At 30.2% G+C, this 72,089-nt stretch overlaps 5 protein-coding genes across 6 annotated transcripts in view; 3 read left to right on the top strand and 2 right to left on the bottom strand.

The window, feature by feature from the left end:
* LOC108474169 (uncharacterized) overlaps positions 1–5,079 on the bottom strand; it is a 7,766-nt gene extending 2,687 nt beyond the window's left edge. The window contains exons 1-11 of the mRNA XM_017776093.2: positions 4,696–5,079; positions 4,467–4,565; positions 4,269–4,360; positions 3,615–3,715; positions 2,696–2,786; positions 1,761–1,819; positions 1,538–1,658; positions 1,247–1,315; positions 1,093–1,145; positions 837–945; positions 1–152 (exon numbers count right to left, since the gene is read on the bottom strand). The exon at positions 1–152 is cut by the window's left edge and continues 19 nt beyond it. Of these exons, the coding sequence (XP_017631582.1) occupies positions 1–152; positions 837–945; positions 1,093–1,145; positions 1,247–1,315; positions 1,538–1,658; positions 1,761–1,819; positions 2,696–2,786; positions 3,615–3,715; positions 4,269–4,360; positions 4,467–4,565; positions 4,696–4,828 (1,079 nt within the window). The 5' untranslated portion in view covers positions 4,829–5,079. The remainder of the gene's footprint in view (positions 153–836; positions 946–1,092; positions 1,146–1,246; positions 1,316–1,537; positions 1,659–1,760; positions 1,820–2,695; positions 2,787–3,614; positions 3,716–4,268; positions 4,361–4,466; positions 4,566–4,695) is intronic.
* A 25,450-nt stretch (positions 5,080–30,529) lies between these two features.
* On the top strand, positions 30,530–34,724 carry LOC108470629 (uncharacterized). Its single transcript, XM_017771992.2, has 6 exons — positions 30,530–30,993; positions 31,112–31,218; positions 32,593–32,701; positions 32,803–32,964; positions 33,610–33,783; positions 34,450–34,724. Exons 1-6 carry the CDS (start codon positions 30,703–30,705, stop codon positions 34,477–34,479), a joined length of 873 nt encoding a protein of 290 aa, XP_017627481.1. The 5' UTR covers positions 30,530–30,702; the 3' UTR covers positions 34,480–34,724.
* A 1,765-nt stretch (positions 34,725–36,489) lies between these two features.
* On the top strand, positions 36,490–52,478 carry LOC108474261 (kinesin-like protein KIN-7O). Of its 2 annotated transcripts, XM_017776211.2 has the most exons (34): positions 36,490–36,710; positions 36,813–36,902; positions 37,952–38,070; positions 39,132–39,245; positions 39,325–39,406; positions 39,830–39,897; positions 39,978–40,058; positions 40,205–40,350; positions 40,430–40,532; positions 41,357–41,437; positions 41,618–41,686; positions 41,772–41,831; positions 41,911–42,072; positions 42,937–42,993; positions 44,329–44,574; positions 44,655–44,720; positions 44,802–44,993; positions 45,130–45,234; positions 45,853–45,939; positions 46,155–46,301; positions 46,468–46,581; positions 46,713–46,799; positions 46,893–47,096; positions 47,171–47,344; positions 47,842–48,048; positions 48,176–48,265; positions 48,354–48,494; positions 49,956–50,053; positions 50,882–50,960; positions 51,050–51,193; positions 51,310–51,432; positions 51,534–51,659; positions 51,742–51,813; positions 52,016–52,478. In XM_017776211.2, the coding sequence occupies exons 1-34, from the start codon at positions 36,587–36,589 to the stop codon at positions 52,244–52,246; spliced, it is 4,089 nt and encodes a 1,362-aa protein (XP_017631700.1). In that variant the 5' UTR covers positions 36,490–36,586; the 3' UTR covers positions 52,247–52,478. The 2 variants fall into 2 exon arrangements, with proteins under 2 accessions (XP_017631700.1, XP_052877556.1); XM_053021596.1 differs by lacking the exons at positions 36,490–36,710; positions 36,813–36,902; positions 37,952–38,070 and adding an exon at positions 38,825–38,994.
* A 3,887-nt stretch (positions 52,479–56,365) lies between these two features.
* LOC108473037 (transcription factor ORG2-like) lies at positions 56,366–59,404 on the top strand. Its single transcript, XM_017774601.2, has 3 exons — positions 56,366–56,768; positions 57,582–57,965; positions 59,002–59,404. The coding sequence occupies exons 1-3, from the start codon at positions 56,466–56,468 to the stop codon at positions 59,083–59,085; spliced, it is 771 nt and encodes a 256-aa protein (XP_017630090.1). The 5' UTR covers positions 56,366–56,465; the 3' UTR covers positions 59,086–59,404.
* A 9,825-nt stretch (positions 59,405–69,229) lies between these two features.
* LOC108473110 (uncharacterized) overlaps positions 69,230–72,089 on the bottom strand; it is a 3,469-nt gene continuing 609 nt past the window's right edge. The window contains exons 2-4 of the mRNA XM_017774669.2: positions 71,880–71,997; positions 70,892–70,964; positions 69,230–69,615 (exon numbers count right to left, since the gene is read on the bottom strand). Of these exons, the coding sequence (XP_017630158.1) occupies positions 69,367–69,615; positions 70,892–70,964; positions 71,880–71,997 (440 nt within the window). The 3' untranslated portion in view covers positions 69,230–69,366. The remainder of the gene's footprint in view (positions 69,616–70,891; positions 70,965–71,879; positions 71,998–72,089) is intronic.

Raw genomic sequence — 72,089 nt, 5'->3', positions numbered from 1 at the left:
GAACACCACTTGGGAACAGGTCCCAAAGCAGGTATGAAATAAGCAGGAATCTGGCTAGCATCCAAAGCCAGCAACATCAGCCCACTATCATTGAACACACATATATCATTGATTGCCCCAGCTGTTGGTTCAATGCTTGTCATTCCTTCTCCCTTGAAAAAGAAAATCACTCAAGAATTAGATATGAGTTTTGACTTTGAGGAAGAGACAGTTTTGGACCATTATCAGGCATATATTTCACTTATGTGGTTGTATATGAACCTGCTTTTGTAAGTTAATGTGTGGCAAGATGAATTATGCCTCCTGCACCCCCCAAAAGGGTAAAAAATCATATGCATGTTGATGAATGTGGAAATCCATACATGTATTGTGTGCATGAATGTTTGCATACGCAGTGAACGGTAACATACCTCCAATAAATGAAAAATGATGACGGTGATGATATATCTCCATTTGACAAAGTAATTTAATCGAGTCTAATACAAAACATCTAAAACTTCAAAGCAAGAGAACAATACCATCACCTTTTACATGGACAATTGGAAAGTTCTGAATATGCAAAATACACATGATAAAGGCATTGGCATGCATATATATCTAGATGTTGCAAAAATCCTGAATAATGATGATGGTGACCATACTCTCTTAAGTCCCATAAAAACATAGACAAGCAGAAAAGTTTAAAACAATAAAACCACACTAGAGAAGTATAGACAATTGAAATGTTTGTATGTTTAAATGACAACACATTCCTGGAGATTGTGGATGGAACCTTGCTCACTTACAGTTCCCTTGGAAAAAAAAAACAAAGAACAGTATATTAGGGAGGAAATTACCGTCTCAGGATCCCATATTTTAACAATATGAGTATCTGTGGTAATTAATTTTGGTTGGTCAAAGTTCGGAGTATTATGCCACTTAATATCCAATATTGGGCTGCCATACCTGTATAACAGGAATATAGTTTCTAAAAATTAATAACTGAATCAAGGAAAACTAAGCTCAATCGTACAAGAAGACTCACACGCATACCCACCCATAGTTTCCTCATCGACGAAATAAATAGAAATGTTAAGAAACATTATCACTTACATGTGATCCTTAACTCGGATAGGAGATGAAGAACGTAAGTCATAGATTAGCACCTAAGCATGAGCAAACCCATGAGATATTTATAAGGTGATAGAACAAAAGTATAATGTAATGAGGGCATGATGAGATCATTCATCAGTGCTATGCATCATACCTTTCCTGCACTGCTTCCAACACCCATGAGGAAACCTCCACTCTCGTCAAACCCAATTGCAGTAACTTCCTATATATAAGAGAACAAATAAGTGTTTTAAACATGAAAGAACATATTATAGGCTACAGGAAAAACACTAGGCTGTGAAAAGGATCTCTGCGGTGATATATGCAGGACGCTACTAAAAAGTCAACTATTTTCTGGTAAGTGTTTCTTTTTTGGAACAGTAAAAACAATTTATAGCTATAAAATGTCAGAAAAAGTAATCAGAGATCAAGCAGCAAAAATTACCTCGTCTGCATCACCGGCAGGAGAAACAGCATTTATTCTGCCAATTGAAGTTTTCATTCTCATGTCGAAACATTGAACAGCACCATCCTCACCGCCACAAGCAACTAAGCCATGAAACTTGCTGAAACCATAGAAACATATTATCCTTGAATCAGCAAACCTAGTAAGCATATTGTCTAGAACAAAAGGCAAAGAGGATAAATAGGAAAAAATCCCCAAGAACCTTCTAGAAACCACATTTAGTGCTGGAGATTGAGTGTTAAGAGAAGATAGGAACCGTCCCTGTTGAAAAATGAAATCCATCATCAACGTAACAAATTATGCATTTTTAGCAAACAAAAAAATTTCAAAAACCCAATATTGCAAAATCCCAGCTTTAGGCATGAATAAAACTTTCCTAAAATAAGTAAAACATGATGTAATTCGAGTCCTATACAAAACATAAAAGGATAGTACCACTCTATCCAAAACTCACAGCAACAGAGACAACAGTACTAAGCCCTAAACAAAATCTTGTTTTCTCTCAGCAAACTTCCTTACCAAGCATATAGCAAACAGATCACCATAAGCTGATTCTCTCAAGTTACTCCTAAAAAATATACTGTACAAATCTCCTACATAAAATGAACTAAGGTTCGCCATCCCTTCACCATTATTGAAAGAGGTAAATCAATTTTCACCCAAAAATTTATCCAGGACCACAAACAAATATGTTGGTGATAAAATTGCCTATCCATAAAATAAACTAACTTACAAACTCTATAAAAATAGATCATAAGTTCTTCTAAATGATGACAAACAATTTTGTTAGAATTTTCTATTGTACATTTGATTTGACATTTGATAAAGCAATGTTCGGTCAACAACTATCCTTAGCTTCTCCTTGCAAAAATTCAACCAATTACAAATTACCAACATTTTTTCAAATGAAAATTCGCAAACATTAATTGAGAAAGATGACCATAAATATGGTTTTCACTTTTCTGTTCAATATACAACGTTGCACTTATTGGCTAAATCAGGTGTCTACTTGTGCAACATTATGCTTGGATCTTCCCAAGCAATTGGTGATTCCTTCACAAATCAAAAGCTGATGGAAATCTCAAATGTCCATAGAGGCAGAAAGAGACAACCCATTAAACAATCTAAGTGATATACCTGTTCTAAATTAATTCGGTATAGATCTGGAGATGAAGCAGCACAAAGCAAGTCACAAGACCAGCAATCATATGCAATATCCCTTCCCATCCTGTCAAGCATCAGATAGACCAAAAAAATCACCATTCAGAACTTGTATAATTTGTTAACTAGTCAGTCAACACTATGTGTGGTAAAGGTCTAAACACATATACGAACATCAGGAATAACAATTAGATTCTCCTACAAGTATAGACAGACATAAAAGATAAGAAATCTATAATTAAGCAAAACTCTTCTAAATATCCAATATTTAGCAATTTCTGTGCCTGTGCATGAGATCAAAAAGATGCACACTGAGCATAACTTCTTCTGTAAGGAAAAAGAGTATAAAAAGTGTACAACGGAAGAGAATTGAGATTGCAAAGAGTAGCATAAATTCAAATTTTTATTCAGGCACCAATACTTGAAGACATTAATCATCGAAGTAAACAAAACATACATTGGGAGAGTAAATTGCGGATTTAACCTTTCAAGTTGGTTGTATTTAATTTCCTAATCTTTTAATTGTTCCAGTAGGAACTTCAACCTTATCATGGTTGCAACCAACGCTTTTCACAAGAATGATACAACAAAACCTAATTGGCACTGTTTCGATACTTTCTCTTATCCTTCTTTTCCCCTTTTCATTTCTATTGTTCTTTCCTTTTTTCCTTTTTGTTCCCATTGGTGCAGAAGCGGAGAAGGATCGGGTAGATTATATCCCAAACAAACAAATGAAAATAACATCATCTTAAATATGACATACCAACAATCTGTGCCAAGAGCTAATTATAAAATCTACTGATCACTAAACTCAACCAATCAATCATTGATATGCAATGACAAACTGAAACTAATCCAAAAAGTAGACAGAGCAAAAAGTAAAGAACTATGAAACCTTGGAATCCGCAGACTGTGGTGCTTCCCATATTTTGCATGCAAATTAACAGAACGATCAGCACATAGGAATGCAAGTTTGGAATAGTCCCCATCCAATATCTATACATATAGAAAAATACCAAATCAAAAAGTATCACACAGTACAAGAAAATTGTGTACAAGGGCAAGGAGATATTTATATTCGGATAAGATTGTAAAATAGGTGTTCTGATATGAGTTTCAGAACTTAATATTATAAAATGTGAACCCATAACTTTTTTTTTTGTGGGGGGGGGGGGGGGAAGAGAATGATTAACAAGATAATGAAGATATAAAAGTGATTCAATTATATGACAGCTTATAAAAAGTTAAAAAAAGTGAAGATAACCCTAAAATCCCTGCATTCATATTTGGTGCCCTACCAAAGTTGCAAAGAAAATTATACCCTTCAATCAGAAAAAGGTTCAACAACCAAAATGAGATGTCTTAACTTATCGTAGAATGGCTAAAGCTAATGACTCTTCTTCCTTTGAAGAAACAAACAGCTACTTTGAGAAGGCTTAACCGACTGTTATTTTTCAATACAGAAACAAGGATGTTGCTATAGTTTCAAAGAAACACCAAATTACTGCAAAATTAGGTAATAGCCTCTCTAAAAACAGACAAAAGATACCTGAAAATCAATTATTTCGGAATCGAGGTGCCTCTCAAACTTCATTGAAAATTGCCTAAGTTCATATACTTTCACTTGTGGAGGATATATACCTGAATGCCAACAGTGAATCATGAATGAATGAATTTCCTAAATTAATAAAACAGGAAAAAAAAAAAAAGAAACATCAGAGAAGTTGAAAGCTGAGCTGCAATAAACCTGACGCAATAAGGTACTCCCCATCAGGTGTTATCTTGATTTTCGAGGTAGCAGTTTCGAATCTCAAATCCTGAATCAACTCCAACCTCTCCGTGTAATCTAGCATTAGGTAAACACAAACGTTAAAATGTCATAAAACAATAGAAATTTCTTTATCTAAAAAAACAACAATGGTTTGGGGGTTAGGGTTTAGGGTTGTAGGAGTGACTTCAAAAGAGAAAAAGCTTACTTTTGTCTTTGCGGAGGGATCGTTGCTTCTTGGGAGCAAGCCAGGCAGCAACGGAGCGTTGATGGGAAGAAATCGTATACATCTTCACACCGTTAATGGAAACCGACTTCATCTTTCCTCCATGAGCCGCCATGTTTGTTGCTCTTCTCTCCTTTTTCTTATGGTATTAGAAATAAACAGAGAGACAAAGCAATTTTTCAAGTGGCGACAGGCAACCGCAGCACCAGCAGACGGTTTCGATGGTTCTACGTATCGAAACCAGTCAAACACAGAGAAGAACAATGGGAAGAAGAGGGAAGAGAGGGAGGGAAGGGGTACAAAGCCTTTTTGTTGCTGCGGCTGCTACGGAGAAACAAAAGGGAACTAAAAACAACAGACAGAATAGAAGTTGAAAAAAAGGTTATATTCTTCTATTAGTCCTTGTATCATGTGTTGTTGTAATTTATCTTCTCTATTTTTATTTAGTCATTTTTGTCCCTATACTTTCATATTTTTAAAATTCTGGTCCTGACCAAATAAGGTATCAATATTATATCGAAGGGACATCATTTTGTTTTTCATTTTTTGACGTTTTAAATATTTTTCAAATATATTTTTTGATAAAAATTATATATTATATATGTAAACAAATAGAAAAATTAAAACAGTTAAGTTAAATTTTAAAAGTTAGTTTTAAATATCAAAATTACTACCAACTAGTAAACATGGTCAAAACACACTAAAATAATAGAAATGTACCAAAATTTTGACCAAAACAGAACATAGACCACTTGGTACCAACCGATACCAATATGTACCACCACTATAATGTGACCAAATGGTAATTGTTAATTTTGTTTAAGTTAAATTATATTATTTTAAAAGCTTACGTGATAGATATATTAATATATGTGTAATATCATGTTAACATATTATTTTGCATAATATTCACAGAAAAATTATATTCTTTTAATTAATAGATTTATTAACTTTTGTTTAAGTCCAAATTAGAAAAAGCATATAAACCAAAAATAATTAAATTAAATAATAAGGACTAAATTGTACTTAAATTACAAAATTAATTACAAAATTTGACCTAGAAAAAGTAACAACTATTATTTGATATTTACTAAAAATTAAAGAGACAAAATTGGCGAAATTGAAAAGCATAAATATTAAATAAGGACTAAATTTTTAATAATAAAATAATTTGACCTTTTTTTTCTTTTGCTCAAAAAATTAATAATAACTAAATTGGGCTTTTTAAATGCAGGAAATTGGGTTCAGAAAACAAAACCCAAAAAATAGCGAATGAGTTTTTTTTGGGGCTTTTCTAAATTCAGAATAACTTATTTGTGCTTTTTAAATTCAAGGAATTGGGACGAAGTGGTTTTTTTCTTACTCGGCCCAAAATACAAATGGGTAAATTACACTTAGGGCAAATTATTAGTAAGTTTACGTTTTGACCACTTAACTTTAAAAAGTTATAAAATTATTGCTAAACTATTTAAAAATATTTATTTAAGTCATTGGGAATGGGCTGTTAAAATCGTTGTTATATAGCTTTTTTTGTTCGCTGTAATATCCCGAATTAGGGCCTAATCGGAATAGTGTTTTCATGACCACAAATCTGAGATAGAAACGATTATTTTATAATTATTTTGAGGTTCATGATATGATTGCATGATTGTGAAAATTTCGTGATGAAATTCTATGCATAAAGTGCTTAAGTTGAGATTAGGGACTAAATCGAATAATTTGTAAAACTTGCATTCTAGAAGTTTTTAGTATGAAATTGCTTTGGAATATTAATGAGGAGGTCTTAAATAGGAATTTGACCAATTTGTAAGTCTATGGACAAAAATTGGACATGGATGGAATTTTGGAAAGTTTAGTAGTAAGGGCATTTTGGTCATTTGTATATTAAATGAAATAAAATGGGAAAAATAACACAAAAATGATCATCTTCTCCATAACTTGCTGCTGAATTTTGCTGTCCACCATAGCTAGGGTTTCAACACTTTTAAGCCTTGATTGTAAGTGATTTCTATGCCCGTTTTTAATGTTCTTTACATTTTTGGAATCCCAGTAGCTCGATTTAGCTTAGGCTAGCAATAATTCAACCTAGGGTTCGTATTTGGAAAAATACCCATAGGTGAAATTTGTGTATTTTGGTGTTTTATGATAGAACATGAGGTTTTAAATTATGTTAGACAACTTGTGCTACTCGGTTTTAAGTGAAAACGAGTAAAAGGGCTTAATCGGTAAAAATACCTAATAGTCATAAGTGTATGTTAGAGTGTGAATTTGATGTTGCTATAGAAGGGAAAAATGATCAGCATGTCATAAAACATAATAAAATAGGATGAAGTTTAATTTCTGAGCCTTGGGGCAAAAGTGAAAATATGTAAAAGTTTAGGGGCAAAAATGTAATTTTTCAAAAGTTCGTATTAGGGACTGTTTTGACGAATGTATGTATCAAATAAGATTAATTTGGCATTATAGATCAAGAAAAACGAGATTCAAGTCGTGATCGAGGGAAAAACAAAGTTTACGAAGAATAGGCTCGATTGCTAATATTTTGTATCGAGGTAAGTTCATGTGTAAATGTGGTAACATAATTGTCATTTTAAGTAATTTAATGTTATTTATATGATATGATGATTATTATCATGAAATATTATGCTTTGTGGTTATTATTGAGTAATATGCAAATTATGTGTACTACGTGTTAAATATGAATTGCTACCGAGTATCGGTTTTGATATTCCGTGGAAGACGGCAAAGTGATCGAGGAAAAAAGCCCGTTTGAACCTTGGGAATAGATTAGAATACAAGTGACATGTCACTAGGATATTTGAGTTCCGAACTCGTTGAGTTGAGCCCGAGTTCGTGAGATGTAACTAGGCATCCGAGCTCGTTAAGTTGAGTCCGAATTCACTTATGGATGGAACGCCCGAGCTCGTTGAGTTGAGTCCGAGTTCACTTATGGGCGGGTTACATGGTAGCTTGGCTACATAAGTTCCGCAGGATATTGAGTTTGTCTAGCTGCGGGTATGGCACTTACGTTCATGAAATCCGTGTATTCGAATTATATTCCGATGTGTTAAACGGGTGAATCTTAAATGAATAAGGAGAATGCCTAAAACGAATGTGACATGTTGGTAAGTGTAGTGAATGAGAAAATTTGACAGGTATGTGCTTAAACTCTCAGGTTGAGAACTTGGTATGACGAAATCGTAGTAAGATATTAAATGCAAAGGTAACATGAATGTCTTGGTGTTGTTTATGCAAATGATGTTTTATGTTGAATTGTATGATTATGTTACTTACTATTTGCATGTGAACTTACTAAGCATTTATGCTTACTCCCTCCTTTTTCATTCATTGTAGTTGTTGACAAGCCGGCTTGAGAATCAGGATAGGTCGAAGGCTCGTTCACACTATCCGAAGACCTGAATCGGTAAAATGGCTTGTATATTTTGAATATGGCATGTATGGCAAAATACTCACTTTCTATAAATGATCTTATGATGTGGTTATAGTTTGGCAAGAAAAGGGGTTTGTGATTGATTAGCCATTGGAATGGCCAATCTAAATCATATTTGATACCATGTATGTTTAAAATGCTAATTAGTCCATGAAAAATCTATAGTAAAGTAAAATTTGTTATAAAACAGAATATTGCTGCAGCAATGATGTGAATTTGAAAAATCACTAAAAATAGTAGAAATGGAGTTAAATGATGAATAAGTTATGGAATCGAAGCTTGATGAGTCTATTTTCATATGGATGGAGCAAAACAGGTATATGAGTTATATTTTATGAGATATTTAAATTTTTTTGAAATAGGGCCAGAGCGATTTCTGAATCCCCTATTCTGACTTTAAAAATTAACCATAAATTTAGAAAAAAACAATTAGGAGTTGTATCTTACATGTATGAAATCCTTATTGAGTCTAGTTTTATGAGAAACAAACAGAATAATCATTGAAATTTTGTACAGAGAGATATCTTATTCGTAATACATAGAGGTCAGAGTAACCGAACCCTGAAACAGAGGAAACTTTAACTAATAAACTGTACTAATTGGCCTGACCAAAAATTCTAGAAAAAAATTAGTAAATATATATATGAGTCTAGTTTCAGGAAAAATTTACAGAATTGATTTCGAGTTTTGTAACTCGAGATATGAATTTTTAAGCGATTGTGACGCAGTTAGCCAGCTTGTCTGGAAATTTTAAAAATAAGTTGTTTGAGTTGTTTAATTAATGATTTAAGCCCGTTAACACCTCGTGTTCGAATCCGGCAATGATGTTGAGTACGGGGCGTTACATTTGGTGGTATCAGAGCAGGTTTAGTCGGTTCTTGGACTAACGTGTTGTATGTACGGATTTTGCTATACATGCCATATACATATAGTGTGATTGTGTGATGACTTCTGACCTTTTAAATTATTTTTTTTATAGTAAATGGATCACGATTCAACTGCGGCTGATGATGTAGAGAGTAATGCACCAGGTCCGGCTGAAGGGGCGGTGCCGACTGAAAATCCACCCCCTACTGTTGGTCAATGAGGAGGAAAAGGGGCTCGAGAAGCCTTTCTCAAGATGATGAACGCCTGGTATACTGAGTTCATTCGTACGAACCCGAATGCACAACCTCCCCCACCTCCCCTGATTCCTCAACCTGTACCCCCGATGCCTCAAGGTGTAGATCAGATGAAATTTCACAGAACTCCAGTTGACAGTATTCGTAAGCAAGGGGCCAAAGAATTCAGAGCAAATGTTGATGATGATGCCGAGAAAGCAGAGTTTTGGCTTGAGAATTCTATTCGGGTATTTGATGAATTGTCTTGTACACCTGAAGAATGCTTGAAATGTGCTATATCATTATTGAGGGATTTAGCCTATCATTGGCAGAAGACACTGACTTCAGTGGTACCGAAAGAGAAAGTAACTTGGGAGTTCTTTCAAGAAGAATTTTGGAAGAAATACATCAGCGAATGATTTGTTGATCAGAAGCGTAAAGAGCTTCTTGAATTGAAGCAGAGGAACATGACAGTTACTGAATATGAAAGGGAGTTCGTCAAGTTGAGTAAGTATGCTAGAGAATATATTCCTACAGAGGCTAAAATGTGCAGACGATTTGAAGACGGACTCAATGAAGACATTAAAATATTTGTTGGGATTCTTAGATTAAAAGAAATGGTAGTACTTGTTGATCAAGCTTGCAAGGCTGAAAACTACTTAAAGAGAAGAAAAAAGTAGAGGCTGAGACTAGAAATTGGAAGAAAAGATCGACGAGCAGTTCATTCTCACAGCAATCTAGAAAATCTAGAAATATGAATCATCGTTCTCAGGTTTCAGCCGGGCAATCATATGGAAATTCTAAGAAGCAAAATGTGGGTAATAAATCTCAGATTACTTCTGTGTCTAGCGTGGGGAATTCAAGATTTATTAAGTCTAAGTGCCAGCGGTGTGGTAGAAATCATTTTGGCCCATGTAGAGCAAATGAATGTTTTCGGTGTGGTTCTCTGGATCATTTTATTAGAGACTGCCCAGAGAGAGTTGAAAAAGAAAAACTTCAGAGTGTAAAAGCTAGTGGTACAGACTCGAGGGGAAGATATTCGAGAAAAGCTGGAAATGAAGCAAGTAGCAAGAATGTAGTCAGAGATTCAGCAGCTAAATCTGAAACAAGGGCTCCAGCTAGAACTTATGCCATAAAGGCACGTGAAGATTCTTCATCACCTGACGTGATTACTGGTATATTTTATCTTAATGATGTTAATGTTAATGATTTGATTGATCCCGGTTCTATTCATTCATATGTATGCATGAAATTGGTGTCTAGTATGAATATACTTATTGAGAACATAGAATTTATGATTAGAGTGTCAAATCCATTAGGCAAATGTGTGATAGTTGATAAAGTATGCAAGAAATGCCCTTTAATGATTCGGGGTCATTACTTTTCGGCCGACTTGATGTTGCTGCCGTTTGATGAATTTGATGTTATTTTGGGTATGAATTGGTTGACATTGCATGATGCTATAGTAAATTGCAAAGAGAAGGTTATAGAATTAAAGTGTGAAAGTAGTGAAATTCTGCGGGTTGAACCAGGCAAATCAGAGGCATTATCTGGTGTGATTTATTCGATGTCGGCTCAGAGATATTTGAAGAAGGGTTATGAAGCTTATTTGGCGTATGTAATTAATACAAAAGAAGTTGAAAAGAAAGTTGAATCAAGTCTTGGTTGTGTGTGAATTCTCTGATGTATTTCGGAAGAATTGCGTGTTTGCCTCCAGTCAGGGAAGTAGAATTTGGTATTGATTTGATACCGGGAATAGCTCCGATCTCTGAGCTGACATCGAAGAAATCACACTAGATAATGCCTCTGATTTGCCTGGTTCAACCAGCAGAATTTCACCACTTTCACACTTCAATTCTATAACCTTATCTTTATAATTTACTATAGCATCATGCAATGTCATCCAATCCACACCCAAAATAACATCAAATTCATCAAACGGCAGCAAATCAAGTCGGCCGGAAAGTAATGACCCCGAATCATTAAAGGGCATTTCTTGCATACTTTATCAACTATTACACATTTGCCTAATGGATTCGACACTCTAATCATAAATTCTATGTTCTCAACAAGTATATTCATACTAGACACCAATTTCATGCACACATATGAATGAATAGAACCGGGATCAATCAAAGCATCAACATTAACATCATAAAGATAAAATATACCAGTAATCACGTCAGGTGATGAAGAATCTTCACGTGCCTTTATGGCATAAGTTCTAGCTGGAGCCACTGCTTCAGATTTAGCTACTAAATCTCTGACTACATTCTGTCGCTTGTTTCATTTCCACTTTTCTAATATCTTCCCCGAGTCTGTACTCACTAGCTTTTACACTTTGAAGTTTTTCTTTTCAACTCTCTCGGGCGCCTCTAATAAAATGATCCGAGAACCACACCAAAACATTCATTCGCCTACATGGGCCAAAATGATTTCTACCACATCACCGGCACTTGGGCTTAATAAATCTCGAATTCCCCACGCTAGCCACGGAAGTAATCTGAGATTTATGACCCACATTTTGCTTCTTAGAATTTCCATATGATTGCCCGGCCGAAACCTGAGAACGAGGATTCATATTTCTAGATTTTCTAGATTGTCGTGAGAATGAACCGCCGTCACGATCTTTTCTTCCAATTTCTAGTCTCAAATTTCTACTTTTTTCTTCTCTTTAAGTAGTTATTCAGCCTTGCAAGCTCGATCAACAAGTACTACCATTTCTTTTAATTCAAGAATCCCAACAAATACTTTAATGTCTTCATTGAGTCCGCTCTTCAAATCGCTCGCACATTTTAGCCTCAGAGGAATATATTCTCTAGCATACTTATTCAACCCGATTTAACTCCCTTTCATATTTAGTAACTCGCTATGTTCCCTCGCTTCAATTCAAGAAACTCTTTACGCTCGATCAACAAATCTTTCATTGATGTATTTCTTCCAAATTCTTCTTGAAAGAACTCCCAAGTTACTTTCTCTTTTGGTACCACTAAAGTCAGTGTCTTTCACCAATGATAGGCTGGATCCCTCAATAATTATATAGCACATTTCAAGCATTCCTCAGGTGTACAAGACAATTCATCAAATACCCAAATAGAATTCTTAAGCCAAAACTATGCTTTCTCGGCATCATCATCAACATTTGCTCAATTTTGGCCCCTTACTTACGGATTTCATCAACCGAGTTCGTGAAATTTCATCGATCTACACCTTGAGGCATCGGGGTACAAGTTGAGGAATCGGAGGAGGTAGGGAGGTTGTGCATTCGGTTCGCATTTAATGAACTCAATATACCAGTCGTTCATCATCTGGAGAAAGGCGTCTCGAGCCTCTTCTCCTCCTCCTTGACCAACAGTAGGAGGTGGATTTTCAGTCGGTACCGCCCCTTCAGCCGGACCTGGTGCATTACTCTCTACATCATCAGCCGCAACTGAATCGGGATCCATTTACTATAAAAAAATCATTTAAAAGGTCAGAAGTCGTCACACTATCACAATATATGTATATGGCGTGTATAGCAAAACCCGTACATACAACACGTTAGTCCGAGAACTGACTAAACCTGCTCTGATACCACCAAATGTAACGCCCCGTACCCAAGATCATTGCCGGAGCCGAACACGAGGTGTTAACGGGCTTAAATCATTAATTAAACAACTTAAACAACTTATTTTTAAAATTTCCAGACAAGCTGGCTAATTGCATCACAGTCGCTTAAAAATTCATATCTCGAGTTCCAAAACTAGAAATCCAATTCTATAAATTTTTCCTAAAACTAGACTCATATATATATATACTAATTTGTTTCTAGAATTTTTGGTCAGGCCAATTAGTACAGTTTATTAGTTAAAGTTTCCCCTGTTTCAGGGTTCAGCTACTCTGACCCTTGTGTATTAAGAATCAGATATCTCTCTGTACAGAATTTAAATGATTATGCCGTTTGTTTCTCATAAAACTAGACTCAATAAGGATTTCATACATGTAATATAAAACTCCTAATTGTTTTGGTACAATTTATGGTGAATTTTTAAAGTCAGAATAGGGGATTCAAAAATCGCTCTGGCCCTGTTTCACAAAAATTTAAATATATCATAAAATATAACTCATATACCTGTTTTGTTCCATCCATATAAAAATAGTCTCATCAAGCTTCGATTCCATAATTTATTCATCATTTAACTCCATTTCTACTATTTTTAGTGATTTTTCAAATTCACGTCATTACTGCAGCAATATGCTGTTTTGTAACAAATTTTACTTTACTATAGATTTTAATGGACTAATTAGCATTTTAAACATACATGGTATCAATTATGATTTAGATTGGCCATTCCAATGGCTAATCATTCACAAACCCCTTTTCTTACCAAACGATAACCATATCATAAGATCATTTATACAAAGTGAGTATTTTGCCATACATGCCATATTCAAAATATACAAGCCATTTTACCGATTCAGGTCTTCGGATAGTGTGAACGAGCCTTCGACCTATCCCGATTCTCAAGCCGGCTTGCCAACAACTACAATGAATGAAAAAGGAGGGAGTAAGCATAAATGCTTAGTAAGTTCACATGCAAATAGTAAGTAACATAATCATACAATTCAACATAAAACATCATTTGCATAAAGAACACCAAGACATTCATGTTACATTTGCATTTAATATCTTACTACGATTTCGTAATACCAAGTTCTCAACCCGAGAGTTTAAGCAAATACCTATCAAATTTTCTCATTCACCACACTTACCAACATGTCACCTTCGTTTTAGACATTCTTCTTATTCACTTAAGATTCACCCGTTGAACACATCGGAATATAATTCGAATACACGGATTTCATGAACGTAAGTGCCATACCCGCAGCTAGACAAACTCAATAGCCTGCGGAACTTATGTAGCCAAGCTACCACGTAACCCGCCCATAAGTGAACTCGAACTCAACTCAACGAGCTCAGGCGTCAGATCCATAAGTGAACTCCTGACTCAACTCAACGAGCTCGAATGCTTAGTTACATCTCACGAACTCGGACTCAACTCAACGAGTTCGGAACTCAAATATCCTAGTGACATGTCACTTGTATTCTAATCTATTCCCAAGTTTCAAACAGGCTTTCTCCTCGATCACTTTGCCATCTTCCACGGAATATCAAAATCGATACTCGGTAGCAATTCATATTTAACACGTAGTACACATAATTTGCATATTACTGAATTATAACCACAAAACATAATATTTCATGATAATAATCATCATATCATATAAATAACATTAAATTACTTAAAATGACAATTATGTTACCACATTTACACATGAACTTACCTCGATACAAAATATTAGCATTCGAGCCTATTCTTCGTAAACTTTGTTTTCCCTCGATCACGACTTGAATCTCGTTTTTCTTGATCTATGCTACCAAATTAATCTTATTTAATACATACATTGGTCAAAACAGTCCCTAATACGAACTTTGGTAAAATTATATTTTTGCCCCTAAACTTTTACATATTTTCACTTTTTTCCCAATGCTCGAAAATTATATTTCATCCTATTTTCTTATGTTTTATGACATGCTGATCATTTTTCCCTTCTATAGCAACGTCAAATTCACACTCTAACATGCACTTATGACTATTAGGTATTTTTACCGATTAAGCCATTTTACTCGTTTTCATTTAAAACCGAGTAGCACAAGTTGTCTAACATAATTTAAAACCTCATATTCTATCATAAAACACCAAAATACACAAATTTCACCTATAGGTATTTTTCCAAATACGAACCCTAGGTTGAATTATTGCTAGCATAAGCTAAATCTAGCTACCGGGATTCTAAAAATGTAAAGAACATTAAAAACGGGCATAGAAATCACTTACAATCAAGGCTTAAAAGTGTTGAAACCCTAACTATGGTGGACAGAAAAATTCAGCAGCAACTTATGGACAAGATGATCATTTTTGTGTTATTTTTCCCATTTTATTTCATTTAATATACAAATGACCAAAACGCCCTTACTACTAAACTTTTCAAAAATTCCATCCATGTCCAATTTTGGTCCATAGACTTAGAAATTGGTCAAATTGCTATTTAATACCTCCTCATTAATATTCCAAAGCAATTTCATACTAAAAACTTCTAGAATGCAAGTTATGCAAATTATTCGATTTAGTCCCTAATCTCAACTTAAGCACATTATGCATAGAATTTCATCACGAAATTTTTACACAATCATGCAATCATATCATGAACCTCAAAATAATTATAAAATAATCGTTTCTATCTCAGATTTGTGGTCACGAAACTACTATTTCGATTAGGCCCTAATTCGGGATATTACAACTCTCCCCCCTTTTAAGGATTTTCGTCCTCAAAAATCTTACCGGTAAAAAGGTGTGGGTATTGATTTCTCATGGTTTCCTCAGGTTCCCATTTAGTTTCTTCTACTCCGTGCTTTTGCCACAATACTTTCACGAGAGCGACACTTTTATTTCTTAGTTGCTTGACCTCTCGAGCTAAAATCTTAATCGGTTCTTCTTCGTAAGTCATATCCGGACGTAACTCAATTTCTGTCGGTGAAATTATGTGTGAAGGATCTGAACGATACCGACGTAGCATAGATACGTGGAACACATTATGCATCTTCTGTAATTCAGATGGCAATGCTAACCGATAAGCTACTGGTCCAATTCTTTCAATTACCTCATACGGTCCAATAAAACGCGGATTTAACTTGCCCTTCCGTCCAAATCTAAGAACTTTCTTCCATGGAGACACTTTTAAAAATACCTTATCACCAACTTGAAACTCGATTTCCTTTCGTTTCAAATCCGCATAAGACTTTTGTCTATCCGAAGCAGCTTTCAAACAATCTCGAATCACTTTCACTTTTTCTTTGGTTTCTTTTATTAGATCAACTCCATAAATCTGATTTTCCTTGAGTTTAGTCCAATACAATGGCGTCCGACATTTACGACCATAGAATGCTTCATAAGGTGTCATCTTCAAACTCGTCTGATAACTATTATTATAAGCAAATTCTACCAACGGTAAGTACCTTTCCCAACTACCTTGAAATTCCAATACACAACATCTGAGCATGTCTTCAAGAATCTGAATCACTCTCTCTGATTGTCCATCAGTTTGTGGATGAAAGGTAGTATTGAAATTTAACTTCGTACCTAATGCCTCTTGCAACTTTTGCCAAAACTGTGAAGTAAATCTCAAATCTCTATCCGAAATGATTGACAAAGGTATTTTGTGTAGTCTAACAATCTCACTGGTATACAATTCAGCCAACTTATTAAGAGAATAATCTGTACGTACCGGAATAAAATGAGCCGATTTAGTCAATCTATCAACTATTACCCAGATGGCATTTTTCTTCCCTGGAGTTAACGGTAACCCTGATACAAAATCCATAGTAATCTGATCCCATTTCCATTCAGGAACCATGATAGGCTGGAGTAGTCCCGAAGGTACTTGGTGTTCAGCTTTCACTTGTTGACAAATTAAGCACTTTGATACAAACTCGGAGATATCTCTTTTCATTCCACTCCACCAATACATTTTCTTCAAGTCATTATACATTTTCGTACTGCCCGGGTGAACCGTCAAACAACCATTATGTGCTTCATGCAAAATCTTTTGAATCAACTTATCATTTTTCGGTATACAAATTCGGTTTTTTAAACATCAAGCAACCATCAAAACCGATTCTAAAATCTGATATTGTATCAGCTTCACACTACTTTCTTTTGGCTTGCAAATCTTGGTCATTTTTCTGAGCTTCACAAATCTCTTGTAAAAAATCAGTCTTGCTCTTAACTCTGCTAAAATTGAACCATCATCTGATACCTTTAACTGAGTATTCATAGCTCTCAAAGCAAATAGCAACTTTCTGCTCAAAGCATCGGCAACAACATTCGCTTTTCCCGGATGTAATCAATAACAAGCTTGTAATCTTTCAATAAATCCAACCATCTTCGTTGTCTCAAATTCAAGTCTTTTTTGTGACATCAAGTACTTAAGACTTTTGTGATCGGTATGTACTCGGCACTTTTCATTATACAGATAATGTCGCTAAATCTTCAAAGCAAACACTATAGCAGCCAATTCCAAATCATGAGTCGGATAATTCCTTTCGTGAGATTTTAACTGTCTCGAAGCACAAGCCACCACTTTTCCTTATTGCATAAGTACACATCCTAAGCCATTTCGAGAAGCATCACTATACACTACAAATTCTTTACCTGATTCGGGTTGTACCAACACTGGTGCTTCAGTTAATAATTTTTTCAATTCTTTAAAACTCTGTTGACATTCTTCCGTCCATGCAAATTTAATGTCCTTTCGGAGTAGTCTAGTCATAGGAGCAGCAATTATAGAAAATCCATTTACAAACCGTCGATAATACCCAGCTAGCCCCAAGAAACTTCTAACCTCGGTTACATTTTTCGGTGGTTTCCAGTCAACAATGGCCGAAATTTTACTAGGATCAACCCGTATACCATCACCTGAAACAATATGACCCAAAAATCCGACTTCTCGAAGCCAAAACTCACTTTTACTGAACTTAGCATATAACTGCTTATTTCTTAAAGTTTGCAAAACTATCCTCAAGTGTTCGGCATGTGCTATCTCATCTTTCGAATATATTAAGATATCATCTATAAATACCACAACAAATTTGTCCAAGTATGGCCGAAATATGCGATTCATCAAATCCATAAATACAGCAGGAGCATTTGTCAACTCGAACGGCATAACTAAGAATTCATAATGACCATACCTTGTTCTAAAAGCAATTTTAGGCACATCCGACTCTTTTATTCGCAGCTGGTAGTATCTAGATCTCAAGTCAATCTTTGAAAACCATGTTGCTCCTTTCAGCTGATCAAATAAATCATCAATTCTCGGCAACGGATACTTGTTCTTGATTGTCACTTTGTTTAATTGCCGATAGTCAACACACAATCTCATAGAACCATCATTCTTTTTCAAAAATAAAACGGGAGTACCCCAAGGTAAAAAACTCGGTCTCACAAAACCTTTGTCAGTCAACTCTTGCATTCGCATTGTCTGCGTTAATCCAAAGCATTCATTTCCCTTCACTTTTACAGTTCAGTTTTTTTTCATGAAACGATTTTGAATGCCATAAATCTGCGAACTAAAATCTAATTAACTTTTTTCTCTTATCTCTAACACTAATCATTGGGTCTAATATATGTTCTTCTACTCATCAATGGTTATTGATTCACCATACTGATTGTTGAATCGTTGTTTGGAGCTCACTTGTTGAACTTAGAAAAAAAAACTTAACAACCCAGTAATTTAAATAAAAAAGTTTTGAAAGGGTCGGTAACTTAAATGAAAATTTTGAATAATTTTGAAGTTAAGTGATTAAAACGTAAATTTATTAATAATATAATGACTTTCAATGGAATTTACCTAATCAAAATTTACAAATTTTTCTATTAAATAGAATAATATTGTTTATATTTTATTTTTTAATAACATTATTAATTATCTTTATAATTATGCTAGAGTAAATCTATACTTATATTATGATTCTACCGAATTGGTGTGATTAGTGAACTAGAAACCTATTCAGGTTAAAAAATTATTAAAATACTCTATTCAATTTGAGAAAAATACTAACATACCATTACTTTTATAAATCATCAAATATTAATACAAGGTTATTTTTATCTTTTCATTTTATTTTAGTAAAATAATACCATGTTCAAATTTAAACTTAGGACACATTAATCTTAAACTTTTAACGTAATCATTTCATGGAGGGTCTCACTTGACTTTAATATAAAATTATTTATATATATTTGAAATAATTTTTTTCACTTGTGACATAGATATGTCATACAACTAGTATTAATATAAGGGTAAACTACATTTATTAAACTATTAGTAAATTTGTATTTTAGTCACTTAATTTTAAAAAGGTTGCAAAATAGTCACCAAACTACTTAAAAGTTTTCATTTAAATCAGTAGTTTGTTAAAATTGTTGTTGTATAGTCTTTTTTTTTCACACAGTATACACCAATAAAAAACTCTTAAGCCTTTCTCTTCTACAATTCAGTTTATTTATTCACAAAACAACTTTAAACGTTATGAATCTACGAACTAAATTCAAATAGCATTTTTCTTCAATCTTCAACATTAATTGTCAATTTAACTTGGATATAATGTATGCTCTTCTACTCATCAGTTGATACTAATTTATCGTATCGGTTGTCAAATCGTCACTTAGCGTTCACTAGTTGGACTTGAAAAAAAGAAAATTTGACAACCCAATGTATTAAATGAAAACTTTTGAATAGTTAACATAGACAACTTTAGAGGGGTAGACAGGGGCCTTGTCCCCCCCAATGGAAAAATTGCTATGCAAGCCCCTTAAAAATGTTTAAATTAAAAATTAATATATAGCCAATTTGCACTTTACCCCCCCAAAAATAAAAAAATTCCTATTAAGTCCCTTTAAAAAATAATGAAATCATAAATCATTAGTTATATTTTGACCTTTTAATTATTTATAATTAAATTTTGGCCTCCTAAAAAACTTTTGAATTCACCTCGGTAATTAAATAACCATTTTATAACTTTTTAAAAATTAAGTGACCAAAACATATATTTACTAATAATTTAATAATATTGGATGTAGTTTACGAATAATAATAATAATAATAATAATAATAATATAATATTTTGATAATTATTGAAAATAAGATGTGTTTTATATATTTTTAAACCCAACTTGATTAGTTGTTAATCTATCTCAAAACTCAATTAAAAAAAATCTCTTGTGCTGGTCTTATAATTAGGTGTTCACCCTACTCTTATAATTCACAAAAAACTCGATTTAAAAAAATTTATAAAATAGAATCGTGTTGAAATCTTTGGAATTTAGTTTTTTTATTATTATCTCTGGCTATAACATGTTAGTATTATTGTAAAAATTTGTTGTGGAAAGTTAAAACGAAACAAGATAAAACTGATATCTTTAACGGAAATTCTTGAAATTATCTTAAAAACATATGAGTTTTTTCTACAATACATTACCATATTTTTACCATTTTAATAGTGTTATATATACATAAAATAGTAATTTCATATAATAAAATAGTGCAAATTAGGGAGTAATTACTGTAATCCTTTCGTACCTGTTATCAAATTAAAAATCAATACATTAGGACAATTAGCCAACAATGTTTGGATTGAACCGGTTGGACTAATAATCGACTAGGATATTAGTCTAGATAATGACATTAAACCGGTTGGATAAAAAATAGGTATGGACTGATTGAACTAACTAAAATTTGATTGAATCGAATTTTTTTTATTCTAATAATTTTTTAATCGAACCAATTAAATCAATAATCTAATTAATTCAAATTAGAACTGATTATGGGTCGGTTGAGGCAAAACTCTAGGCTCAGGCTCGAATCAGCCTGAAAACCAGCCTAAAATCTTGCCCAAGCCCGACCTAGATAAAAAATACTAAAACCCGAGTCCGGCCGCTCGTATTAAAAATTTTATATTATTTTTATATAAAAATAAATTTTAAAAATACATATGTCAGGTGACACCTAAAAAGAATTTAAAAAAAAAAAGCTGATCAGTGGCTTTTCATTGGGGACGGTCAGTAGCGGAGCCAAAAAAATAATTGAGGGGGACCGAAATTAAATTTTATATTTTTATGATAGTAAAAATATAATTTCACTATTTTAATAGTCTATATTTTTATATTTTTCAAAGGATTAAATATTTTTTGAGAGTAAAATTTAATTTTACTATCATTAATTTAAAATTTAATAAATTAAAAATGTCTAAATAGAAAATTTTTTATTTTAAAAGGGTCAGTCCTAGTGTTGCTAGTGTGCTAGATTGCATCTACGAACACTATAAATTTTAGATCATGTTCATATATAATTTTTCACTTTAATCATTTTGATAATTAATTAATTAAATTAAATTATTTTAAAAAGTCAATAATCTAATTTATTCCAACACACATTGTGAAGACCTGAAAACGAAAATTCCTTAAATCATCATAAAGAGGTTAACGTGGCGTATCCAATGTATATTTGAAAGAGAACGCAATAGGCAATGGTGGTGTGGACCCACGCAGTTTTTTTTTTTTTGTGTGGCCGTATCTCTTCGAAGCAATGTCGATGTATATTTTTTCAAAGCGTTACGAAAATGAGTTGGCATTAACCACATGCAAAGCGATGGACCGCTTCCACTCCACCACTCCTTTTCTTCTTTTTCAAGTTTGAATTGCAAATCAATCAGAGCAGGTAAAGTACAAAGCTGTGGTTACTATTCTATTTCATTTCCACCCCCACAATCATGATTTCTCCTTTCTCTGCTCTTTCAAATATCATTGTCAGCTTTAAACAATTTCTCTTTACTTCTTTTTTTTTTCCTTTTAATTTCATTTATCATTTTTTTAATTAAATAACATCAATTTACATATATTGAGTATTAGAATCGTAAAATAATATCTAATATAAAATTTAATAAATCATAAATTAAAATCTATCATATCAATTATTAAAAATTATTACACAAGTAATTGATTTAGTAAAAAAATAAGTTATTGTAAATTTAAAATTCTAAAATAATTATAATATAAAAACCATATGGATATGGTTATATTTATAAAAAAATTATTTCTAGTATTAATAAAATAAAATTAAATATATATTAAATTTAAATAAAATTGCAAAGAATTTTGAAGTTTTTTTATCTTGTAGTAGGACTATTTCTCTTAAATCAAATAAATTTATAAATAGTTTTGAAAAATCATTTATTTACATGGAATTTAAAAAGAAAAAGTAAATTCAACTATTAAAATCCCTGATTGAAATTACTCACAAAATTTAAAAATATCCTTTATATTTACTTGAACATGTAATTTTATTTTTAGAATTTTAAAAATCTTGATACAAATAAAATATATCTTATAAATTCCTCACTCAAACACAGTCTTGGAACTTTGGAATTTTCATGTTAATTTAAATTTAAATTATTTTATCTATTAAATTTTGACTCAGTCGTCATCATTATTATTACAACGATAGTTTAAGGGTTGAGGAGAAGAGGAGTTTTGAGTATAAATAGAAATGTAAAAAAAATAATCATTTTATACAATTGCTTATTAAGTTGTGAGTTGAGGGTTTGACATGTGTCATATTTATTTTTTATTATTGGTTAATATTAGGTACATTGGTCGGCAGTGTACCTTTTATTTATTTCACAAGTAGCTTTAAAAAAATATTTCCCCGTGCTTTTTTTTAAATATTTATTATATCATTATAAACACTTGTCAATTCTCTAGCCCTACTTGTGGAGTTTAAAAAATTCATTAACAATGTATCAAATATTATTTATTTCTCTTACATTCTGCAATTTTCATACATCTTTAACTCGTGGTGGAGTCTTTTGGACTTCGCATCTAGTGTAACAAATAATTACCCTTTTCTATAAGAATTTATCCCATATAGTTATACACCGTTTGTGAAATTTTTTAGACTCCACAAACGGGTTGAGGGTGCATATGACAATAGCATAATTATTTGCATTATATAATTGATTATTATAATAAATTTATAATTTCATATCTAAATGCGATTTTTCAAAAGCGAAAAATATTTTATTCAATATGTGGGTTAAAAAATTAATTCGAAAAATTAATCTTATTGATACACAGTATTAACAGATGTCAAGAGGAAAGAGAGGGAAAGATGCTCTGGTGATGAAGCGGGCTAAAGGGTATCATCTCAACAACCCCTTCAAGAGGGCCTTTAGAAATGTATATAAATAGTTTTTTGAGTTGGATTCCAAGCCACTAAAACGGGTCGAATTTTGAGTCGGATTAAATTGTATTTTGTAATAAATTTGCAAGCAATTTGTTCTTTTAAATTAATTTAAAAATCAAAATAATTATTCAAATTAAATATTATTAAATTAAATCTCAACTCAATAATTATCTAAATAAATTAAGAATTGAGGCTAGCTATAATTGAAGGAGAGAGACATGTGAGGCCCACGTGAGGTAGAGGGGGTGATTCACGACAACGGGTCCCACCTTCAATATGGGGTTTTTGGGGTTTTTGACATTTTAGTAATTAGATGACGTGGATCCCAACAGTATTTGCATTGCATGCCCGCCACATCATCGTCTGATATGAGATTCTTCCCTGAATTATATGACCGGAATGCCCTCTCTTCCTCTAGTTTTTTACTAAGCAAGGGCAGACAAACTTATGCCCATTTCAATGATTGACTATTCAATGTAAATATGAGATGATATTTGATAATCATGGATAAGATAAGATCAAAAAAGCTTGTTATTTAACCAATAATTGGATTCATTGTTACTATGATAAATGATTAGGCTTTTTCTTAAATATTAGATTTTAAAATATAATTTTATATAAAAAGTCAACAAAAATGAATTTAGTTTTGTTATACTTTATGTAACGAATTTTACGAACCTTATAACGTACTCATAAAAAACTAAACATGTATCTCTCAATGGAATCGATAATACTGTGAACTTGAGATTAATTCGCAAATCTCAAGTCAGCAAACTTTGAAAAGAGACATCTTCACTAAGACTTTATAAGGACAACGTGAAGGGTCGAGCACTTTGAGTGTATGATGAGTGCATAGAGCAAGAGCATCCCGTCCGATGTCCAATGCTTGAGAAGGCAAATTGTGTGTACGCAAAAAAAATCTCAACATTTTGCACTTTGTAGGATTTGAATCAATACCCTTACATGTCATTGCTAGGTAAGTATGCTACTATTGATCTATCCAATGAGATGTTCCTGTTTTGTAAACCTACCATTTCCTTAAGGTGTTTGGACTCTCAACAAAATCACTCTATGAATTCGTTTAAGTTCTTGACAATACTGAGAGAAAAAAACCACCATTAGGGATAATATCAATCCATTAAGGGATTTGTCAACTCCTGACAAACAACATTTCAATGAATTGTCCAAAAATATCGAACTTCCTGAACAATTTATATTCTATTTACAATTATTAGATCTAAACTAATAAGGATGAGTTTGGATAGGCGGTGCGTTTACTTGCAGTTAGTGTAAAAATAGCGATGGCAGTGAGATTGGATACCGCAGCGATACTGTAACGTGAGACAAAAAGTAAGCTAAACGCACCGCACCGCCGCCCCAAACCCACCATAAGCAAATAGAAATAAATGTATTACTGAATGCGAATGATTAATTACTGAACTCGTTTCGATACAGATACCATAAAAAATATAATAAAAAATATTTTTTTTTCTTTCTATTTCCGTATTAGACTTTACAACTTTTTTATTGCTTTACAAGCATGCCAAAATAAATGAATTTCCATCTTTTCACCTTTTTCTAATTTTATATATTATTATCAAGTATACTTTTTTCTCCACAAATAGAGTAACCATGACGTATCTTTAAATTATTTTTTAAAATTTAATCCCAAACGTGAAATTAAAAGGTTAAAATTTTCTATTAGTCCCTACACATTGCGAAAGTTATGGTTTTAATTCTTATACTTTTATCTGATCAAAATTAGTCTTTGTATTTTTAAAATTTAAAATTTCAATACTCATCAAACAATAATTATTAAATTTATTAAGTTAAGTTATATTATTTAAAAATATATAACTGTATGCATAGTCTGAGAACTAATAATTAAATTTAACCAAGTAAATTTAACCACTACGATTTAAATTAAGATTAAAATTTTAAATTTTAAAAATACAGAAATTAAAATTAACTAATTCGAAAAGTAAAACGTAATTTAATCAATTAAAAACCCCAATTATCAATACATCAAATAATTACCCTTGGTAAATAAAAGAGCACTAAGCGATTATAATAGCAAGCATAAAATCAAAAATTTCTAATATTTTTTTGAACTAAATCCCACACAACTTAAGAAGATTTGAAGAACAGTTAGATATTTGTGAATTCTGTAACAGTGTACTTAGTTATAAAATCTATAACTTCGTTGTAAACTCTAAAAATATGACGAATACAAACTTTTTAATTCCTCTGAATTAGCTTATAAATGGGATATAATTCTATATATTTAATTTTCTATGCCCTCCATGTTCTAATATGGAATCAACGTGATGCATATAAATTAAGATTTGCTACAATAAAATATTGGTAATGATAACAGTCGTGTACCATTAACAAATTTAAAACAAATAAAATATTGACTTGCATCATTCCATGAAACTAATGGACAAGTTAATTAAACTTCTAATAATTGTTTGCCTTGAAGACTTCTATTTTTTAATTTATATTATTATAATGCATTGAATGAGTTTTACCTTACCAACCAAGTAAGGTCAATTTAATTGGTGATTTAAAAAAATTAATAAAAAAACTTATAAACAAAAATAAGGGTAATAATATAATTACACATAGTGTATAATGTCTTTTTTTTAAGAAAAAAATGAAATCCATAAATAAGAAAAAGCAATAAGAAACAAACAAACTAAAACCCAAGTCATTAGGTTCACTTCATTTACCTTAACCTATCATCTCTGCACTCTCTAACCATACTACCTAGTCACAGATGAAACATTCTCATTAAAAGAAATGACGGAAAAATCACCGTATTCCATGTGGTTTGCATGTAACAAAGCAGCTGGAGCTAATGAATGAGTTGCCTTGTTGATACACCGATGAGTACAACAGAAGGACAGGTGTTGAAACTGATTCTTCATCGGTAAACAATCACGTAACAACACACTTGATTTAGAAAAACCGTATGATAGGCGTGATAAAGCTGGAATTACAAGCAGGCAATCTGACTCAACTGTAATACTATCGAATGTCAAAGATTTTAACCGTGACAGGGCCTCCCCAATGACAAAAGCTTCAACGGTGGAAATACTAAAATGAGCATAAATAAAACCTAAAAAAAAACTTTTAAGCACATAGCCCGTAGAGTCCCGAACTACGACCGCATATCCCGTAACCCCCTCTTGCTCGAAATATATAGAATTACATTACCCACTTAAAAATCTCAAGTTAAAGTATATTCAAAGTTCCTTTACATTTTGTACATTTCGAATTCAATTAATCAACTTTAAATTTTAAGAATTTAGTCCATTTTCCATTGCTAAATTTGTTGGTTTGACATTTAAAAAAAAAAATTCATTTGATAGCAGATAATGAACCTTAATTAAACAAAAATAAATTTAACGGCGTTGATTATTAAACTTACTGTTTTAAATCCAAAAAAAAATTAAATTCATTAAAATAAAATGTAAATTGACTAAATTCTAATTCTATAAATAATACATACACTTATCTTATAATTCTATTATTTTTAGATAATTTTGTATTATTTCACACTCACACAGCTAATGTTCCAAATTTTATTCTATACAAAATTATTCTTGCAACATTTATAAAAAGAATAAAAGAACAAAATCAAAAGACCCTTTATGGTTTCACACCTACCTAAGGAGATTCTCAACTAAACATTACAAAAAATCAAGATAAATTTTAATATGTCATGAGATTGTGTGTTGAATTAATCAAAATAAAAAATTATTAAGTTAATTTATAATTAAAAATTTACAAATTTATAACCATTGCATTAATATGTAAAAGTTAAAATCAAAAGTTAACATGGTTGGTCCAGACTAGACTTAGGTTTTGACATTTATATTCAGTTCGAGCTTAAATAAAATTTTAGGCCTAATTTTTTGTTCGGACTTAAAAAATGGGTTTAAAATTTACCCATAACCAATTTTATCTCAAACTCATAAATAGAAGGATAATGCATTTCAACACACTCGAACCCACATCGTTATGCATTGATAACAATATTCATACCAATCGATCTAAAATTTAATTGAATTTTTTTTTAATAAAACCTTATCTAATTACAAAGTGATGTATTAAACTTAATTAGCTTTTCTTTTGGTATTAAATTAAGACCAGGACTTTGTCAAAAATGAAGAAGAAGACTTAATTGAAGGTCTATAAAAATAACAAAAAAAAGTATTTAATGAGAATAACTAAAGTTCAATGAATTAATATTTAATAGAGCATATGAAGAATAAATTTAATGAACTCTTAAATATATTTAACAGATAACAATATTTCATTCAATTATATATAATTATTCCATGGATACATGTGATTTGTGTGTATTAGACTAGGTACAAAACTTTCTTTTTTAAATTTATGACAAATAATAATTTTGGTGTCTTTATTACTCTTAAAATCGAGATTTAATCCATGTACACTAATTTGACATGATTGTACAGGGTAAAGTTAGAATAATTTTTAGAGGCGCGAATGAAATTTTAATTTATTATAGTCTATATATTTGTTATTTTAAATTATTAAATTAATTTTTTATAATTTTAGGGAGGCCAAAATACAATTTTACTTTTATTAATTTAATTTTTTTTAAATATGGTAATTTTCCATTTTAGGGGGGGCCAGGGCCCTGCCAGCCTCCCCCAGACTCGCCTCTGTGATTGTAGGTAGGGGTGAAGTCAACAATTTTTCCGAGGGAGTTGAGATTGTTATATATTTATACTTAAATACAATTTAATTTTATTATTTTAGGGTCAAACTATAATTTTACCATTTATTAATTTATAAAATTTAGGAGTAAGGCCCTGTCTACCCCTCTCTTCCATTGCTCGTGCAAGTAGGTAACCTTGTTAATTATTTCGGTTAAAATGTTATCACCACCATGAATTAGAAAGAATGCTTTTAAGGGGGAAAAAACATATTAACATTGTAATTGAAATAGTTGATCATGTTACCTACCAATTTGGACTAATTACTAAAAAAAATGGAGGCAATAAATTATGTCAAAATAAATTACAAGGTCTAAATCTCAAATTTGAGCAAGATAATGGGATCATTACCATAATTTTACAGTTTTATTAAAAATAGTATCAGGGGCCACAAAAATCATTAAACGCGTTGAATCTCAATCCACCTTGATCTTATACGAATAAGCTCCTTTCTTTTTGAAAAATCAAATTTCGAGGTGAGATAATTTATCCATTAAAAATTTTAAAATCGAGTTAAGAGTTTGGTTTCAGTAAAATTTGCTCCACATATTTTGATATATTTATTAAATTGTCCCTCTTTTAATTTTATAACCATTTAAAAATATTTGCAACATAGTGATATATTACAAAATAATAATATAATAACGTAAATTTTAAATTTTATTTGTAGTGTATTAAATATTTTTCATAATTTTTAATAATTTATCAAAAGTTAATACATAAAAAAATTCAAAAGCAAATTAGCAATTCTTTTTGGTATTAAATTAAGGCCACAAATTTATATAAAAATTAATTGAAAGTCGAAAAAGAGACAAATTTCAAAATTATATATCAATTTTGATTTAATTTGTAATTGTATATATGAACTTTAATTTGGTGTAATTACACATATGAAAATTCTAATTACGGTTCAAATGTATACTTAAAACATTAATTTTAATTTAATCATACACATTTAAAGAAACAAATACATTAATTTTTATATTAGATAAATATAATTATTTTTGTATGCAATATATAAACATAAAATAATGTTATATTAATGTATTAATAATTTATAAGAATTTGATCAAATCAAAATTTCATGTATAAATTACAAAAATCAAAATTTATATATAATTTGAGATTTATCCAAAAAACAAAAAAAGTATTTAATGAGAAGAAATAAAAGTCCATAAATTATATTTAATACAGCATATGAAGAATAAATTTAATGAACTCTTAAATATATTTAACAAATAACAATACTGCATTAAATAATAATTATTCCATGGATATACATGTGATTTTTATGCATAAGATTTGGCAAAAACATTTTTAATTTAAATTAAAATCGCTGAAATTTAAGATTTAATTTATATATTTTAATTTCTGATCAAATAGGTAATATTATTAATTATTTCGATTAATATATTAAAATATATTTTTCTTAAAAACAAAGGATAAATGAATTTAAAAGATTTTTAAGAAAAAATATTAGCATTTTAATTAAAATAATTAAATGTATTATTTAATTTGACTAATTAATTTGAATAAAAAATTCCAAACTAGACTCAAATTTAAGCAAAGTGACAATATTTTTACCATAAATTGGTATTTTATTTAAAATTAAAGTTAGGGGTGACAAAAATAACAAAAACGGTTAGTGTTGATCGACCTCGATCTTATACATGTAAGTTCCTTTATTTTTGGGAAATTAATTTTCGAGGGGGCGGTTTCGCCATTAAAAATTTTAAGATCGACTTAGAGCTTGGTTTAGGTGAAATTTGCTCTACCTATCTTGATATATTTACTAAAATGTCCCTTTTTAATTTTATAATTATTTTTAAAATGTTTTTGCAACATATTTTAAAATTTTAAATTTTAAATAAATTTTATATATCATTATACTATATATTTGATTTAATTTTGTAAAATTTAATTAATTGCAAAACATTATCTAAAATTTTAGGACAAATCAAAACGATATCAAAAAAGTTATTTTGAGATCGAGATCAAGATAAAAATAGTAAATAAAATTCGAAATAGAATAAATTTAAATGATAAATTTTTTCCTCAACATTTACATGTTTTTTTAGACTGACCCCTAATTTTTAACTAATTCTAACCATTAACCTTTTAAAAAAAGTCATATTACTTTTTTTAAACGAAAATGCTAATTAAGACGTTAATTTTTTAATAAATTTTATTGGCAACCTACGTGAATGTCCACGTGTACTTCACATTGATACAATATTATTCTTACATCTCACATAAACAAATAATTTAAAAAATATAAAAAGTTAAACAAAAATTTAAAAATAGTATGAAGTACATGTGAGTTGCCATGCAAATCATCACATTTAAAAATTAACATTTTAGTCTATTTTTCTATTAAAAACAACATTTAAACTTTTTGAAAAGTTAATGGTCAAATTTAATTATTTAAAAGTTTGCACGTGAAACTTAGTTAAAAAAAGAAGAAGAATAAGGGCCAAATTGACAAACAATATAAACATTAAGAACTAAATTTATCATTATGCCATTAAATATGTAAATAATAATAAAAAAAAAAAACACCATTTTGCCAATTACGCAATTACCATCCATAATTAAATTCATTGTCCCAAAGGATTTAATTAAATAAAACATTTCTAGTTAGTTAAAAGTGAACAAAGGGTAACATAGTAATATTAATGAATCAGATTGGCATTTAAATCAAGTGACCTCGAAAAACAAATTTATTTGTTTCATTCAAAAACCTTCTTTCAGGTTCTTCTTCTGCTAATAGCTCTCTCTGCTTTGAACCTTTGTAAGTGAAAAAAAAAAATCAAAAATCAAAAAATAGTTAAATGAAGCTTCAAAAATGGCGTTAATGGCAACTACACGAACCCAATTATCTAGGTTCTTAACCCGGACACCAACACGACCGGGATTTATAGCCTTCAACGGCTCGATTCGGCGGCCAGATGCACCACCGGTTCACCGCAACTTCTCCTCCTCCGCCGCAGCCGCAGCGGTGGTGCCTCAAAGAGAGCCGATGGGAGTTAAAGAATACGAGGATTATAGACGATCTCTTTACGGAGACATCACTCATAAAGCTCTCCTTGTTGATGCTGCTGGAACCCTCTTAGCTCCGTCTCAGCCTATGGCTCAGGTCCTTTTTTTACTTAATCACTTCCATTATATTTTAATTCATTGCGAATTTGCTGTGTATATCCGTGATCTATTGATGTTCATATAAAAATTTGTTTAAATTTTGGTTTTGGTTGTAGATTTATAGAGAGATTGGTGAGAAATATGGAGTTCAGTACTCTGAAGCTGAGATATTGAATAGATATCGAAGGGCTTATGCTCAACCATGGGGTAAATCTCGTCTCAGGTATATTGCTTTCTTTGTTACTTTCGTTTCTCTTCTTCTTTGCGTTTCCCTTTTGGATGGTTCTCATACTAAAAAGGTAAAAAAATGAATGTTAATTTCTTTGATTTTCTTATTCATGCCGGCATGTCACTTTCTCAAGAATGGACAGTTACTGTGCGTCAATCTTTTCTTTTAGAAGTGTTTTTTCTTTAAAAAATATTTTTAAGAAATAATACTCAGCACATAATTTTATACACTGTTATTTCTTATTTGCCATTTCCTAAAAAGTTAAGTGAATTATTAGGATTTAATTATTATTTATTATATAATTTGTGATAGTTAAATAATAAAAGAATTATGCCTATAATGTTTTAATTTAACGACAACGTTGAGGTCCTCAATTTTTTTTGGTAAATGAGGTCCTCAATTTTGAACTCCATGTTCAGATCTTATTGTATCTAAACTACCGTGGATTTTCTTTAGATTTATTTTAATTAAAATCTATTATGTATGTGCTCTATTTAAATTTATTTTAATTTAATTCAAATACATTTTGACTATTAATCCGAGCATATAATATATATAATTATTTGGATTGTATTAATTATAATTGTGGTTGAATTAATAATTAAAATTTTACTTAAATTAAAATTTTAATAATATTACTACGTAATATGATATAATCTGATAAGTTCTTTGTTAAGTTCGTTTTCATCAATAGACTTGTTTGTTATGTTCATAGATTGGTCATAAACTGTTTTTTTCTTTTTAAAAAACTGTATCTAACCATTTATTTATTTTTATTTGGGATATATATTATTATTTAAAACTTTGATTGAATTATTTTCATTTCCACCCATCAATAAGATCAGAACTTGTTGTGAAATTACTAATATATTTTTAATTTTACCAGCAACAAATATTATTTTGAGAGGCTTTTTTGCCTTTTATGTAAAATCTAAAAAATACATAAGCATGAAGGATATAAACCCTAAAAATCATAATATTCACTGTAAGCGACATTTGTTTTTATGTTAATTTCTTATAAATTTGTTATATAAAATTTTCTGTCCACATTAGGGATGAAGTTAGAAATCTTTTAAGGGACCAAGATTAATTATAGATTTTTATGCGAGTTAAAATGTAATTTCACCATTGTGGTGATTTATATCTGGGTAATTTTAAAAGGATTAAATCGAAATTTTAGCATTTTAAGGAGGCAAACTATAATTTTAGCATATATTAACTTAAGATTTGTGAGTATGCTATAATCTAATATATTTAAATATAAAATATTTTAGTAATTTTAAATACAATAAAAAAATAAACATACTCGTATTGAATCATATCTAACACGCACCTAAATTCGAGAAACATAATTTTGTTTTATTGCAGATATGTGAATGATGGGAGACCCTTCTGGCAATACATTGTGAGTTCTTCTACAGGCTGCTCAGATGCTCAGTACTTCGAAGAAGTTTATAACTACTATACCACTGACAAGGTTGGAAATTAACTATTGATTATTATTTATAATTTGCAAGTATAATGATTAATTAAGTTTATGAATATATATATTTACCCAATTAATTGGTTTTTGTAAAGGCTTGGCATCTATGTGATCCTGAGGCTGAGAAAGTATTCTTGGCTCTTAGAAAAGCTGGTGTAAAGTTAGCCGTTGTCTCGAACTTTGATACTCGGTTAAGACCATTGTTGAGGGCTCTGAATTGTGAACACTGGTTCGATGCTGTTGCTGTGTCAGCTGAAGTAAGTGGCACTCTCTGTTTCTCTCTTTCCAACGAGTTAATGTTATGATTAAATTTGTCGAGTTGGATCAATATGGATAGCGTCGATTCGAGTTTTAAATGTTTCATATCATTTTGTGTTTAGATAATTTTATTTCGGGTTTAGGTCAATTCAGATCATTTGGATATGTCAGTTGGGTATCATTTCAGGTTTAGGTCCATTCAAGATCATTTTGAGTATCTCAGTTGGGTCATTTAAGGTTATTTTCTGTTTCTAAGCTTGACATTTCTGAATTGGGGTCATTTTCAAAATCAAAATAGATATTGACTTTTTATGACCAAAATAAGTCGAGTCAAATTCAATTAACTGATTTAATTGTGATTTATATTGGAATTTGGAAATAATATTAGAAACCCGCAGCCAATCAGCGAGATATTATCATTTCGGCCTAAAAGTTTGACCTTTTTTTGGAGGCTAGAATCAAACTTCTGAAGTATTGTTATTTTAGCCCCCCAAACATTGCAGTTTTGTCCCACAAAAAACCATCTTATAAATATAAAATTGAGTCTCTAAATATTAATCATCATATATCATAGATATTGGATTTGGGTTGGGGTGTTACCAAAAATAAAACTTTGTTTACGTATTTGATTAAAAATTTAACAGGTAGAAGCAGAGAAGCCAAATCCAACAATATTTGTAAAAGCTTGTGAGCTGTTGGGCATAAAACCAGAGGAAGCAGTTCATGTAGGGGATGACCGTAGGAATGATGTATGGGGTGCCAGAGATGCCGGTTGTGATGCTTGGCTTTGGGGTTCTGATGTTTACTCCTTTAAAGAGGTATCTCCCAATCCCATAATTCATTCTTTTAGTTTAGACTTAACTACAAAATAGACCCTCAATTTATACCCATTTTCTCACATGCGTGTTTAAAAGTTTTTTTTTTTTAAAACAAAAGTAATGCTTAAACTATCGATTTTGTCTATTTTTTACTCAAAAAGTGTACATCGTACAATAGAAACGTGTCACATATCATGTTCTTATTCACTAGTATTAGTACAGTGTTTTAGGTAAAATGAGACAAATTAATAGTTCAATTATCACTTTTGATCAAAGAAATATGTAGGTAGCAAAAAAAAGGTATAGTTTGAAAGTGAATTTTGAATTTAAGCCTTTAATTTAACAATATCAAATCCTCTCTCTGTGTCTTTAGGTTTTTTAATTTATTTCACTAAGTTTATTTGAGCTAAGCACCAATAGATCTAAATAACCCATTTAATTGTTTTTATATTCTTACAATAAAATTTAAATAAGCAAAATTAGTTTTATTATTAAAACTTTAATTTGAACCAGCTAAATCCAACCCGAATTAAAATTTGACCTTTTCAAGCTCGAGTTAGGTCGAGTCTGCTAGGCCAATCAATAACTTGACCCTTAAACAAATCTACTTTTCCTCCTTCATTTATTTTGATAAAACATTTAGATGACCATTAAATTTTATGGCAGGTTGCTCAAAGGATAGGAGTCCAGGTCTAGAGAATAATCATCAGTACTTGGAAGCTCTTGCTGCATATATGTATGTATGTATATATGCATGCATGTACACTGTACAGCTTTGTTTTGCAGTTGTTATGAGATACAGGCTTTTTACAAATTTTCTGTTTCATGTAGTGTGTGGAAAATGTATAAGATGTTGAGGCTATACATACATTTTGTTGTATGAGGTAGCTAGCATAGTTCAGGTCGAGAACATATAATATAAAGTTACTAAATTACCAAAACAGTTTTTGTTCATCATTTGATCTATACTTGCTTGCAAATATTGGTATGTGCCTAAATTGGGTAAAAGTATTATAGAGACACTTATATTAAGGCATTTTGTTCCATTTACTAAAAAAAATAGGTAAATTAGTCTGTGTGTGTTAGATCAAAGCATAAATTGATTATTTTTGTTAAAAATTTTAACTATTTGTATTAATAACAACGGCGTGGTGGACAGAATAATTATGTCACGTGTATTTCATACTAAGAAGTATGGATAAGTTTTAACAATACAAATTGATGGAATTTTTAATAAAAAGTTGGTTTATTTTTAATCTAATGTATAATAAGTAATTAACAATTGAAATAGAAAGAGCAAAATACAATTCGATTCGTAATATAATAACTTCTATAATATTTTTACCACTGAATTGTAAAAATCCATCGAGATTGAACCACGATTGTAGGAATATATATTGTTTCGGTCATAAATCGATGTCAAATAATATTTAGAAACGTACAACTTGTTTAAACTATTTTCATATATTTTGACATCTTTTGGTATACTATTTTGATATCTGAAGTCAGTTTAACATTTTAAAATTGATATTTATGTTTTAACATATAAATATGCATATAATTTGGGCATATTTCAATGCCAAACTAGAAATTAGATAATAATTATAAGTAATAAGTCATTTTGGAAAGACATTGATATTGTTGTATATTAGTATTTGGTATAACAAAACGTTATATTCATTGGTTCAACAGTAATAAGATAAAATTATTATTTGATATATAAACGGTATTTTTAATGCTATTAATTTTCTTTTCATTTCTTAGATATGTGATAATTTCTGCTGTAATTAAGAAACTCCATTACCAATTTATTTAATAATAATAATTGTACATTTGTAAAAAGAAAATGTAACGAAAATACAAAAAAAAGATTTGAAATATGAAAAAGTAAAAATTAAATCCCAATAAACAAAAGTAAATGGACTAAGTCGGTGATTAGTTTAACACTATCTTTGATATAATATAAAATTTTATTTTAACATAAATAATAAATTTAACTTCTTAATTCCTGCAATAAAATGATAGGAACTTCTTAAAAAGAAGAAAATATCGAATATTATTTAAGTAATAGTCTTATGCACAATGAAAATAATAAAGAAATAAAGAAATAATTATTTATATAATAAATAAAAAGAGAAAAAAATAAATTAAAGGAAGTAACTAAAACACTAATAACAAAAAAAGAAGGTCAAGTTATTAAATAAACAATTAAATAAAATTTTATTAAAGATTAGATTATTAATATAATTTATAAAATTTATTGGCAAAAAACGATTTTTTAAATATTAATTATAAAAAGAATAAAGTAACCTTTAGTCATTGAATTTAGTCATTGCACTTTTTTGGTCCACATTAGCCACGAAATTTGATAGTTTTTCTCAAATTGGTACATAAACTTGGATTTTGTTATGGGATGATGATTGAAATTGTATCACGTCACCATCTAATTTTTTATTTAAAAAAATAGATTTTATATAAAAATTTTAAGTGATCACATGGCACAATTTGAAAGTGTTAATTTAAGTTCAGAGACCTAATTAGAAAATATTTCTAAGTTCCAAGACTCTTGTGGAAAAAAGCGTAGGGACCAAGTTGAGAAAAGTTGTCAAATTCAAGGACTAGAGATTGCTTTATCCCAAAAGAAAAATATAAAGCATAGGACCATTACGGTAATTTCGGCACTCCCATACTAGGCGGAAAATCTCCAAGGCGGGAAAATAAAAGCAAAAGTCCCAAATAGGGAAAATTTCAAACTCTTTAGCAGCAATTTTCCTCTCTGAACTGATAAACCGTGAAATTGGAAATGGAGAGAATTCATGTGACCGTACGGTCGAGACCGCTATCTTCAGAGGACGCAAAGACAAGCCCTTGGAGAGTCTCAGCCAATTCCATTTTCATCCCCAATCACTCCACCAAGTTCGAATTTGGTACTAAATTTACTTTCTAAACAATCAATTGTTGAATTCTATTTTTCAAGTTCATTTTTCTTGTTTTTTTGGCATTTTTGCATTTTTTTTTTGAAAATCTAGATCGGATATTTGGTGAGGATTGTAAGACTGGAGAGGTTTACGAAGCTCGTACCAAAGAGATTGTGGCGGCCGCTGTTCGTGGATTCAATGGTACCGTTTAATTTATTTGATTTTGAAGTTTGAAAGTACGAATACTGGAAGACTTTCTTTATGTGTTTTAATAATAATATTAGGTTCCAACAAGTTGTTCGAATTTGGGTTTTGAACATATAATTTGGCTATTCTGGGGATCCCGGGGGGGGAGGGGTTGAGGTGGGAAATGCTTATTTTCTAACTAAATTCTATAGGAACCAAACTCGATCTGCCAGTTGGACTGGGAACCGGCTGGTAGACTGATCCGAAACAAGGCAAAAAAACTGGTTGAACTGGATTTTATAATTTTATGAATTTCTTAATAATTTATTTGATTTGAACTGGATGGACTGGTTGAACCGGGAACCAGTGGTTAGAATTGTTCAACCACTGGTCCAGTTCCAAAAACATTGGTTGGAAACTTGGCATCAAACGATGCAGCTTGAATCCAGCTTACTAGTATTTATTACATTATCTTTGAGCCATCTATAGTCTCCTAATTCTGTATTGGAGCGAGTGCTTGTAGTTGTGGTGTTATCCCATGTAGGCTATGGTTACAGGCTTACAATTTGCTCTGGTATTACAGTCACTTATCGACAATTTGTTGTAGGCAATGCTTAATATGGTATCACAGTCACAATAACTTGTTACCGTGGCTTTTATTATTTGTTACCCCTGAATGGTTTTGTCTCACATTTGTTAAGTTTAGAATTTGCTAAGGCCTTGTCTTTGGTTGGTTTAGGGTGCATGCTTACCGTTACTCATTCTAAGAATTAGAAGCTTTTTAGCATGAGCCGCCAAATATTAAGGAGCCTTTTCTAATGCTGAATCGGTGTCATGTATTATAGAGTTTTCAGTTAGATTTCTTTTCTTGAAATGCTTTTTCTTGAATTAGGTAAAAGAAAAAGCAAAAGAAAAGAAAAGAAAAGAAAAAAGTGCTGTCTTATGCCTTGTCCTGTGATTTAATAAGTCTAATTAGTTGAAGTTAGTCTGATTGCATGAAAATTTGCGTTGTACTCATGATATGCGCCTCTTGTAGTTTCTCAAGTTAATTGTTTTTATTTCAGGTACAGTGTTTGCATATGGACAAACTAACAGTGGAAAGACCCATACAATGCGGGGTTCGGCTGCTGAACCCGGTGTCATTCCTCGTGCTGTGCATGATTTATTTGACATAATACAACAGGTAAGGCATACCAGCACTCATTAGCTATCAAAATATTGTGTTATGCATGCGTTTGGAACTTGAATAATCTATTTGGAAAATTTGAATGGAAGAAAATGAAATTAGAAGAATATATGCTACTGTTCTAATTATTGCAATGGTAAGTAATATTTTGATTTTTTTTCTTCACACGAAAATGTTTTTGGAGCCAAAACGCTTTTGGCACCATAAGCAATAAAGAAAAAGGTGGTTAAAAATGCATTTCAACCCAAATGTAAAAGCTAGAATTTCTAGCTTTCGCATTTAGAAAAAAACATTTTTTAGACTCAAATAACATTTTAAACCCTCATTTATAATCCAATGTATCTTTATAATATTTATATTGGGTATACAATTATTTTGCTATTGAAATTTATTTCAAATTATAATATTATATATTGTATTTGTTTTAATTATTTTTAATATTTAAAATATAGTTTATATATTCAAATTAAATTTTACAAACAATTCATATTAATTGCTTAAAAATATTTAAATTTTATATTTTATTGATATATCATAATATTAATGAACTTTAACATCATTTAGATGCATATTTTTATTTTACAACATTATGTGTAAAATAGAAATTTTATTTTTCAAAAATATTTTTGACAACAATACTAAACACTTAAAACTTAAACTAAAATTTTCAAAAGCACTTCTTTACAATACTTTTGAAAAGCAATGAAAAACAACAACGCAATTAAGAATGGGAATAGCTTGGTGCTTTGTAATTATTCTTGTGGTTAAATTGTTTGTCTTTTCCTCAGCTATTTGGGAAAGCTAATGATGATTTCATAAATTTTGATTTTTTATAACATTATGAAAATCTTAAGCTATTTTGCATTCAAATGATGAAGTTTCGGTTTGCAGACATAAAATAAGCAAGGGAAGTGATATCATGTAAACATACAAATACAAATTTCTTTAAATTTTAGATTGACTATCTAGTAACTGACTTTCTATGTTAAGCAGAATTTTCTTAAAATATTTTAAAACTGTGTTCATATGAAGGTGTTTCTTTTATTCTTTTGTTTCAGGATGTGGATCGAGAGTTTCTTCTTCGAATGTCTTATATGGAAATATATAATGAAGAAATAAATGACTTGTTAGCCCCTGAGCATCGAAAATTACAGATTCATGAAAGTATAGAGGTATTAAAATTCACAGTTCGTGTTTTCTACATAATTTCCTATTTCTTAGTAGTGAATAATTTTCTTTTCATAAATGTAGAGGGGAATATATGTTGCTGGCTTACGAGAAGAGATTGTTGCCTCTCCTCAGCAAGTGCTTGACTTGATGGAGTTTGGAGAATGTATTTCTTTCATCTTTTTGATGAACTTCACTTTTGCATGCTTTTTTTTTTTGAACTTCTGCATTTAGTATATACTTTTTGAGTTAAATTGTCATTGGTGTTCTAATAAAAGATATTTTATGATGATTGTATTTGAAATAGAAACGGAGGAAATTGTGACAAAGCAAAAAAAAAAAAAAGAAAAAGGAAGAGTTAGATTGTAATTTTTTTTTTATACAATGCTCACTTCTACCCATATTCCCTCTCCAACCCTTAAACCAGAGGAAAAAACATGTTCAAGCGCGCTGGAACTCATATCATCCTAATTGTTGCAATAGCAACAGCGCCAATTGAACTATTGATCAATTGGCAGCTTATAAATTTTAATTTCTCTCCTTTGATTACATTCTTTTTATTTATTTATTTTTGTGTTCCAAAATTCAGCCCACAGGCATATTGGCGAGACAAACATGAACTTACACAGTAGTCGATCACATACCATTTTTCGCATGGTAAGTTATTAGTATTCTGTCATCTTAATTGTAATACGATTACACTTGCATATTTGTCTTACCGTAGTAGCCATATATAGATCATTGAGAGTCGGGATAGAACTGAAGACGGAGGTGGAGATTCAGTTAGTTCTTGCGATGCTGTTCGAGTATCAGTGTTGGTATGTTATTAAAATGAAAAACATATTTCTTCTTTTATGACTAATAAATTGATAAAATGTTTTGCTAGTTGTCAATGAGTATCTTGTTTAGTCTTATTTATGCTAATAACATTTGTTTTCAATTTTTTTTGTTCTTTTTCTTGTAGAATTTAGTAGACCTTGCTGGATCAGAACGTGCTGCTAAAACTGGTGCAGAAGGTGTTCGACTAAAGGAAGGTTCCCATATTAATAAAAGCTTGATGACATTGGGAACTGTGATTAAAAAATTGAGTGAAGGTGCTGAAAGTCAAGGGTATGTTCTTCTAGAATTTGAGAAATAAATTGAAGTGCTATTATTTTCAAATATTAATGACATTAAGAACATTTTGCAGGGGTCACGTTCCATATCGAGATAGCAAACTTACACGTATATTGCAACCTGCTTTAGGAGGCAATGCAAATACAGCTATAATATGCAATATCACACTTGCACAGGTAGTAATCATTAAAATCGTTTGTAGTTGATATCATCTTTGTGTATGTTTCACCAGAGCTTCATACGTTTCTCTTTATATGCATTATTAAGAGGCGAAGACTAATTTAAGTGGACAGCTGGACGTTGTCACTTGCTGAGTTTTCATAGAGTCAAGGAGTTATAAAACCTGAAAAAAAGAAGGATAAAGTGGGAAAGAAGTAAAAATGTCTGTTCAGTTCCATAATTTTGACATATGATTCTGATAGAAGGTTTAAATAGTACAAAAGACTTTACTTTTAAATTTATTATGCATATAACATACCCATTCTTAGGGTGACAAAACCCTGTACCAGCTGGGTTTTGACAACCCCCGACACTATAAGGGATTTTTCATTTTTTCAAATTTGGTTCGGGATAGGTTTTAGTGAAATGCTCTTCTTTTAGTTTTAATTTCCTTTCATAAATTATAATTTCTTGTTTTTTATTTTAAATTTATAAATATTTTTCATATATTTTAATTACAATTTCCTAATCTAATAAGATTTTGTAACATAAATTTGGTTTATTTTTATTAAATTATAAAACATTGTTTAAAACTTTGGGATGAGTCGGGTTGGCATCAAAAACTCTTTCCAGAGTTGGGGTTGGGGGGTATTAGATAAAACTTAGGGTGGGGCGGGTTCGGATGGTTGGGGCGAGCAAAAAACTGTTCTGCTGTGCCTGGCTGTCATCATTTTATTATTATGAATTTGAACTTTGTCAACATTTTTTGCTACTTACAATGTCATTTTTAGTTTATGTTTACTTGCAATGCTGCATTTTCATCAATCTCTTGTGACGGCAGATTCATGCAGATGAAACTAAGAGCAGCCTTCAGTTTGCAAGCAGGGCATTGCGTGTTACAAATTGTGCTCGTGTGAATGAGGTTTATTTTGATTTTCCTTTTCACATTTATTCTTGCTGCTGGCTTTGATGGTATTTCTTAGAACTCAGTGGATTGTCAAATCACTGGATCTTTGTGTGTTGTTATGGACCAAGTTCTTAATTCAAGTCTAACATGTATGTTAACTTGAATCTTACCGCTACTTGTTTTTTGGTGTGTTAGATATTAACTGATGCTGCTCTGCTAAAGCGGCAAAAGAAAGAGATAGAGGAGCTTCGAGCCAAATTGCAGGTTTGCAACTATGTTTGTGATTTCCTTGATGTCTGAAAAGAAATTTTCTGGAATAGTGACTCATTGAGTGTTTTGTTTGTTCCAGGGTTCTCGCTCAGAACATTTGGAAGAAGAGATACTCAATTTGCGAAACACATTATTGCAGGTATTTAGTTTTCACCTGATGATTTATTTATATTTCAAAGAATGTTTATGTTATGGAAGTTGCTAAGCTCATTTGACAGTCTGAAGTGGAGAGAGAGCGGATAGCTTTGGAACTAGAGGAGGAAAAGAAAGCACAAGTAGAACGTGAAAGGGTGTTGCAAGAGCAAGCTAAGAAAATAAAAAACTTGAGCTCTATGGTCTTGTACTCAAGTAGAGATGAGAGTCGAGATCAGGTTAAAAAGGTTTGTCTAAATAACTATACCTTTTTCTATTTTGAATAGTTAACTCTCTTTCTCTTTCATTCTGCATGTTATTTGCTTTTTACATAAGCTCTCAAGTTTTGCTAGTTTATCTAATCCTGCTATCATAAGCTCATGCTAGAGCAATCAGATGAGCTAATTGTGTTTTAATATATAAAATGTGGAATGTAAAGGATTAGGTCATCTATAATGGAAACCTGAATTGGAGAATCATTAGTTTTGTGTGACAAGCATGATTTAAATTGGTTTGTAGATTTCAACATGATGAACTATATTTTTTGAGGGGTTAGTTTGGATTTTTGAAGTCCCAATTTTTTGTTTGAATTTGATTAGATTTTAAATGGATCTGATTTTAGGTCAAATATATTCTAAATTTTAAAAGGCCCTAATCACATATTTCAATTTATCTTTTTAAGTTAGTATTACAATTTCAGCTAAATTGCAGTTCTCTCATCAAATCTAAGATTAGTTAAAAGTTCAATTTCAACTTCTAGATCTATCCAAAGTCCAAAAGAACGGTTTAGAATTCAGAGTTATAAGCAAAAAAATTTTAAATCCAACTGAAAATTTAAATTCTTCAGTTCAACCTAGAGAATTTTGGGATTATGAATTTTGCTATCTAAATTCTGATGGAGTTGTACTTTGAGTACATCAAGTAAGGGTTTGCAGATAAACCTTGCAACTACCAAATATTGTACTTGATTTAAAGTTTAGTATCTTAGCATTGTTGCGTGGTTTTGTTGGATGTATACTGCATATATCATAGTTAGTCTGCTCTCATATACATACATGCATATCTTGCCTATTCATCTTAATTCTTGATTGAGTCATTTGTTTGGGCTATAGGAAAAGAGGCGAGATACATGGTGCCCTGGAAATCTTGCAAGGGAGGCTGTTAAGGAGGTAACTTTTATGTTTCTTGCTTCTATCTGGGTAAAAAACTTAGGCATTGTAATATACTTGAATTTTAAAATTTCTTATTTCCTTATGGGTCTGAGCTGATCAATGTGAAATTTATTGTACCTCACATACATGATAATTGATGTAGGGGTTTTGCTAGTTTGATTGTGCATTATAATGTGTTTTTGTGCAAAAGGCTATGATGTTGGATTCCTTTGATAGGTAAAAGTGTGAAATATTTTATGATGATATAAGCACGTGGAGGACATTGATGATTGCAAGATTTTCTTCTTTTTTCTTCTTGTTGTTGTTGGATAAATCTACTGTACGGGGGACCAGAATGTTGTATTTGAGAAAAAGTTCACTGTAGGAAATTTGTTGGGATGACATGGAACTTTTGTTTCTATCCTCATCCTCCTCTTAAAACCACTCATGGTTTTAAATAACTAAATAGGTTATAGGAAACTTCTGCATACTATGGTAATCGGGTCAAGTGTGAGTGCCAGGTACCAGCGTATGTCTGACATGAATATGGTCAATCTTTATTTTTGAAGTTTTTCATTACATTTGGGGGGATGGATCTCCCTTTCTAAGCTGTGCTAGAAATATTATCTTCAAGGAAAAGAAGACCTGGAGCTACACTGGCTGTAATCTGTATAGGATAATGGTAGACATTTTACGAGAAGACTTGTTATTCTACATTCTAATTGAATATAGTATGTTAAAGTTTTTGTATCATTAGATAGTCCGTATTAATTAACAGAATTTGAAAGGCGGTTCCAAAAGGTGAAAATTGCTTTTTGGAGACATCTCTTTCTTGTTTGTCCACTATGTTGATAAAACTGGACTAACTTAACCACTGCTCTACAAGACATATTCATAAAACAGGGGTTGAGTTGATGTACATTAGTTTGATATTGGTTCCTATCATACTATGGTATATGCATTTTGATTATCTATGATATGTTATTATTTTAGTGGCTTATTGCTTTGGTTGAATTGAATTCCGCGACATGGATCTAAATTGTTGTCCTGGAATCAGAAGGCTTGATGTTTTGATCAGTTGTTATTCTGTAAGATGCATTGTAACAGAAAATAAGTATTTTAAAGGAAAAATGGGCTTCTTTCATGCGGAACTCCATGTGTGTAGGATTGAGGAAGTTTCTATCCCCATAGGCAGGGATGAGAAGTGTAACTGGGACCTTTGTCAAGTAGTGACTTTCAGTGTCTGGCTGCCTGCCCCGCTCTGTTTCTGTTTGCTGGAAAAATATTCTTGTTGTGCTAACAATCAATCTTTTCTCATTGGGTGCCTGCTAACATTAATTTTCTGTGCTTTAGGCCTGCTCAAGTGTTCAATCAAACTCATCTGCACTTAAACCGACTGAATCTAAGCGTTATATGGGACCACTTCTTGCTTTTGAGGAGTTGGTGAATGAAAATGAAACTGAAGATGACTACCCATGCAAACAAGATGAAGATTGTAAGGCTAGTGTATTGGAAGATTGTACTCTTCCTGATCCATGTGCGTTACTGCATGTAACAAACAGGAGAAAAGGACAACCAAGAAAGAAAAGCTCCTTTGTGGTTTGTAACTTTGTATTGTGCATTTTTGTATAGATGTCCTTGAATTGAACTTTTCACCCTCATATGTATTATTGGTTCAGGAGGACAGCGAATTAATGGAACTGCAAATAGAATATGAGGATTTGATTTTGAAATATGAAACTCAGGTTACTCATAATACTTGTTAATTTGCAATGAATTTGCACACAAAGTCGTCATTCTGTATTCTGATTCCTTTCTTTATGCAGAGAACCATGAGTGATATACAAATTGATTGCTTAATGAGAAAGCTGGTTGAGGCCGAATCCCTTCACAATATGAAACATAGTGAGTCTAGTGACCATTCTGCATTTCACGCGAACAAAACAAATTATGCTGACAAGAATATTGGGTTGAGGGAATCTGAAGCTATTCTTGTGATCAAGCAACTTCAAGAGAAGGTTTATTTTATTATTTTTAATAATTATCTCTCCCTCTCCTTTTGTCCCCTTAAATCATCTTTCATTGCAATCGTCAAGAATTTGTAGATTGATGGTTTATTTATTGTCTATTTATGTATATTTTTTTACCTTTTAGATTGAGATATTGGAAACAGAAAAGTCTTCAAGCCAAGAAAATCTGAATTGTCTTGTCGAACTTGCTACAGAGCAGAATATAAGTGCGAGGGAGAAGTTTGATGAGGTAATAATTTAACCAATTATTTATGACGATCATATGCTTATCCTGTGGGTAGCTGGCAAGCTATTATCTGCTTCACTCATTTTTGCTGTCTGTAATCTGCTGGAATTACTTAAGGACTCCTGAAACTTTTTCATGTATTAGTTGCAAATTGATAGGAAAGTATCTGTATAATTTGTGGACTGCTTTTGTTATGGAGTTGATATATGTATATTAATAATTTATTTTCTAGTTGGAGTTTTTATCAAGATCCAATGTACGGCATTGAACTTTAATGATTTTTGTCTCTTCATGAAACTTCCAATGATGCCAAAGATCATCTTTCTCATCTTTTTGAGATAAAAGAGGTTCTGCACACATGTCTATCATGGACTTCATTAGCATCTTTTGCTCGTTAGTGGTTGTATCAAAGTTATCTAGTACATTTGCATCTATTGTAGTTAATTGGGTGGATTGTTAGATATTAATGACTTTGTCAAATGTGCATGTATCCTAATGAGTATGCCAGTATCACCTTTATCATTTAACAGTTGAACCTTCTGCTTTTTATGAAGCTATGGTATGGTTTGTTTTCTTCAATCTAGTTTCAAAACAGTTTCTATTTGGTGCAATACTTTATAGCTTTGCAAAGAGCTTCTTAATGCACGAGAGGAGACTAGAGTGGCTCGTGAAGAACTTGCCTACAATGAATCTGGGGGAAGAAAGAATGTAAGTATTCTATAAATTGTGCATGTGTGTTTATGTAAGATTTTATGCAACCTTTAATGTGTGCATGCGTGTCTTCATTTTTGCATGCATTTCTTCATTTTTGCATGTGTTTTTCCTTTTCTCGTGTTAATAACATCGGATACACAGGTTCTTTATCTTGTGTGAATAATCTAATGTCAAATGCATCAAGTTGATTTTGGGTCTTTGCTTTCTAGGGGGATTGCGATTTTGTAATTGAGCTGTCAAAGGAAGTAGAAGATCTGATTTCTGAAGCTCAAGAGTCAAAAGAAGTAGCTCAAAAGCTATCATCCCTTGTGGATGAGGCTTTTCAGAGTTTTTCTGCTACAATTAAGGAATTTCTTGTGAGTAATCCTGAAACATCTTGGGAGAACCTCCCTTCCTATCAGCAGTAATGTTTTTTGAATGATAATTCTAACTTTGAAAGATAACTGCTAAAGTCAATATTTTTACTATTTGCGCTTGCATCCTATCTCCATCTCATTGTTTAGTTTTATGCATTTTATCCAGGATTTCCAGGATATGATGTGTCAGAGCTCTGAACAACAAAAAATAATTATTACAAATACCAAGGAATTACAGAATCGTACACATCAAAGGACTTTGAAGCTTGAAAATGATAAGGTGAGACACATTGCATTCACATGCTCAAACAGTGTATTCTCTGAATTGCATAAAAACTTATCTATTATATGAAATCATTGTCAATATCTGGATTCCAAGATAAAATATGTAAGCTGATGCCTTGTTTGCAGCTTCTCTTGCACAACCAATCCATTGATCTGCAGAAGCAAGTGCAGGAACTAAGAGAAAAGGCTAAAAACCATGAAGCGTCCTTAACAGTGAGATTTTTATGTCTCATTTAACAATTTTATAATATACATAGCATCTATGAGTGAGAATACCATTCTCTGACATGAGCAGTCTTGTTTCAGGAACTCTTTGAAAAGCATGACATGGAAAAATTGGAGTATCTTTCTCATATTCAGAGTCTTGAAAAGGAAATATCATATCTTTCATCAGGTCCCATGGCAAGAGAAAATCAGAGTTTGAGTAAAGATCTTGAGAAAACAAAATTGAAGTTGAAAGACACCGAATCCAAGCTTAAGAATATCATCCAGGAGAAGACAAAACTTGAGGTTCAATGCCAATTGTTTTGAATTTTAAAGTTTGACTTAAGTTACAATCTATATTAACCTGCTTTCATTTCTAGGGGGAGAAAGCAATTGCTGAACGAGAGATCAAGCGATTGCTTGGTCAAAAGACTCTTCTTGAGCGTGACATCAACAAACGCGAATCACTAGCTGGTAAGAGGCGTGATTCAGTTTTTGATAGGAATGCAAAGGTGTTTGATCCAAAAAAGGCAAAAGCTGAACAGATAATGCAGGTGATGAAGATGCATCTTTTTTTCTTGGTTCTGTAATGAATATCTAACTGCAAAAGGCAAGTAATTAAATGTGGTAATTCTGAATGGAAATTAAACATTTGGCCTTTTTCTTTTCTCTGCATTTTTCTAATAATGAACTTATTTTTCCAGTGAGTCCAAGTTACAAGATCTAACTGAAACCAGGCAGTTCTTTTTTGTATAATCCTTATATACTTCTATGTGATATTTTAATATATCTATCTCTTCATGAAACTAACTTGCAGGGTGGTTTTACTTAGTGCCATAAATTTCTAGTATAATATGGAATGAACTAAAATGTCTTAAGAGTTTAATGTGCTTGGTTTTGTTACATAGTAATTATGATACTTTTTCTCAACTATGAAGAACAAATCAACAGACATCTTTCCATAGCTTACAGATCCAGTTTGTTACTTGTTATCTAGTTTTATTTTTCTCAACTTAAAATGTGAATCCTATTTTTATTTTTCTGCTCTTAGGAAGATTATAAAAAGTTGGAGGTTCTTGCTTTTGAAATGGAGACAACTATAGCTTCCTTGGAAGAGGAATTAGCAGCTGCACGCAGGGACAGGGAAGAGGCTATATCTAGAAGTGAAGATTTGGCTTTAGAATTTGAGGTCCTGACAGAAAAATTGGATATATCAAGCTCAGAAATAAATGCTCTGCAAGAAGAACTTTCTAGCCTTGTGAGCTTCGTGTGCTTTCCTCAGTATATCCCCTTGGTTTCTCAACTTTTTTATCCCTCTGGAAGGTTAAATGGTGGCATGCTTATTTTTGTTTAAATATTAAATGCAACGCTCTCTTTCTGCACAGAAACTTATTTTGGAACAATCTAATTCTAGCCAGCAAGGAATGGAAGCCTCCATTAAGAGTTTGCTTGCAGAAAAGGAAGAATTGGCAATGGTAGTCTAATATCTCATTGGTTATGAAGAACGCTTTGTGTCTTTGGTAGTCTAATTGTGTTTGTTTGACCGTGCCTTCGATATTGCAGCAACTTACTAATTCACTATTGGAAATGGAGGAAGAAAAGGCAATACAGTGTGCTAGAGAGAAGGCTTCAATTGAAGCTATTGAAGAGAAAAGAAAGTTATACAATTCTGAGATAACATTGTTATCAGAAAAATTGTCTGAGGTAAGAGTCTTAAGTTTATCATTGGAGATTTTAGAACTTTAGTTGAATTATTGAAAGTGGCTTACTTTTTAATTTTGCAAGTTTTTGTTGATCAGCAATTTATTTATTTTCTGTGTAGTATTTTTCTATATTATTTGATCTTTCATCATGCTATTCCTTGCACCGCAGTTAACAAATTGCTTGTGGAATTTGTGATTTGCCATATCTTTTTCGATCTCATTTTGTGTCTTTCATAACTGGAATTGTTATAATACTTCTTATCTTGTGTGGAAGACTGCAAAGGTCTCAGTCTCTTTCATTCATTATCTTTTTTGATCAGGTGCTCTCACTTTGCCAATCCAATTTCTTTTTATGGTAATGTTTAATTCTTAGTTGTTTTGCTGCTGGAGATGCATCTCAGCGGAAGTTGAGCTCCTTCAGCATTTAGACCTGCATGACATGCATATACTAACTCTACTAGTTTGACTATTTATCCGTCTATTAATGTTTTTTGATATTCTATCTTTGCTGTTGGAGAATCTTATGGATTCTTTACATGTAAATATGATAGTGCTGTAAATCTCCTATTATTTAGCTATAATTGTTCTGGATTTGTAGTCATAGACTGATTTGTAGGGATAGGCTAATTTTTGTTATTAGATCCTAATTTCTTTCCAGAATAACTATTGTACGTTGTATTAACAGAGGCACATAGCTATCATTTGGAATAAGAAACAGTAAAAAATTCTTCATGTGTCATTGTAATATTTTACTTCAGTGCCGTTTTGATTGCAACTATAGGATTGATCAATCCTTGCATTCATGGTATTTTGCGTGTAGGTAGGGATGGGTTTTATTGGGTGACATCGTTGGTTGATGCTTCTTCATTGAAGTGTCTTGTGTATAGATGGAAATTAGACGGGACTCAGTAGGGTCATTTCTGGTTCTAATTGATTAAGCAAGATGTAATTCTGAACATGGAGTATTAGTAAAAACCAGTTTAGTTTGTGCATAGGCCCTGCAACCCTTTTGGGCGAGGCAAATTTAATCAGACACATGCTTGGTGCACCTAGGCATACGTTTTTGTAAGGCAGTATACATATAAAAGGCACTCTTGATGGAAGTTATCTTTAATTTGTTTTATTTGCATTAAATGTACATTGACTAGTAAAGAGGATGATTTCAAACTCTATATTCAACCGCAGAAGAAAAAGAAGAAAGGATGCATATTGAACATCAAAAGGAAAAGAAAGATTTGCAGGATAAACTGAACCAATTTTTAGTTTACTGTCAAAATCATATATCTTAAACTTTTTGTATTTATATGTGTATAGACAGGGAAGACAATGCACAAATATATATGTTTTGCTTTGATTCACTCAAGCGAGCACTTATATTTCATGTACTTTTGTTATCATGGTGTTGGATGTTAAAATCTAGAACGAACATTTGTTAACATGATTATGATTTTGTTTTATATAGGTGACGGAAGAATTGGAGTTGTGCAGAAAAGAATGCAATGACCTCAGGGAAAGATTAACAGACTGCGATGAAAGAGCAGAACTGGAGAAAAAATGCAGGTTTGTCTCCTGGGTTTCTTTATTGTATGCTTTTAATGGAAACTTGGTTGTATTACATGTGGTAGCTACAATATACGAAAACTTTGTTTTGGATGCTAAATTAAACAAATCCGAAGTTTTCAAAATAATGAAAAGGTGCTTGGAGGGATGTGTAATGGCAAAGTTGATGGGGGGAATGATATCTGCTGCAATATTGATCTAAGTCTAACAGGCTTAAATATTGTGCTAGATTATATATCTAATTGTGTGGATATGAGTTTTTGGTGGGTGTTTAGTGCTATATTTGTTAGATTACGCATAATCCCTTTTGTATAAACCTCTCTGAATACATTGTTCTATTCTATCAACTCTTCTGGTTTAATGCATGATACGGCATCTGTTTCTTTCTATATGAGTTTGACAGAAAGTTAATAGAAGGATAGTAATTTCTAGTAGGGCTCTTGTGCCACCTCATTTCTGTTTTTTTACTCTAAATGGAGCATTTGATTTTGTTTAGAGAAGGGATAAAGCAACATTTAGTCCTTGAACTTGGCAACTTTTCCTAACTTGATCCCTGAACTTTTTTGGTCCCTATGATGATGTGGCACAATATTAGAGGGCCATGTCATCACATGGATTAACATCGGGAAAAGTTTCCAGGTTCAGGTATTAAATGTTGCTTTATCCCTTTAGAAAAATATGAAATACTGTCCCCAGTTGAAATTATTGTACCTAAGGTTCTAGCATTTTTACATTGCCCTTTTTTGCTATATTTATGAGTATCTAGCTTTTTACACCCTGAAATTATGGTTGTGAAGTTAATTAAAAAGCCACTTTCTATTATTGCAGTATTGAGAAGTCTTTGGAGATTGACCAGCTTAAAAGTGACATAGAAAACATTTACGCCGAAAGCAAACAAACCCAGCAAGTAATTTCTGTATCTCATCATGTGCTCATAATCAAAACACAACATAATATCATTAAGGGATGCACAGTTAACACTAATTTTCATTGCAGACACTGAAGTCAAACGTGGAAAAGCTTTCTTTGGAGCTTCAACATGCGCAAGAGGAACTGAGTATTATCAAAAGAGAACGAGACAATTTATCAGCCAAAATTGAACAGTTGGTCACTGAGCCTCAGCTCTCGGACGAGCTCCAGGTTTTTGTCTTCTGCACATTGCAAAATAATCTATCAAAAACAATCATAAGAAATCATCATTTTAAGAACTGGTAATTATTTCTTAGAGACTGAAAAGTTTAATTCATTCTTTGCAGATTCTTCAAAATCAACTTCTGGACATTTCAACAGAAAGGGATGAACTAAAGACACATATCGAGGAACTGACCAGCAAATTATCCTGCCTCGGAAAGGAAAATCTTAAAAACGATTCTAATGAGGTGGTTGGTTATTTTTAAAAATGACTCTTTTCTTGCTAGCAATCTAACTAGGTTGGGAATTTATTTCTTAGAGACTGAAAAGTTTATTTCATTCTTTGCAGAATCTTAAAGATCAACTTCTGTACATTTCAACAGAAAGGGATAAACTAAAGACACAAATCGAGGAACTGACTAGCAGATTATCCTGCGTCGAAGCGGAAAATCTTAAAAATGATTCTAATGACATGGTTGGTTGTTTAAAAAATGACATTTTTTTTCAATCTAACTAGGTTAGGAATTATCTGATATCATGGGAGATTCTTTTGACAGTTAGTGGAGGCTAAAGTTCGAGTCGAGGAACTGGCTAGCAGATTATCTTGCATGGAAGTCAAGATGCATAATGTAAGTAGCTGGCTAACTGCACACACTTTCATTTATCGGACACGCATCAATTTGATAATTACATGGAATGGATGATGCTAAATACGAACTCTCTTGTCATCCTTTCATGCGAGTAACTCAAAACCATTTCCAGGTAGTTTCCGATTATTTTCCCTGTTCTCCATCTCTGATACTATAGTACATTCTTTTTGTTTTTATACAGGATCATGTCAACAATGGTAAGGAAATGGCAAAACTTAGAATGAGGCTTCGTGGAACGCAAGCGCAGTTGGATGCTTTCCGTTACCGATACAAAAAAGCCATGGATGAGTCGGATATCATGAACCGGAACTTCGAGGAAGCTTCGACGAACTTGAAGGAAAGGTTAGCATCAAAGGCAATTGAGGTACTCAATCTTAAGAAGCAGCTTGCTTCTGCAGCCTCAAGCCAATAATCCAATCATCTCTCCCTTCCCTTGTAAGTGTTTCAAATTTAATAACTTTAGAACTGCATTATTTTTTGCACTGATTAAGAGGTCATTTTAGATTGTCTTTTTGCCCTTTTGAAATGCGTAGTTGATAGTTTTTACCACGGGGGCAAAAAAATGTCTTTGATTCAAACACCAAGTTAACTAGTAGTATATAGTAGTACATTTAATAAAATTATTTTTCTTTTTTAAAATAAAATTATCTAAATCACTAAATAGCAATTAAAATAGAAAAGGGCAGCCCCTTTTTTAAAAAACTTATTCTATTAAGCTATAAGGTTAAAATATGTTGTTAGTCCCTGTAATTTAAATTTTTACTCTTTTAATTTGTAAATCCTATTCCAATAAGTATAGTTGATAGTTTTTGTCAAAATTTATCAATTTATTATATTCATTTTTGTCAATCATATGTCATGTCATTTAAAGATAGCTTAATCTAAATTTGAAATGATAAATTTTGACAGAAAATACTCAAGAGTTTAGTGATTGAATTGAGATTTTTAAATAAAAAGAACTTAATATTTTTAAGTATAGATTAATCTCAAATTTTGTTAAAATATAAATTAAGTATAGATTAAAATGTAGCCTTTTAATTTTTTATTGAAAGGTGAAATGTATTTTTACATTTAAATTGAGTTTAATTTTGGGTTTATATATTTTAAAATTCAATTAATTTGATTTTAGTTTTTCAAAACTGAAACTGACCAAATACAACCGTTTTATCTGACTTTTCAAACCGGTTTATAATCGAACCGACTAAAACTGATTAAATTAAATCGAAACCAATCGATTGGATGGATTTTAATTAGTTTAACCTGATTTTTGTACATTCCATCTTTGAGATATAATCATTTTTAGAACCATTGAAAGTTTACTTTCATCTTCCTCACTTATTACCTTGCCTATTAATATTGTTAATGAAGGTCAATAATATATATTTTGCTAACAGAAGAAAAAAAAGGAAAGTAATTTCTTTTTAATTTGAAATTATGCCATTGTTGTTAGATGATGATATGGTGGTGGATGTGTACATTTAAGATTGAAAATTCGAAAATTAAAATTTTTATTTCTTAAATGAAAATGAATCATGTATTATACAAAATATCAAAAATTATGAAAATGAGGAAGGATCTATTTATGTCTGTATAAATTAAAGTAATTTTACATCTTTTCATAATTTTTATACAATTAATATTTTAATAATCTAAAATTTATATAATTATATTTGTTATGTATGTAAAATTTTGAATTGATCTAATATTTATCATATTGCTTTAAAAAGTGTATATATTAATATTTATTGAATTGTTGAATTTTTTACATGAAAAAATAGTTAAAATTTTTAATTTATGTCAAATTTAACATATATGATTTATACTGAATTGAACATGATTTATGATGGTTGGTTCATTAAAACAATAATTGTTGAAAAATTATAAAAAATATAAATTTATTTTAATTTTACACCAATATAAATAAATTTCAAATTTTTGAATAAAGTGTTCAAGATCTACAATAGAATAAACCATTTTTTCCTCTGTTTATGCCCACTTAGCAAATCTATCTTGTTGAAATTGAAATTAAAAAAAATACGGAAAAAAGTCACCGGCATGACCACGACTGGCAAATCTAGAACAAGTGGACCAAATAAATAACAAAGTAAATATATGTTAAATAAATGACACATTATAGTTTTTTAATTATGTTTGTGAAGAGTGGATAAAATAATACTTATATGTATAATATTAGATAGAGGTTTTAGCAGTTCAACTGTGTGATTAGTGATTGACAAACGGTTATATTATATAAAAAGTAGTTGATTGAGTTCTAATCATAAATTTCATTAAAATATTTTTATTTTAAAATATAATTAATATTATTATAAATATATTTCTATTTTATTATATTTTATATAATCTTCTTACCATTTGAAAATTGAATAAAAAGTAATAAATTGATATAAAAATCGGTGCCATTCTATTAGTAATAAATTGTTAATATATATTTATAGATATGCTCTTTTAATATGAAATTTATCATCAAAATCTAGTATTTATAAAATATATTTTCTAATTATTTTTATTTTATATATTTCTAGAAAAATAGAATTCATAGTATATATTTTAATTTTATATATTAACTATAGTTTCATTTCATAAGATTTTTAATCTATATTTAATTTAATAATAAAATATAATGTAAAATTTCGAAACAAGTTAAATAAATCTTTTGAATATCAAATCGAAGTCCATTAAACAGGTATGATCATATCTCTTACTTAATATTACATAAAAAGATCCTTTTCAATATCTAAGTGAGACAATTTTTTAAACAAAAATGGAGCTGCTCTGAGTGTGCTGCCAACTTGCCATCCATATAAGCGGCTTTCATGAGGCACGTGGCGTAGTTGTTTAGGCATGTGCAAGCAAGCAAAAAGCCTGCTTAAGCCTCGTGCATGGCATTTCACCTCATGAGCAATTCATAAGCCCATATTTAAGTTAAAAAATAGTAACTTACTTTATTATTATGTTGTCATTCATGTTATCAAAGAATGTTGGATTCCAACATCAATCTTTTGAATCACCCTTTTAAAATGATCATAATAATATTTTAAGGAATACTTAGTAATATAAAATACAATACTAAATTGTTAATGAGAAGTTATAGATTTTGAATATTTAAGTTCGAGTTTTATTATGTACGTAAGTTATAAATGGGTTTTATTCGATTCTTTTTTATTCTTCGTCTATTGTACTTTATATTAATTTGATTCTACATTATAATTGTTTAGAAGTATAGATAGTGGCGGAACCAGAAACTTTTTTTGAGACGGAACTAAATTATATATTTTTATAATAGTAAAAATGCGATTTAAGTATAGAACAAAACCTACACATGCATACCCACACGGTAAAATGGAAGATCCATATATCGCAATTACGTATAGTAAGACTCGAACTTAAAAATTCTAAAACTCATGATCTCCACTTTTAGGTTATTTTACCAAAATGACCTAAAAAATAAATAATTACAAAAATAATCCATGTTTAAAAACAATCATCCAAATAACTTGAAATGAACAGTAAAATAGGGTTGGGGGGACTTAATGGCGACACCATCTTGATTTTGGACCCAACCATTGCCTGATGATTATGTTAGGCTTAAAAAAATTAATTTTTGGGCTTGGGGGACTTAATAGCCGGCACCTGGATATTTTTTTTTCATACAACATCACACTGGTATATATTTATACCAATTTTTGAAAAAAAAATTTGGTTGGGGGGATAAGTGGCTGGCACCACTTTATTATATTAATTTTTTTTTCTTTTATGCTTTTTTTTAATTTTAAATTTTATTTTATTTTTCATTCTCTTCTATTTCTCCCTTTGTTTTCTTTCATCCTCCATTTCTTTTAACGTAGTTTTTATATTTTCCATTTGTTAAAACTAGTCCCTATATTTTTATTTTTTTGAACAATTTAATTTTTTCGAGTGAGACGAGCTTATGGACTAGTTTTAATAAATGGAAAATATAGAAAAACTACGTTAAAAGAAATGAAGAAGGGAGGAAAACAAAGGGAGAAGCAGAAGAGAATGGAAAAAAAGAAGAAAGTTAAAACAACATAAAAGAAAAAAAATTTAAATTGCTCAAAATGAAAAATATAGGGACAAATTATAGAATTTAACCTAAATTTTTTGTTTGAAATGATGATTTAACATACCACGTCAGGTTAATGTTACACCGTTAATGGAAATTAACTTAGTGACTAAAATATTATAACATTTTAAACATAAGTGACTAAAATGTAATCTGAAGCAAACAAAAATGACTATTTTAATAATTTACCCTTTCATAATTTTTTTTTTTGATACGGACCCTTTCATAATTTATTATCCACAAACAGCATAATTTATTTACTTATATTTTTTCCCAAATATAATTTTAAAATAAACTAAATTATTAATTTCATACAAGATTATGGGGAAGGTAATGTGTCATTTGTCAAACCATTAATTAAACATTATCACAGTGTGAACATACCAAAACATCAAAATATACCCTTCCGTGTAACATACATATATATAAACACACACTCAAATCCCATATCGATCATAAATCGACAAACCCTCAAATTTTACACACACACACACAAAAAAAAAAAACTATATAGCACAATCCATCAAGCATGTGTGCTTTGTTTCCAGTATGTGAATGGCCCTTAGATGCTCCTATCGGCCACCAACATATCATCAGTGGTGCCCTTGCAGGCTTTGAAAGCTTTGATGATTTCCATCATTTTACATTCCATGATGATATGCCTCGAATCCAGCTCGATCGACCGATGTTGTCTGCCGGAGATACCGGTGATGAAAACCCAACCACCGTTGACAAGAAGCTTAACCACAATGCGAGTGAGCGTGTACGGAGACGAAAGATGAATGACTTGTACTCGTCACTTCGTTCAATGCTCCCACCATCTGAACAAACGGTATGAATTGCCATCATATATATATATATATATATATATTATATTGTCAAGTTTTTTCGGTTTAGATAAATTTTGATTTCGAGTTAATTTGTGGTTTAAATTATTTTAAGTTCAAATCATTTTGAGTTTTGACTATTTTGGGTTCAATTCATTTGGGTTTTTTGGATAATGTATTTAGGGGGTTTGTCGCTTTAGATTTGGACTATTTTTTGTTAGTTTCAAGAAATTTTGAGGGGCTTAGTGAGAATTTCCAAACATTTAAGGGATTTGATTAAAAATTTCAAAAAAAAATTGAGACAACTAATTAAAATTTTCAAAAGAAAATTAGGGTCTAATTGAAACTTTCAAAAGTTTTAAGGGGCTTAATGAGAATTTCCAAACTTTTTAGGAAATTTTGAGAGGATTAATTAGAATTTCCAAAAATTTTGGAAGATCTAATTAAAAATTTTAAAACTTTTAGAAGGCATAATTAAAATTTCTAAAAATCTTAGGGTATCTAATTAAAACTTTTAAAACTTTCAAACGGCTTAATGAAAATTTTCCTAAGTTTTTAGGGATTCAAGACCCTCTAGCTTCTATTATGTTCCGCTACTGCACAGTCTGATCATTTCCAGTTTAAAATATTTTAGATTCAAGTAATTTTGAGTTTAGATTATTACAAATTCAAGGCTTTTTGAGTTAGCTTTAATTTCTGATAAATACTGAATTCGAATTGAATAAATTTAAATTATTAACTTTTTATAACCAAACACAATTAAATCATATTCAATTTAATCGAACTAAAATTTCAAATTTGAATACAAATTTATGCAGAAAAGGTTGAGTATTCCGGCCACAGTTTCAAGAATGTTGAAATACATACCAGAGTTACAATCACAAGTGGAGATACTGCTACAAAAGAAACAACAAATTCTCTCAACCATTTGCAAGCAAGATGATCATGACCTTATTAATCAACATCATCAAAACAAAACAAAATTATTGGACGGGTTTAAAGTGTCGCCATTCACGGTTTCCGGTACTAAGGTTAGCGATACAGAAGCGACGATTCAGATCTCAACGTTCGGGCCGACGTCTCAAGGGATTCCGCCGTTGTCACCTATATTGTATGGATTAGAAGAAGATGGTCTTTTTTTAACGGATGCTTCTTGCTTTGAATCTTTTGGTGGAAGAGTGTTCTATAACTTGAATTTTCAGGTATGCATTTCGAGTTCGTGTTTATATTTGATACATTGAGTCGAACTTCTAAATTTTTCGTTTGATTATTTAAAATATAAAATGAAGAAAATTTTAAAATTTTATATTTACATAAAAATCAGGGGTAAAGCAATAAAATATAAGAGGCTAGAATTGTATTATAAAATTTTGGAGTCAAAATACAATTTTATTCTTACATTTAATTATAACTTTATAATTTTTAAAGGGACTAAACATAGAATTTTCCAATTTTTTAGGTCAATGCCCTACTTGCACCTTTGTGCTGCCATAAGAACATATGAAAAGCCATTTTTTTGTTAAATATCCTAAAATAATACTAAAAAAAAAAATTAGCTTTATTGGTTTTTTCATGATTGTTTGAACCAAATTTGACTGGCTAGTCAAACTGATTGGACTAGGAATTGGTCAAGGTATCGGTTTGGAGAAGGATTGAATCTGTTAATTAGGGAATTGATATAAACCAATTGAATTAGACAAAAAATCAATTGAATCGGTTTTTTTAATATTTTTAATATTTATGAAATTTTAATAATTTATTTAATCGGACTGAATGGATCAACTAAATCGGCGAACCGATGACTTAACTGGTTAGACCACCAATCTGATTTTGAAAACTTTTTTTCTTTTTTTTTTTCATTTTTGACTAGTCTTCTAATTTTAAGTTCTAACTTACATAAATGCGAATAACGCAATTTAAACCCATACCACACTTGAAATAATAAATAACCTAACCATCAAGCCAACACACGGGTTGAATTCAACTTAAATAATTGAAATATTATATCAACTAAACTTTTATTCTTTACAATCATGCCATTAATATATAAATCCATATACTAACAATCTTAAAATTAAATAAAATTAATAAAACTTTTTAACATTTTACATCACCAATACACAAATACATACACTAATAATGCTATTTTCCCTTTTTTTTTCCCCAAAAAATATTGGATTATTTTTCTAAAGTAAAAATCTAAAAAAATTGATGTTATTTTCTTTATTGATAATGCAGGTGGAAACAACGTATAATTTGGAAGCAATGCTTTTGCTTTTGAATGAGAAGCTTTTGTCCTTATATAAGAAAAGGAAAGCTTGATTGCAATTTTTTTTTTGTTATTTTATAATTTCAGAATAGTCCCTAGCTAGATAGTTTCTTCTTCTTCTTCTTTTTTAATATATGAACATGTATAAAAATTTCTAGAAGCATAGTTTATTATTGAATTAAATTCGGGGTAAACTATTAAAATAGTGGCTTTTGTTATTCTCAGGTTACATTTTAGTCACTTACGTTATCGTGTTGTAATATTTTAGTTACTGAGCGTTAATTGTCGTTAACGATGTAATAGTAGTAAGCTGATATGGCACGTTAAATAATCACTTTGAACAAAAAATTTAAGTTGAGCATTACTTAAATATTTCGATGGATTGTATATTGAATTTGACTTACTTATTGTAAATTCGTCAAATTTGCGTTACAAATTTTCGTTCGATTGCAACTAGACAAAATTACTAGTAGTTATGATATAGAGATGAACACAATAGTTTGATTACGCAATTTGGAAACTTCCTATGTTTGTGGGGCTAAACCCCGAGATTAATCCAATATAAACTAATAAGTACAAGTCATTATTTAAGTTCAATTCATTAACCAAGTTGCAACATCACTTCTGTAATCTAGATCACTCTCCCCTAGAAACTTAGTTGTAAACTGATGAACGGCTTAAACACATATGCACTAAAACTTAGTTCCTCTATGAACAAATAAAGTGCTCTTTATTCATATATATTAAGCCCAAAACACCTAATCAAAATACAATCAATGTGAATATTTAATTCTACACAAATGACCGCCAAATAAGTCTTCAATCAAAGAGTATTTCGATAGAGATATTCTCAATATTAAACTCCTTCAAAAATATATTTTATTTATGAGAATTTCAATTATATTGAAATGTTGATTCAATTTTACTTGATTTAATTACGTAACATATTTTCAGTAATGAATTACCAAAATCTTTAAAGATGAGCAATTAAAACCTCAAACAAATTTGAACCAAATAAAGATTGCATAAGATGTGATTGATTTATAAACCCTTCAATTATAAAAACTTTTAATTTAATGCAGGGACGAAGTCGAAAAATATTTACGTGTCAAAAATAAATTGTATATTTTATAATAGTAAAATGTAATTTTATCATTTTAATCTTTATATCTTTATAATTTTTAAGAAATAAATCAAATTTTTATAATTTTAAAAGTTATTTTATTAATTTAAATTTTTATAAATTTTAAAGAAAACTGGATAAATTTTTTTCCTATTTTAAGAAAGTCGAGCACCTGCCACCTCCTGATTAGGTGCTGATTTAATGTGAAGTTCTGATTTTCCATTGAAGTTGACACCCACTGCCATCATTTTATTCAATTTCCTCGCCCTTGACGGGCTTCAATATTTTTCTCATTTTGTCATCAATTCCGGCGGTGCTGGAATATAAGCCCAAAAGCAGCCGACACTAACACTGCTTCTGCGGAGTGATTTCACTTTTAACTCAACCCTCTAAATTATTGAAAATTTTCATTAATTTTAAAATTTTTAATTAGATATATTTTTGAAAATTCTCAAAACCCCCCAAAAAAAATTTTAAAAATTAATTAGACCTCAAAATCTATAAAATTTTAAATCAAGTCCAAAATATAATGTCAAGTTTCACCACTTTTTATGAAATTAAAAAAAAAACAATATTAGGAGAGTTTTACCCTATTTTAAGAGTTCAAACCCGAATTTTTTTTCGGTACAATAAAAAAAGACTAAAGGAAAATCTAAAATCTAAACTTTGAGAAAACTTGAGGAACTTTCAATTCTACATTTAATCATAAGTACCAAATTATATATTAACCCTTTTTTTTTCTTTTCCACGATTTAAGCAAATGATGTAGCTGATACATTGTTCTCTCTAAGACCTAATTATTCTCTCTTTTAAGAACAAAAAAATATTGCATAGATGGAGAATATTCTTTTGCAGATTATATTGTTTATTAATACTTTTTCACTTACCATCTCTTCTTTTGCAGATTATATTGTTTATTAATACTTTTTCACTTACCATCTCTGCTTTAAAGGATTAACTTAGTCACTCTTTTTTTTTTATGATTAACTTAGTCACTCTCTTTTTTTTATGAATATATATATATATATATATAATAACCTGTCTGATATTAACAGCTTTAGGATTTCTATAACTAGGCAAGCATTTCTCAAGACACTACTTTTTAGCTGCCAAAGAAAAAAGGAATGTCAACCTAACAGAGATTTGGTTGTCTACTGACTGTAATTACAAGCAAAACTCCATGAAATATCAACAATGGCTGCAATGCCATTAATGTGTTCATAGAAGATAAAAGATTAAGAAAACTTGTCCTAAAAAGTCTTGTTAATAGGGATTTTGCATTATTGATTTATTTGATTGCATTAGTATTACACGTGATAGAATTGTTATATATGAATAACAATGGTTTAGGATATTGTTGTTTAAGCTGATTTCAGGTGGATCTATTCATGAGTTGGGATACTCGTCCAGGTCTGAACGTCCGTTCAAAATTTAGGAAAGTTTGAGAAAAAATATTAGACTCGAAAAATGGGTTTAGGCAAAAAATGGGCCTATTTAAAATATGGTTTGGGCTTGGCTTGAACATTCAAGACCTAATTTCAGCCCAGCCCAACTCATTTTTAAGTTTATAATATTTTATATTATTTTTTTTATATATATTATGTAATTTAGGACACGTTTAAAAAATAAACATATATTAAATATATAATACTACTCTTATATAAACATTAAAACAATGTTAGGATGACTATATAAAAAGTTTTAATAAATAAAAAAGTATAAAATTATTAAATATTAAAATAAAATAATTTTTTAAGAAAAAATAAAAAAAATATGGGCAAGCCTAAAATGGGCTTGGGTTAGTCTTTTGCAAATATGGACGAGTTTGGGCAAAATTTTATGCCCATATTTTGGGTTGGATCAAGCTTAGGCAAACATAAAGTATTTTAATATCATGTTTAGAATTAACCCGACCCGCCCATGAGCACCTCTAATCTCAAGCAAAAGCTTTGATTCTCTAAAATGGAAAATTTGCAACTTGGACACTTTAAAATGATAAAAGTATAAGTTAATATATGGTAAATTTTTATTTTGATTCTTAAAATTGATAAAATTTAATTTTTTTCCTTTCAAAAACAATAAAATTATAAGTTAATGCAATAGTGAAATTGTATTTTAACTCTCGAGAAATATAAAACTTATCTTTGATCCTAAAGAAAAGGATAAATTTCAGAACAATAAATGAATTTTGGTCTAATTTGCAATTTTATGTTGAAAAAGATAAAACTAGATATTTTTTATTGGTCATCTATTAAAGAGAAGGAAGGGATTCATAGCGAAGCTAGAAATTTTTTGGGAGGGAGGTTGGAAATAAATTGTATATTTTTACGATAGTAAAAATACAATTTTATCATTTTAATAGCCTATATCTTTATAACTTTTTAAGGATTAAATCAAATTTTTACCATTTTTGGGAGCTAAAATATAATTTTACCATTACTAATCTAAAATTTTATAAATTATAAAATAGCTTAAATAATTTTTTTTTTCATTTTAGGAGACCGAGACCTTGCCAGCACTCCTAACTTCACTACTGAAGGGGCACTCCTAACTTCACTACTGAAGGGATTATTAGGATTTTTTTATGTGAACTAAAATTTGAATTGAATTACACCAGTAAAGGACTTAGTTGGCTATATATAATATATATTCAATTCAATAAACATCATTTTGATTTAAATTTCATGGTGTAAGAATTTTTTAAAATTATTTTAATTACTAGTTTATAATACATTACAATAATAGATTCAAAATATATTTATTTGAATTTCAGATATATTATTTCTAATTTGAAGGGGAAATTAACCCAACAACTTAGGTCTAACTTTTAAATTTCATAAAATAATAATATTATGTAAATACTTGTAGAAATAAAATTAATAGAGATTATATAAATTAATTATTTAATTATTGGAATTTGAATACACCTCTAGAAAATATATTTTTGAGTTATATAAAAGTAACATATGAATTAAGGGGGTTCATATCTAGCAATTGGGTGTGTTTGAATACAGACAATTCGATAAGGATTGACGAGGGTTTTGCAACTGATGGAGGTTATGTGAGAAATCATAATGGTGAGTGGATCATTGAGTTCTCCAGATATTTGAGGAATTGTACAGTGTTAGAGGCAGAGCTTTGGTGATATTGAATGGATTGAAATTTATTTTGGATAGATGTTTCGAGAATATTCTAATTCAAACCTATTGTATTGAAGCCATTAATGCCATCATGGAGGATTCTTCGAGTAATTCAAATTATGCCTTAGTTAGGAGTATTCATCATACTTTGAAAAGGTTTAAGCAAAGGAAAATTCAGCATGTTCCTAGAGAAGAGAACTTAATTGTTGATAGTCTTGCCAAAACTATTCAAACCAGTAGAATAAGCTTAAAACTGTTTGAAGATCCTCCATTGAGAGTCTAGTTTATTTACATTGTATTTTATTTCTTTCACAAAAAAAAAAGAGTAACATATGAATAAAAATAGTGCAAACATAATTAAAATTACAAATCAATACATCAATAATCACAATTAGAATCAACATTACAATGTTAAACCGGACTAATAAATAAAATATATTCATACTTAAATTAGAATAAATTTAAATAGGATTTACAAGTGATTTGTAATAGCTGAGACTCAAATCTATTCGAAACCTCGTATGGTCATTAAATTAAGACTTCATTAGTAAATATTTTTAATTAAAAAATTCAAATAAAAACTATGGGATAATTATTATTTATATTATGTATTCAAATAAACAATTTAATTAATTATTATTTTTAAAAGTAAATACAATTTAAAACATTCAAGTAGCCATAGCTGTACCAAAATTTATAATTTTCTTTAACCCAATAGGACTTAGAAAAATATGATTTTAGGTTAAGGTTAATTGAATTGAGACATTAACAAAGTAGGGATTTGATAGTGACCCTATAGCCCTAGCATCCCCTTTTGTTCTTAAATCCCATAATTACCCTTCAGCTCCTCTCAATTTCCTGTTTAATCCCATAGAAAATATTATCAAGCAGACGATACGTCAATGCTGAATATATATATATATATATTGTATGATCATTGATTAATTTGTTTGGCTTCTGAGAAAAAAAGGGGTTTTTTGCATTATTATAATTATTCATTGATGATCATCAAATTCTTCACCGTAACTTCAGTCATCGTCTTGGTTCTTTTAACGTTATCCTTACTGGTGTTGCCGCTGTTGCTGCCGCCGTTGCCGCCGCCGCCGTGGATGCTGCTGCTGGTTCCGGTGTTGATCATGGCGCTGCTGTTATCATTGGCGTTTTCGCCGTCGTTGGAACCCAACATTGATTTCACTTTCGTTTGATGTATGTATACAGCATTTCTTTTTTGTTTCTTTTTTGTTTCCATATTGAACGCCATTGATGACTAAGAAGCTCTATAAACTCCATTATTTTGTTTGTTTATTTTAACCAATATCCCTAACAAATTCTCCATTCAACATTCATGATACTTGAAAAAGAATTTCATGATCAAGGTTCATGTCATGGTTTTTTTAAGGTTAAACTCTATCACAAGTCCCTGTACTCTTCACAAATTTAAAATTAGTTCATTTACTTTTATTTTCAGTAATTTAGTACTTCTACTTTTCAAAGTTTAGATTCGATCAAACGCAACAAATAAATAGAACTAAACGATTCGATCAAACTGGTTTATTGTTTTTAACTAAACAAGCAGCTGTTGATGACTCAATAAGAATGAATTCCAAATCGAATTCACTAATCCGAACTATTTTTCACTTTTATAGTAGTTCGTAATAATATCAAATATTATTCCTATTTTGACATTTCTAATTTCCGGAGTTTTAGTCCTGATTAGAAAAGGTTCTAACAAACTTTCTAGTTATGAATTTGTATTTTTATTTTGCAGATACTCTACATTTACGATGTTATATTATATAATTAACAAAATCAAATTAAATTAAAGTGCATCAATTAATTTTTAAACAGAAATATAGTAAAGGGGTTAAAACAACAATTTGACCCTTATAAATTTCCAGTCGTTTTTTAAAAACTAACGTTATAGCTGGTTTGGGATTGAAATTTTGAGGGGTTTTTAAAAAATATTTTATTTTTTTTGGGAAAAGAAATTATTCAAAGTTTGTAGTATTAATAGCTTACAAATTCTTTAATGGCCCTCATTAATAATTTTACTTTCTTAATTTCGGTTAGCGTTCTTTCTTTATTTTCTTTTAATCCCTGACATTGATAGAAATTTAAGATAATTCATAGTAGAAAAAAGTAACTGAACTAATTAAATCATACCAATAAATGAGGAAACTAAGAGTTTATATTTTGGTTAAAATATGCCACAGGTACTCTTAGTAATTTTTGGAATTTAGTCTATACACTTTAATTTCTAGAAATTTAGTCCTCCACTTTTCAGATTTTAAAATTCAAATTCAACTATTAATGCCGAAAATTATTTTTTAAATTCAAGTTCATTACAACACCATTTCTTTTAGTTACATTGCTATTAAGTGAGTTTTATTATTATTTCAAACTTAAATTTTGAAATCTAAAAATTAAGAAATTAAATCTTAGAAATAAAAATATAGAGACTAAATTTTGAATTTTTGAAAATTACAAACACCTATAACATTATTTAACCTTATAATTTTTAAAGAGTAGAGAAAAGTAGTTGTGTTGAAGCAAAGAATAAATGAAAAACCAGTAGTATAGTGGAGGCTTTAGTAGGCGAAGTTATTGTATCTGTGCATGATGTATGGTTTTTATTTGGTTTAATGGTAAATTTAATCACCAACGTTTGTATATTTTGTCAAAATGATCCTAATTGTATTTTTTAGTTTTTTTTAGTTATCAACCTTTAATTTTTTTCAAACTGTTTTTTCTAATAGATTTAATGAATAAATTTAAGGTTTCAATTTTTGTTTATTTACTGTGAGGTTTTTCTCTGGGTTAAATTTTTTTACATAACAACGTTAATTTTCTTTAAATTAAGAGTTATTTTTAATTTAATGTATTATTTATTTATTTTATTATTTTAACATGTAATTATCTTATAGGGTTATTTAAGTAATAAATTACATCTCATTAAAATATTCCACATGAAATTTCACATTATCCCGTCAACTTTTTTAATGGTACTTTCATTAAATTTATTGGAAAAACAGTTTGAAAAAAGTTGATGGCCAAAGAAAGACTCAAAAATACAACTAGGACCATTTTGACAAAATATACAAACGTTAGTAGTCAAATTTATTATTAAACCATTTTTATTTTGATATATCGATATTAATATGTTTCTATGTATAATTTTAGATATTTTAAAAATATTTTTATATATTTATATATTAATTTTTAATAATATTAATATACATATAACTATAATTTTGATTATTTATATTATTATTTAAACTTTTGACTGAATTATTGAGTTGATATCACTAATTAATCGAGACCAACTCGATAATATAGATAATGTATGGAAAGGCAAAGATCTCATTAAAAGAATAACATATCTATTGATATTATCTGTATCAAAATAATAAAAAGTATTAATATTATTTATTGTATACTATTTTTAAATGGATATTTATATTTTAAATTTATGGAATTTTTAGTATATAAGTACTGTAGTGGTGAATCTAGGGAGTTGGTAGGGACTTGGTCCTTAAAATAGAAAATTTTTCATTTAGGTCTCTTTATAGTTTATACAATTTTAAATTAATAATGATAAAATTACAGTTTGGCCATCTTAAAATGATAAAATTTAATCTAATCCGTTAAAATTATAAAAATATAAAACTATTAAAATGATAAAATTATATTTTTAATATAGTAAAGATATAAAATTTTATTCTTACTCAAAAAATTTTCTAATTTTGCTCTTGAGTGTAGTTATCTAAAAGGGTAATCTACAAAAATAGTCAATTTTGTTTGACTCAGGTTACATTTTAGTCACTTATGTTTGAAATGTTACGTTTTAGTCACTTATGTTATTATTTTGTTACGAAGTGATCACTCTACCGTTAAGTTCCGTTATTTCTCTAACGGTAATCCTACGTGACAGTCCAACTAGATTTTAAATGCCAACTTAGATTTCTAAATGAGACGAAAATAGATTTTTAATTAAAAATTTTAATTAATTAAAATTTTTAAACCTAAACCTTAACTAAAAAAGCTGTTCATATCCTCTTTTTAATTTTTCTTCCATCTCTTCTTTTTTTCAATGGATTTTTTTTTCTCATTTAACTGGAAAAACTATTATTAAGATCAAAATTTTAGTTAAGGTTTAGGTTTAAAAATTTTAATTAATTAAATTTTTTAATTAAAAATCTATTTTCGTCTCATTTAGAAATCTAAGTTGGTACTTAAAATTTAGTTGGACTGCCACGTAGGATTACTGTTAGAGAGATAACTAACTTAATAAAGAGAATGATCACTTCAGAACAAAATAATAACATAAGTGACTAAAAAGTAACATTTCAAGCATAAGTGACTAAAATGTAACCTGATACAAACAAAAGTGATTATTTTTATAAATTACCTTATCTAAAAATATAAATTATATATATTTCAATGCAATTAATGAAAATTTTAAAATGGCCTAGAGCACCACTTGTAATGCAGGGGGGGGGGGGCCGGTTTAGCTGTAGGTCCTCGAGCAGTGTGGCGTACCGCAAAGGAGACTTGATGCATGAATCTTCTGAATTTGAGACTAGGTCAAACCCTCGTATCCTTTCCCTTTGTTTTGTTTTATATGAGTAAAAATCTTTTTAGGGTAATTTAATTAATGTTAATTTTAAAGTCAGCAAATAAAAACGATTAATTGCAATGTTGATGTTTAATTTTATATGAATTTGATTAGTATAATAATAAATTTTGTTATCATAATTTACATATTTATCAATTCAATCATGATTTAACAAATTTAACTCGCAATACTTTGTAAATATTGAGATTACATTTGTTAGAATTTTTAGAACCAATATCAATTTAATAAAATATGTAAACATCAAGGGTTAAACTTTATATTATAGCAATAAAATTATGCATGTTGACAAAAGATATTAATGTCATGATTAATTGTTCTTAATTGCTTACTTTTAAAATTGATATAGATTAAATTGCTCCAACTATTTTAGATAAACTAATTTGCTCAATTTAGAAATTGAAGGGCTAAGAAAGTCATTTTAACTTTTATATACATGGGAGCAAAATTATCGATATATATCGATTTTTTTTTTGTAAAATGAGATTGAGGCCAAACTTTTTTATTATTTTAAAAAATAGGCCGTTATGGTTGATAAGACAAAAACGTATCCAAAACACTTTATATAAAATGCACTTTTTTTTTCGTAATGTATTACTTTTCTTGATTGGATGGTTATATGTTAATGTTTTTATCTATGTAGCTTAAGTTTGAATCCTCTCCGATGTTATATAATTTTTTTTTTAATTCATGTTGTTTCAAATAAATTTGGGCCGCACGGATGAAAACACCAACATTTAACCATACGACCAAAGGAGATGGTGTATCAAAGAAAAATGTGTTTTGGATCCTAGCACATTTTACCCGAACGCGGCTCGACTCAAATGCTTGATATTAGCACATTTCATGCTTATCCAATCGCGGACTGACTCAAAATATAAATCTCAAATTTTACTCAAACCTATTAATATTTGAAAATGACTGACCCAATTCGTTTTAATAATTTATATTATTTTTAATGTAATATCGATTACTTCTATACGTTTTCTTCTCTTATTAATATATTAAACACAGACAACTTTAGCATATATTTTAAGGCTTACATTGTTGTATTATACATTTTATTTTATTTTATTTTAATTACATAATATATAAAATTAAAATAATAAAATATACTACAAAGTAAAAAGGGTCGAGCAAAGCTCAAGTCTTGAATATTGGAACCTAAACTCAATTCATATTTTAAGTTGGCTTAATTTTGCTAAAACCCATTTTTTTAACCTCATACTTCTGTCTAAATCTTCTTATATTTCAAATGAACCTTCAAACTTAGATAACCCGATCCTTGAATAAGTCTAAACTTGACCAATCCAAATCACAAACCAATAAAAATTAAAATAAAATTTTTGGGTTTTTTTTACATCCTTAAAACCAATCAAACCAACTATCAAACGTAATACAAATAGTTTTGAAATTCATATAAATACAAACAAATTGGTCAAATTTTATTGAGCTTTGCGAGGAGGAAAACAGTAGCAGAAGTGATGGCAGGGATGAATATATCATCGTGGATTTTAAGGTTAGCTTGCCTTTTGATCATCAAAGCAGCCACTGGCACACCAAACAGGTACAAAAATATGTCTTTGGCTCCTATACCAGAAAACCCTGTCTCTATTAGCACTTCTTGTAGCACCTCTTGAAACCCTTCTTTTGATAGTTCTTTTCCTTCAGCGGCTGCTTTGTATTTCTGCCACCAAATTTCAATTTTGAAAAACGTTTTATGTTCCATTTTGTTGGTGATAATGATATCGGATTTACTTACAGGATGGTCCGTAAGTTTTTCTAAAGTTTTAAGTGATGGCATGGTATAATTTCAGAGTGTTATGTCATTATACCTTAATAAATCCAAGTTTAAGGATCAAATCATGAGAAAAAAAAGTTTAGGGGTCAAGTTAAGAAAATTTATTAAATTCAAGGACTAACTGTTGCTTTATCCTTACATTTGTATATTTTTTTTTTTTGGGAAGAGGCAATACTGATATCGAATTTACTTACATGGCTAGTAATAAGCTTTTGAATGTTTTAGGTGATGACGTAGTATAATCTCAAAATGTTCATGGATAAAATAAGTAAAAGTTGTTAAGTTTTGAGAGATTAATGTGAAGGGAAAAAAGTTTATGGACCAAATTGAGAAAAGTTACTAAGTTCAAGGACTACATGTTGCTTTATCATTTCATTTGTATCCGTTTTTTTTTTTTGGGGGGGGGGAGCAATAATGAGAAATAATGATCTGTAAGTTTTTTAAATTTTTAAGTGATGACGTATAATCTTAGAGTGTTTAGGGACTAAATTAACAAAAATTGTCAAGTTATTAATTGTGGAGCAAAAAGAAAAAAAACATTTAGAGACCAAATTAAAAAAAATTACCAAGTTCAAGGACTAAATATTGCTTTATCCCTATATTTGTATTCGTATTTTTTGAGCAATAATTATCTTGGTATACTTACACGATGGTTAATAAATTTTGTAAAATTTTAAGTGATGATGAGATATAATTCTAAAGAGTTACATAATTATAACTTAAGGAAATTCAAATTTAATAGTTAAATTAAGAAAAATTACTAAGTTTCAAGATTAAAGTGATAAAATATTTTAATGATCAAATTAAAAAATATATCAAATTTAAAAATTAAATGTTGCTTTATCCCATACACATAGGTAGAACAATGCGTTTAGCTGCGATTAGTGTAAAAATAGTGGTAGTAGTGAGATTAGATACTGTAATGTGAGACCAAAAATAAGCTAAACGCACCATACTATACCACACAGCACCCAATCGCCCATCTAAATCTACCCTTAATGACTAATAAATTTATACACTACCAATAAACTCAAAAAATTATGTTCATAAGAATTTATATATTATCAATTAATTAGGTATTTCCACTTAATTAAAAAAATAAAAATTTACATGTTTATTTTGTAAAAACGAATTACTTAATTGGGAGTACTCAAATACTAACCTCAAAGGCAACATTGAGAGTTGTAATTTTTGGTGCACTTAATTGAGGGCTTCCAAGCTTTTTGTTCAGTTCTCTGTAAAAATCATATTATTACGTAAATGCATTTAAATACATAATTTTTTTTCTCTTGAAATTACAATTATATCAATGGCCTTCGCCTCCTAGCTAAATGGGAATATTAATTTTCAACCCTCCAAAAAAATTTAAAACATTCAACTTAACACTTTTAACGTTAGCCTTTGATTAAATGGAAAAATTATTATTTGTTAATACAAAAGCCTTGCCCCCATGGTTAGATGGGAATATTTCTTTTCAACACTTCAAAAAGAAAAAAAATTAAAACATTCATCGACCTTCGATTGAATTAAAAAATTGTATTTTTAACCCCTCTTAAAAATTAATCATTTAATTTAAGCTTTTTTTAATACAATTGGCTAAATGGGAATATTTTCTTTAGCCCCTCTTAAAAATTTAAAACATTCAAATTAGCAAATTCCATCCTTCAATTAAATGGAAAAAAAACCCCTATTTTTAACCCCTCTAAAAAGTAATAATTTAATCAATATTTTTTAAACCAAACTGGTCAGGCCACCGGTTCACTGCTCCAATAGGTCTGACAAAATAAATTTTAAAAAATTCTAGTTCAACTGATTTTTTAGCCGATTCCCAATTCAACCAATCTGTCTGGCTAGTCCGATCTAGTTCCAACAACATTGAATTTAATCTAATCTTTTTAGTATAAACTTTTTAACTTTTTGATCCCACAAGATTTTATCATTTTATCTCGATTCTTCTAAAAAAAATCTAAAGACTCAAACCTACTATCTTAAAGTTCTTAAAGTTTCTACTTGCTATTACTTGCTATTAACTAAAGGACTTGTCGATATATAAACATATGATTCTAATTACACATTTAATCAACACTACTAAATGCAATTTTTTATTAAAAAAAACATTTATAATGTTAAAAAGGCAAAGATAAAATTACTCGACGGTGTCGCATATGGCTCGAAAGAATGTAGCTGGAGTCCAATTTGTCTTGCCTTCAAAATATGTCTTGTAACATCTCTCTATTGTGGAATCTATTTCCTTTCGCTTTTTATTTCCTGCATCCCCATTCCTAATTTTTAGAGTTTACAACAACAAATACAATATAATTATAAGTACGTATTTAATTTAAAAACGGGAATATAATTGG

The sequence above is a fragment of the Gossypium arboreum genome, chromosome 11 (assembly GCF_025698485.1).
Source record: "Gossypium arboreum isolate Shixiya-1 chromosome 11, ASM2569848v2, whole genome shotgun sequence".
In the NCBI taxonomy this organism is placed as follows: domain Eukaryota; kingdom Viridiplantae; phylum Streptophyta; class Magnoliopsida; order Malvales; family Malvaceae; genus Gossypium; species Gossypium arboreum.
The sequence above is the reverse complement of the archived record's forward strand: the minus strand, read 5'-3'. Positions and strand labels throughout refer to the sequence as shown.

Bases quoted from the DNA above. Each gene is read 5' to 3' on its own strand.
- LOC108470629 (XM_017771992.2), top strand. From the start codon at position 30,703: ATGGCGTTAATGGCAACTACACGAACCCAATTATCTAGGTTCTTAACC. The intron at 30,994-31,111 runs GTCCTTTTTTTA...TTTTGGTTGTAG, and splicing joins CGTCTCAGCCTATGGCTCAG to ATTTATAGAGAGATTGGTGA. The intron at 32,702-32,802 runs GTTGGAAATTAA...GTTTTTGTAAAG, and splicing joins ACTACTATACCACTGACAAG to GCTTGGCATCTATGTGATCC.
- LOC108474261 (XM_017776211.2), top strand. From the start codon at position 36,587: ATGGAGAGAATTCATGTGACCGTACGGTCGAGACCGCTATCTTCAGAG. The intron at 50,054-50,881 runs GTTTGTCTCCTG...CTATTATTGCAG, and splicing joins GAACTGGAGAAAAAATGCAG to TATTGAGAAGTCTTTGGAGA. The intron at 51,814-52,015 runs GTAAGTAGCTGG...GTTTTTATACAG, and splicing joins TGGAAGTCAAGATGCATAAT to GATCATGTCAACAATGGTAA.
- LOC108473037 (XM_017774601.2), top strand. From the start codon at position 56,466: ATGTGTGCTTTGTTTCCAGTATGTGAATGGCCCTTAGATGCTCCTATC. The intron at 56,769-57,581 runs GTATGAATTGCC...AAATTTATGCAG, and splicing joins TCCCACCATCTGAACAAACG to AAAAGGTTGAGTATTCCGGC. The intron at 57,966-59,001 runs GTATGCATTTCG...TTGATAATGCAG, and splicing joins TCTATAACTTGAATTTTCAG to GTGGAAACAACGTATAATTT.